Source organism: Pteropus medius, unplaced genomic scaffold (genome assembly GCF_902729225.1).
Source record: "Pteropus medius unplaced genomic scaffold, Ma_sr-lr_union100, whole genome shotgun sequence".
NCBI lineage: Eukaryota > Metazoa > Chordata > Mammalia > Chiroptera > Pteropodidae > Pteropus > Pteropus medius.
In genome coordinates, this window is record NW_024354499.1 from 13,464,337 (window position 1) to 13,536,425 (window position 72,089).

General features: G+C 35.6%; 2 pseudogenes; one reads left to right on the forward strand and one right to left on the reverse strand.

Annotated features, from left to right (window-relative positions):
- Positions 1–7,390: 7,390 nt before the first annotated feature.
- Positions 7,391–7,512, forward strand: LOC120594657 (uncharacterized; annotated as a pseudogene).
- A 9,102-nt stretch (positions 7,513–16,614) lies between these two features.
- LOC120594489 (alpha-N-acetylgalactosaminide alpha-2,6-sialyltransferase 2-like) lies at positions 16,615–17,843 on the reverse strand (annotated as a pseudogene).
- Positions 17,844–72,089: the final 54,246 nt, after the last annotated feature.

The following is a 72,089-nucleotide window of genomic DNA, read 5'->3' on the forward strand; positions in this document are numbered from 1 at the left end:
CTGAAAATTTCCAAAACAAAACACAGTAATTAGTCATCTGTCTTCAAACCCAATTCCCTCAGACCTGAGATGTACAAACATTAGGCTGTACTTTTTTTCCAATGGAGAGAGGTATGCCTACTATATGACATTTTATAACAAGTTTTATTTATTAGCAGGCTTGCACCTAAAAGCAATGTTCCCACTCATTAATATTGGAACCATATATGAATTAACAATGTGAGCATCCATCAACATTAAATACAATAGGCTCCTTTGACATCAATAAGCTTTGTTTATACCACTTTCATCTAAATCAAATTAGATGAATTCTTATCCGAGCCAACAGAAGATTAATATATATGTTTATACAATATAATCTCTTAAAATATTGTTTTGTCTTGTTAGTAAGAAAATATATTAATATATGTATTCTACGGTTAAGCATGTAAAGATATATAAATGAATATCTGTTGATAGTTATGCACTGATATTATACTAAAAGCAATTCAAAGTCTCTACTAATGGTCTCAGATTAGTTATTTCCAAAATAATTCAAGGCTCGACTCTGACTTGGAATAATTCAGAAGCTTCACATTTGGAATTTTTGATCACTTGATTCCCATCTTTGATTTAATTAGGTAGTTTATGATTGAGACAATAACTTAGATTAAATTCTAAGTTTAAAAAAAAATTAAGCTGAACACTTATACTAAAAACTGAGATATAATATATACCCATGAACCCTTAGGAACTCATAATCTGGAAAATGAGACAGATATGAAGAAAACTGAATATTTTAATAGAGCAAATTAAGCGTTGTTAAGAGGTCATTCCAAGTGACATACACAGAATAATGTAGGGTAAGGAATAACCAACTGCCTGGATAGATCGGGAAAAACTTCTGAGATGGCTCTATCTGCTGAGCCTTAAAGGAAGATCAAGAGGAATGATGAAAGTTGAAAGGAAGGAGAACATTCTTGACAGAAAGAAAACCCATGAACAAGAAAGGCCCAAAATTATAAATGTCACACTCTATTTAGAAATTGTCAAGTTTGGGTTAGTGACAAAAGCTGAAACTGGAAAATCAAACACTGCCACAATACAAAGAACCTAGTGTGACACGTTAACATATCTGGACTTTATCCAGAAGGCAGAAATTATCTAAGTAAAGTTTTAAAGAAGAAAAGTGATAGTGAGAAATGTGATTTTGAGAAAGACAACTCTCTGGTAATATGGAGACTCAATTAGAAAGAAAATAAATAAAGACAAGGAAATCAAGTACAAGGCAAATGCAATAGTTTGAGCAAGACAACATGAGGATGAATCGGTTTAATGACAATACACACAGATTCTATATACCGGAAGGTAGTCATGACAGATATGTGAATACTTGGATATGGAGTTGAAGAACAGCCATCTCTTGCATTTACATAACATAAAGTATAGTTCCGATTGTTTAATTATGCCCTAATGTCTGATTTAAAGTCCAATATTTCCAACCTCATCCTTCCTTTAATTATCCTTTCTGAAGAAGTTGGGTTCCTAGAAGATATTGGGTTGGTAAGAAAATAAACTCGTCAAATGAATCACACTAATAGAGTGATTATTACAGTCCACTTTTCATAACTGTCATGGAAGATACTTGAATTGTCCTAGGACTTGATTCAAGTTTATGCTTCTGAATCCTGAGAGCAAAGTTTTGAATAGGAAATATGATTATGTTAATTCTCTAGCTAATCATTTAAGATTGTGTTTGGCTGCATATCATTGCAACCTGACTACTGTGAGTAAACCAAAGAAGGATTAATAAAAATTTTTTAAAAATCAGTGCTGCAGTGTTATATGATTCCAAAGGATCTCATATATATTGTAGCCTGTAGAATTGTGGTCCAGTGCACTCCGCATGCAGAGGCTACATTGTGGATGCAGGCCCCTGGGGTAATGCAATGCGATGCTGCTAGCCCAACAGGGTTCATACAACTGCTTGAGTTTCATTTCCTTGCTCTGCCGGCTCTGGCATGTGCTTCCTCCTGATTGCAAGGTGACCCCTGCTACTCCAGGGGTTGTGTTCACATTCTGGGAAGAAATAAAGCAGAAGGGAAATAGAGAGTACTCTCCTCTAAAGTCTTTGATTTGGGAGGAAAAGAGACAACTGAGGGCTTCCAGTAAAGATGTTGAAATAGGTGAATGCCGTGTTTGCCTCTTCTCACAACCACATCAAAATTACAACTACAGAATAGCTATCATTGGGGGTCACTTGAAGTCTAGCTGAACAGAAGTCCTAAAACTAGGGACACATACAAGAGACCACCTTGTGACTGGTAGAAGAGGCAGAGACATAACACATGCTGGTCTCACACCCACATGTGGCAGTTAAGAACTGAGAGAAATATCTCAGCTGCAGAGGTCCCACTGGAAGAGCGAGGGGTCCTGGGCTCACACCAGACTCCCCAGCACCAGGGTTTCAGTGCGGGCAAGAAAAGTACCCATAACTTCTGGTTGTGAAAATCAGCAGAGATTATGGCTGAGTGAGACAGAGGGCTGTGGGAGTCACAGACTTTCCTCTTAAGAAGCCCACATGCAGACTTACTCACTGACGGACTCATTAACTCTGAGCTCTAGCTTTGGGGCAGCAGCTCAAAAGGAACCAGAGACATATGTGAAGGAACTAAGTTGTCTGGCTTCAAGGCAAGGCCTGGAGGGGCGGATTTCTCCCAGACAGAAGTGCTGGCAGAGGTATTGTTCCTTTGTTGAGCCCTCCCTCACCCAGCTTGTAGTCCCAGGTGGGCACTGTATCTGAGTCTTCATAAACATAGCTAACACTGGTCACCCCGCCCTGGCAATTCCCTGAAACTCCACCCTTCCCAACATGCGAGCCCACCCTGGCTGCTTCCAGTGGTTTTTCCATACAAACAGCCTTTCTTGGCTCATGTAGCAGACTTCCTAAAATCTCTCATAGGTTCACAAACCCTAAACAAGCAGTGCCTGACCTTAGCGTGCCCCGTACCTCTTGCTGAGCAACCCAAAGCCCAACACTAGCAGCAGCTGGCCTCAGTTTGTGTCTTGCCTCTCAAGGTATTTCTAAGCCCAGCATGGATGGCGGCCATCTACTGGCAGAGCACAGGCTACAGTATAACTTGGCCTCTGGTAGGGCCCCTCCCAAGAGGCCCTGTACCACACATCCATTGGCCAGCTTTGGTCTGAGCTAGAGCACCACCCAGAGGTCACATGTGAGGGTGACACACCCAAAGGAAGACAGGGCAGGCTCTAGAGCCCTGCTAAAGCTAATCCTGCTCTGTAGGGTCAGCCCCTGCACAACAGCTCCTCCACTGATCATGGCCAGTCATCACAACCAATCAGCTAAGAGTCAATCCCTCCCATTGATACACAAAAAGCAACTAAGGTTCAACCACAATGGAAGGGAACACACAACCCATATAAGAGACATACCTGGAATATCTGGCTCTGGTGACCAGGGAAGACTGTGCCACTGGGCCCCACAGCACACAGCACATACGGCCACTCTACTAAGACCAAGAGACATAGCAGCCCTACCTAATACATAGAAACAAACACAAGTAGGAAGCCAAAATGAGAAGACAAAAGAACATGACTTAAATGAAAGAACAGAACAAAGCTCCAGAAAACAAACTAAATAAAATGGAGACAAGCGATCTTCCAGATGCAGAGTTCTGGAAACCCTTGCTATAAGGATGCTCAATAAACTTAGGGGAAGAGTAGATGAACTCAGCAAGAACTTTAACAAAGAGATAGAAAACATAAAAGTGGTGATAGAAAACATAAAAAGGAACCAGTCAGAAGTGAATACAATAACGGAAATGAAAATAGCTTAGGAGGAACTAACAGTAGATTATATGAAGCAGAGGATAGAATCTGCAATTTATAAGATAAGATATCAGAAAACACCCAATTAGAATAGCAACAAGAAAAAAGAATCCAAAAAAGTGAAGATAGTTTAAGGGGCCTCTGGGACAACATTAAGAATATGAACATTTGTTTTATGGGACTACCAGAAGGAGAAGAGAGAAAGCAAGGAATTTAAACCTTATTTCAAGAAATAATGACTGAAAACCTTCCTAACCCAGTGAAGGAAATAGACATACAGACCCAGGAAGTGTAGAGAGTTCCAAACAAGATGAAGCCAAAGAGACTCACACCAAGACACATCACAATTAAAATGCCAAAAGTTAAAGACAAAGAGAGAATCTTAAAAGCAGCAAGAGAAAAGCATTTAGTTACCTGCAAGGGAACACCCATAAAACTGTCAGTTGATTTCTCAACAGAAACTTTCCAAGTCTGAAGGGATTGGCATGAAATACTTAAAGTGATGTAAAGTAAGGACCTACAACCAAGATTACTCTACCCGGCAAAGCTACCATTCAGAATCAAAGACAACTAAAGAGCTTACCGCACAACAAAAAGCTAAAGGAGTTCATCACCACCAAGCCAATATTAGAAGAAATCTTAGAGGTATTTCTTTAAGAAGAGAAAGGAAAAAAAAAGAAAAGATAGAAAGTATGAATGATAGAATGGCAGTAACTACATATATAGCAACAATTATTTTAATTATAAATGGATTAAATGCTCCAATCAAAAGATATAGTGGCTGAATGGATAAGAAAACAAGACCCTTACATATGCTGTCTACAAGAGACTCACTTCAGATTGAAAGACACAGACTGAAAGTAAAGGGGTGAAAAAAAAGTTTTCATAAAAATGAAAAAAAAAAGCTGGGTTAGCAGTACGCATACATTGTCAGGGCCAAACAGTTTGTGTCAGCTCTCTCTAGTGTTAGTGTCAGTGGTATTGCTGACCAAGAAGGGAAGGTTCAATAATGTAATGCCAGTTGGAAGAATGCACAAGAGGCAGACGAGGATGAAACGACAGGCACGAACTTTATTGTGCAGAGGGTGCTTCTGTTGGGAAGTGCAGTTCTATTGGTCTGTGCAGTCTATTGCATGGGCATGCAGTCTTGCACGCATTTCCGTTCCCCTTTCTTGTGCTCCCTTTCTGTTCTCCCCTTCTGTTCCTTCAGTTTTCTTTCTGGGACCACATGGCTCTCACATAGCAGAGCAAAAAAGTGGCATTCAGCCACACATGTGTGATACAGTAAACTCAAGTATGTTTACATATTTTCTAAGTCTTAGGGTTCCTATTTCTAGCCACAGTCCTGGATTGCGGTCAGACCTTGGAGCAGCCAGACCTTGGGCCAGTCAAGCCTTAGATTGGTAAGGCCTTGTATAAGAGTCAGACCTTGGGTCAATCAGGCTGAGAGCTCACATATATGACAAAATACACTTTAAAACAAAGGCTATAACAAGAGAAAAAGAAATACCCAGTTATCCCATTTCGGGGTATTTATCAAAAGAAACCCAAAACACTACTTTGAAGGAAAATGCAAAACCTATGTCCACTGCAGCATTATTTAAAGGAGCCAAGATATGAAGGCATCTTGAGTGTCCATCAATGGATGAATAGATAAAGAAGAGGTAGTACACATGTACAATGGAATATTACTCAGCCATAAAAAAAGAACAAAATCTTGCCATCTGCAACAACATTGATGTATCTAGAGAGTATTGTGCTGAGTGGAATAAGTCAGACAGATGTCATATGTGGAATCTAGAAAACAGGATAAACAAACAAACAACAGAAATAAACTCATAGATACAGAATGTACTTGATGGTTGCTAGAATGTGGGGTAGAGAGATGGGCAAAAGGGGAGGGGATTAAGAAGTACAAATTGAAGAGAAATACAAGAACTACTCAATAGTATCAGGAGAAGAAACATAAGAAGAATGGGCATTATCGAAGGTGAGGAAAAAGAGCAGGGATTAGAGAGCATTTTCAGACAAATAGTTGATGAGATTTTCCCAAATCCAAGGAATGAGCTAGAATTTGAAATTCAAGAAGTCAATAGAACACCCAATTATCTCAACCCAAAAAGGCTTTCACCAAGACACATTGTATTAAAATTATCAAAAATCAATGACAAAGACAAAATTCTCAGGGCAGTCAGGGAAAAGAAGATGATAACCTGTAAAGGAAAACCCATCAAATTATCATCAGACTTCTCAGCACAAACCCTACAAGCCAGAAAGGAGTGGAATCCAATATTCAAACTATTAAATGAAAAGAAGTACCAGCCAAGAATAATGTAGCCAGCTAAGCTCTCCTTTAGATATGAAGTAGAAATTAATACCTTTCTAGACATACAAAAATTGAGGGAATTCTCCACTATGAGGCCTGCATTACAGGAAATACTGAAATAGGTCAGCTCGCCTAAAACAAAATGACAAAAAAAAAAGAAAAACATAATTAGGAGTAAAGTGACTAGCAGGCTGATAAAATCAGACGAGTGCAACCCTTACTAGGAACAGGGCATTATAAGCTTAAAATAAGAAGAGATTTGCCATAGCAAGATAGTAATGAACGTTCAGCATACATAGTGACAAACTGAGACAATGATTGAAAAGGGTTCGATTCAAAGATCCAAATTCGCAAAGGGGAGTGGAGATAAGGCATGTGCAGAAGAAAAGGGACAACTGTATATATATTACTATCCTTTACATATTCAGAACAAAATAGATCTGAGTGAGCAATTAACTCAACATACCATTCTCTGACTAAGCTACTTTGGGAGTTTCCCTTACTCTTTTCAAGAACAGTGACTATAAGCATCCAGTGAAGAGAGAGAGACCGAAATATCTCTGAAGAAGTCTACGCTAGATGACTAGGTCAGCATACCTGAAATATAAAGAACATTTGAGAAGTTTGTAATGATTTTCATCTGAAATATTTAGATTGTTGAGTTTATAATTTTTATAAACATAGGTTTTCATGTTTAAAACTTGTTTTGAGGGAGAAAATCCCTTTATCTTTGTTTAAAAGTAATTAAACATTGCTTAATTGTACTTGTGTAGTATTAACAGCTACATTATACAGTAAATGTGATGGGAAAATCCAGTTTGGAAATTTTGAACTTCTTTTCCAGACATTAGTTGTAACATATTTTCAATTATGTGTATGTTAATATGTAATAGATAGAAGGAAAAAGTTACATTTTTAAAACTGCTACTTATATAAACTTTCCCTCTTTTCCCAAATATTGTGGCTTTTGTGCAGTTTTTTACAAATCTTGGATTTATCAGACTATCTTTTCAGTTTGTGAGTTTTGTAGAAGTTATGCATTTTTATGGTAGATAAAACGTTACTTCCATGCAAGTACTCGCTCCCTTCTATCCAGTTAATCTCACAGTCTATACTCTGCTACATTATACTGCTTTGTAACAATATGTGGTCTGTACGCTTTTTTGTATGACAACTAGATAGCCAACTGACATTGAATTGACAATTCTACAAGATAGGAAACTCGTGTTAACTTTTGTCTACAGCCATGCCGCCCCCCTGAACAAGCCCGATCCCATCTGATCTTGGAAGCTAAGCAGGGTTGGACCTGGTTAGTACTTGAATGAGAGACTACCTAGGAAGACCTGGTGCTGTAGGCATAAAAAGTAAAAAAAAAAATAAGGGACTGTAAGCTGACAAGGTCCTTGCAATCTGTGAGGTCAACCAAGGGTTGCTGCGCCTAAAACAAAAAGAAAATTTCTATCAAAAAAATAAACAGTGACTTAAGAATTAATGAAATTTCTAAGTGGAGTCTCACAAAGTTTCCTCAAGTGGTGTAGGCACTTGTCAGTATCAATTTCATATGTACCAAGAAGATTTTGATCAGTTACCATCTCAGAGTAAAGTACAACTTTATTATTCTCCCTCTATTAAGGGTCACAGAAGGCAGAGTAGTGGATGTGGAGGCCTTGCATCTCATGCTTGTTGGGTGAGGTGTGCTAAGAAATCAGCTAAAAGAAAAACGTACTTACCCAAGGGTGAGGGCTTGGGCACTCTCACTCTCACTGGCTCCAACAACTCCCTCTTCCTCACCTCTCACAATCAACAGGGCTTTTGTCTCTGCTTCTAAAATGGCTCTCAAATTCATCTGTCTTTTGCACATTGCCTAATAGTCCTTCTAAGAAACTGTATTAACCTCTTGTTTGGCTACTCCTAGCTCCAATTTATATCATACTCTGCTGCCTAGTCAATCCTCCTGAAGCACACTCAAAACCACTCAATATCCCCTTTCGATCTGTATGCAAGCTCCTTAACCCAGCACATAAGGTCTTCTAAGTCCTAGCCTTAATCTCTCAACTCTATTTCCTGCTCTCATTCTAGTTCTTATCCAAAGCCATGTACTTCCCCTGTCCACACTGTACCCTTGGGACTCTCCCTCTGTCATTCCCTTTCCTGGAAGTGCTCCTCTAATTCTTACTTTCTAATTCCCAGATACTATGCTTAGATCCAATCAAACTCTGGCTCAACCATGAAGTATTCCCTGATCCTCTGTCCTGGGACTGCTCACATTTCATTCTGTGCTCTCTTAGCAACCAGCCTACATTTTTCATCTAGTCTCAGTCACACTATCCTTTATTTTATTGTTCACTAGATTGTGAAGTTAGAGAATGTAAAATTATTATCTGGTATAACTTCTGTCATGGCATGAATAAATGCTTGACACATGATACTAATAATAATAAAGACTGAATGATTCAACATGCTGCTCTGGCTTTCCCATTTTTACTACCTGGGTCTTCATTTACAAAGGTCTTCTGGTATGATGGTTAAGAGTTCAGCTTTTGAGAGTCAAACTATCTGGATTTGAATCTTGGCTCTGTCTCCTAATATTTCTGTGATCTTAGGCAAATTACTTCATGAGGATGCTAATATTAGCCTTGCATGGTCACCACAGAATTAAATGAGTTGATATGAGTAAAGTATTTAGAACAGTGCCTGGTATACTGTATACAGTGCCTGGTATATTCAATAAAGATTAGCAAGTTCATTTAGCTAAACTCTCTCTCAAACCTATGATCACTAAAGAAGAAAGCACAGGGTAGTAAGTTGTGCAAAGCTTTTGTTCAGAATGAGCCAGAGAGAGAAAGGTCTGGAGCAGAAAGAGCCTGGCAGACTCTGCAGTCCAGGAAGATGGCAAGCCAGGATGAGGAGTCTACTAAGACAGAAATGAGCAGGGAGGTCCAGAGTTCTAGATGAGCAGAAATCAGAGACCAGGAGGTCAGGGTCTGCGAAACAAATGCCATGAACAGAGTGTAAAATGCCTAGTCCCGGGACAGATGTGCTTTACTGTCTCTCCAACTGTAGCACTGCAATTTATTACTATGGAAATATATTAACATTTGGAGTTGAAACTGGGAGAAAACTGAACAGAGGAGACACCAAAGAAGTGTGTGCAGAAGCACAAAATGGATATGACCGTCTGCAGGAGGATCAAGCTGTATGCATTAATACAAATGGTGCAATTTTTGTAAATGGAAAACAAATGACCAATCGGTTGCCCACAATTACTTCCTGGGAAAGAGAGTCAACAGAACTGTCCTATTTGACATTAAAACTGTGATTCTAGGAATCACCAATAATAATGAAGGCAGAACCTTCAAGCTTCGAATAACTATTAGCTCCAATAACAGCAAAGTGGTCGTTGATTTGTTACTTGATTAATCATGGGGTTCTCTTGATTTGGGGTGCTCAGTTTTCTATCTTGGATGGAAAACACTAGTGGTTTAGATTTTTAGATGACTGGCTTTGTTTTGCAGGGGTTTAGCACAGCTGTTCTCATTCCAGTTTAGTTGTAATTGATAAAAATAGTTGGATTCATCTCTCAGGCTATGAGAAATGGAAAATGTTTACTGGGTTCATTTTGAAATATTTTAGCAATAAAATACTTGAATGTTGTAGGCGTAAAAAATAAAAAATAAGGGATTGTAAGCTGACAAGTTCCTTGCAAACTGTGAGGTCAACCAAGGGTTGCCTCGCCTTAAAAAAAAAAATAGAAAAGAAAGAAAGAAAAAGAAATAGTATGCACAGAAGTGTCAGCCATTTCACATGTAAATAATATTCACATGTACATATCCAACCTCAGTGACATGCTTATACTATTTGTAAGATAGCATTTGCAGTCCAGTTTAATGTCAGAGCAAATTTTTGACCTAGTTTTTGAAAATGTAAATTTGCGTTAAATATTTGAAGGATTTATTTAGTGTATAAAAATGATGCTCTTAGCTTGCTATACAACCCTACAGGTTTTTCTTTTCATTGCGAACTTGGTTTTGTCTTTACCAATACAAAAAATGATTGGAAAAACATATTTTGAATTTTTTATAATTTATTTGGGGATTCAAATTAAATGTTAGATAATCATGATCTTTTTTCTTGCCTCCATTTGGTTAAGGATTATTAATGAGATGTGCTAGAATATAAATGCCTTGTCCAGCAGTCTGAACAAAATAAAAAGCTTAAAGAAATTAAGGGAGGCGGGGCAGGATGGGGGAAAGCTGCTTGATACACAGACCTTCCAGCTCCCAGCCCTGTCCTTTGCCTCTGGCCTCTACCCACTTGCTTACTCTCTTTTTCTCTGTCCCTCTCTCTGCCTTCTACCTGATATGGGCTGCTTTCAAATTATGACCTTACCTATCCATGCTAAAGGAGGTTACAAACTACATTTGTAATGGAGGAATATTAAAGTGATCAAGTCTTAGGTACTAGCAGTCTGAGTGAGACAGAAAAATGTGACACACAATGAAGAACAGTGCTAAGCACTTTGAGAAATATAAAAGTGTCACTAGTCAAGATATTGCCCAGCCCTCATTCTGGTTTGAAAGTGCTAATTTATTTGAAATAGTACTACTAATACAAAATAATGTGTTTAAAGGCAATTTATGTGTTCTGAGCTATAAATGCTTCAAGGATTCAAAATAAAAGTGGTTCAGTGATGACTTTAGTGATCAAGGAAGGTTGCTTTGAAAGTTGAGTGGTCCCTAAGGACTGATATGATTTGGCTAAGCAGCGGAACATAGATGATCGCATGAGGCACAGTAGAAAAAAAGTTATACAAAGAGAAATAAATGTATACAGCACATTTATGTGAAGACAAGCTTGCCTAGAGTGGGCAGTGTGAGGTTTTAAGGCCAAGTAGCTCTATATTGAGGAGGGCTTTAAATACCAAAGAGAAAAATTGAAGCATGTAGGTGGGAAATAAGGAAACTCCCTGTGGGATTTTGTTCATTTGTTTGCATTGTTGCTTTTAAAGCGGGATTATGATATATACAATAGATACTTCAATAATATTATTCTGGACCAGTGTGTAAACATCTGCCCAATGGGTATAGTGGTATTTCCTCAGATTACAGGATCATAGCATAACAGAGTTGAGAAGGAATTAAATATCACTTGGTTCATGAATTGTAAACAAGTGGCCCATGAGCAGAATATTGTCCATAGACATTTCGTGTGACCTTAAGAGTGATTAAAAAATTTGAACCAATTTTTAAACATTAAGAGATTACATGTGAAATTCTGGATTTGTGGATTTGCCTAATAAAATCATGTTAGGTGCATTACTATTACATCTGTGCATGCAAATAATGTGCTATGGCAGAGCGGCTGCCTTCTTTGGATAGGGCGTGACTTCCAGGTTGACACGGTACCCAGCCAGGAACTCTTATTAGTCAGAGTAGGCACTATAAACCTTGGTGACAAATAAACATGGGCATTTTAGTGCTTAAATCTATAAAAGATTATTTCATGTTCTGTTAAATTCTAGTGTGAGGCAGACACTCTCCTTCTGCTTATAGGTATGACATGAAGACCATTTAGCTTCGAAGGCACTGTAGAGGAAAGAGAAATGGAGGAAAGATACTGACTCCTAAATGACTGGTTCAGAAGCTACACCTACCGTCTCTGCTCACAGTCTATTGGCCAAACTAGCATATGGCTCCAAACTATCTGCAAGGGAGGCCAGGGATTGTAGGTGGAGAAAATGAACTATTAAGAGTAAGTCAGCATAGAAGAAAATGTGTATTGTAGGAAACTCAAATGAATTTAAAATGTAGAATCGGAGTTGATGGCAGGAAGCCATCCGAATTATCCCTTTGGTAGTTGAAAATATAAAACTTCTCAGGAGTGAAGCCAAAATAGAGAGATATTGGAAAGTACTAGTTTAAAGAGGATAAGTGAAACATGCAAATGAGTGATGCCAAAATAGAGATACTTGAAAGTATTAGCTTAAAGGGGGTAAGTGAGATATAAAAAGAATAAAGCCTTAGATAAATTTTCAATTTAATAGCTGGGAGGACATTTTGATGACTGAGAAAACAAATTCATTGTACTTGTATCTTTTGATTAAAGCACTAAACCCATCTCAGTTTCCTTAAGGAGGCTTTAGGCATTCAAAATTCATTAATATGTGGGGGCCTGCGTGACGAAACAACTGCAGAAGTAACCAAGGGAGTATTTGTTGAAATTAGATGCCAAGGGTTGATATGCCTGTGTTATTGCAGATACAGGCATTCTAAAACTGACCGGAGCCTTAGTCACTATTCTGACCTCAGACATAGAAGTTCATAACAGTAAAGTGAACCACTGAAAAGGCTCTATTTCTGGAGTATTTTAATCACTTCGTCTTCACCCTGTTGGTGAAAAACAGATTTTTACCTTGGGTTATGGAGCTAGACAAACACACAATTGACATTGAACAGATATTGACAGCAATTTTTTAGTCATATGTACTCACAGTGGGGAGACGAGTATACCACATACCATGCAGGACAACAAGAGGTTGCAATGGGAGCAGAGTGACCAAGTGGGGCAGTGGGAGCCAGGCTTTGTAGTTTCAAGAGGATGGAATGATTCCTGGTTTCCATGGGAGGATGTGGTTGGCTCCTCTGAATAATTCCTCAGGCTTGCAGGGAACTGAAGCAGGGACGGTGCCTGGACCGCATGATAACGAGGGTTGTTTAACTCTCAAATCTTATTCCCAGGATCAGAGTGGGGAGGTCAATTTGTGATTAGGCCATGTGAGATACTCCTGCTTTACCCCAAATGTCAAGGAACACATAAATTTGAGCCTTAATTTGAGGCCTTACTTCATATGAAGACTACAGGCTATTAACAAGAAAGTTTAAAAACAAAACAAACAAACAAACAAACAAACAAAAACACTTACAGATGGTTAAGAATAGTGCTGCAGAAGGAAAAGACTATGGCAGACACAAAATAGACATTTGAGAAGCCTAGTGATGAAAGGGAGGAAAAAAAGGATGGCAGAAGTAAAAACCTGGGGAAGAAAGCCCCTCTCCAAGTTTTCACAGGAACAGTAATATCACGTCTTTCTTTACCTACTTGCTCTGTGTCAGGAAGTGACATATTTTCTATAAATTATTATATTTAAATTAGCTACAAAACTGTAAAGTGGTCAATATTATTACAAGGAAACAGATATTCAGAGAGGTTGCAAGTATGTATTAGCGGAAACAGACTCTGAATCAGCTATTTGCATTCAGTAATTTTATTGGGAAGAATCATTTGTGGAGGATTGGGCAGAGGACTGGGCAGACGAAGACACTGAACTGCAACCTCAAATGATCCCATAGGAATCTCTGGAACTGGGCTGGTCTTTCAGATTTTCCCAAATCAAGGCAAAAGTGAAACTTCTGTATCAAACAATCATTGCAGAAAGTCTGCCCAGAGAGGAAATATAACCTTGAGTGAAGCGGCTCCCTTCAGCTGAGAGCAATTCTCAGAGAGGGACTGAGAGCTGCCAGCCTTCAACATTCTCATCACCTGGGGGAACTGGTGCTGCAGTCCTGAAGGGGAGGATCTGAATGCTGTTCTACAGAATCCACTTCGAAAGATTACACAACTTGTTGAAGGTCACACGTTTATTACTTTTTGGTGCCATACTTCAAACCTAGGTCTATCTGATTCCAAATTCACATTCTTACCTTAATATTCTGCAAGTAACTTTACTGTAATGCAGCAGTGGGACAGAAATGTTCTCCTGGAAATGCAATTGCTTAGTGAATCTGCACTATAAGCTCAATGGAAATACATTCTGAGCAGCATACACTTAGAATTACAGACATACCTCATTTTATTGTGCTTCACTTTATTGTGCTTTGCAGACACTGCGTTTTTTACAAATTGAAGATTTGTGGCAACCCTGTATTAAGCAAGTCTGTCAGCACCATTTTTCCAACAGGCTCAAATGATGGTTAGCAATTTTTAGCAATACAGTATTTTTTAATTAAGGTATGTACATTGTTGTTTAGACATAATGCTATTGCATATTAATAGACTACAGTATAGTATGAACATAACTTTTACATGCACTAGGAAACAAAAAAATTGTGTGACTTGTTTAATTACAATATTCACTTTATTGCAACGGTCTGTAACCAAACCCACAATATCCTTGAGATTATGCCTGTATGTCATGTCTCTGGCCACTGCAAAACTTGCAATGTGACTACATTCATATCCTTAGTCAAAAGCGTTCATCGGAACATACAGTGATGACATAAAACAAGACCACAGGAAAGTAAACATAGATTGGTGAGTGTCATTCAAAATGAAGAAAGAAAAGTCAGCATGAGTTTTAGAGACCTTTGGGTAACCAATGCAGCCAGTAGGCCATGAATGTGTGATAGGGTCAGTCCATACCTAGCTGATAAGATAATGTTCAATCTACTATTCACAGTGATAAGAAAAGTAGATACTAAATGTGCTGGTCAATAATGTAATGGGTATGTAAGGGTTGGTTTTCTTGTGTATGTTATAATTAGCATTCTACATAGCACCTCTCAGTAAAAGAGTATGAAAAAAAATGACTGCATTTGAACAGTGCACCTAGGTTTAGCATGTGGGGCTGCCCCGTCTGCTCTAAAGAAGCAATTCAACCCTGCCCCTCCTTGTTCCGATCTAGCATCACCCAAGGGTGACAGGAAGAAAGTCCTATCCCACCCCTAGACCTCCTCATGTAAAAACAAGAAAGTTTTTCCATCTTGAAAGTTCAAATGCCCACTTGAAAAGCATAAGAACAATCTCACCAACTAGAGTTTTGGAAAATTTGGACTTCTTTTAGCAAAGCGATCTCCTGTGGCTAATTATCTTAGCACTTTATACTTACAGACAGCTTCACCTTTGGTGCTTCACCCATATTCCGCTTTTGCCAATTATGTAACAAAGGGACATAAAAAATCAACTGGCTTTTCAAGATCAGGAAAGTGGATCAAGGGGTTAGATATACAACTTTCTTATTTCCGAGAATTGAGCTTCTACTGCTAGGCTGGATCTGTCCTGGATATTCTGTTTACATTCAAAGGCTGTTGCAATGCCTCCTTTGTATATAACATCCTTTACAACACTGTCACAATCATTTTTTGTTTATCAGGTCCTCTGTAAATTTATTACAGTGACAGCTTAATAGACATTAATCTCTTGATTTTAGTTACCGAGTTCATTCATTCCTAGTGTTAAGTGTGCTGATAAAATCTGTCTTCCAAAACTGAAGAACTGAAGGGCAGATGCTGGTCCTTGGTGAACTGCACAAGGCAAATGCTCTCTTGGAAAGTCTCTTGTCAGCTAAACACCTGGTATAGCAGAATAAACTGCCCAAAGGTACTACTTACCAAGACCCTAAATTACAAGGCTTGGTTAAATGGGCTGTATGTGATATTATGTTGGGTGGACAGACTTCCTTAAATCAGTCTGGGAAGTAACCAAGTCCCAATAAAAGCCCAGAAAGTACAGCTCTGATCTGTCTAAAACTATTAAACTGATTATCAGCTACCTCAGTTCAAAGTAAGTGAAATCATGACTTGACTGAGGGTTCATTACTCTAGTGGTAGGCAGTCTTTGGTATTTTTGAAACCTCCATCAAACACCCAGAAACCACACCTAATTCTTGAATTCTAAGAGTGATCTTCACACTTCATCTTGCATATTATATGCTTTCTCTATATCCCCAACGCAAAAAAAGAAAAAAAAATGATTATTTTTCATTTATGTAATTATTTAAACTCAAATTACATTGTCTTTTCTTTTCTGCTTCTTTTTGTGCTCCCACTTTATCAGACAAGAAGGCTCCACTCCTCATAGGGCAGAAGCAAGTTGATCATGTCCTCAGAGAATTAACAACTTACAAAAAGATTCTTAAGACGTATCCTTGAGTTGCTGAAGAGTAGTTTTGTTTCTGGGAAATCCTGACATAACTAGTGGGGTCATTTGGGGCAAGGCATTGTGCAGTTGACTCTAATGCTGTTTGATCTTGGTTAAATTATATGTCTGAAATGAAGGGACTGACATTCCTAAAGCATCACAATACCAAATGCCAGCTTCACAATGCTCAACTTTGAGGTATGCTTGCCTCTGCTACCTGACAGCACATATTATCTTCTTGGGCCTGTTATCTTTCATCTTAGAACAAATCCAGCAAAGCAGTCCATTTTTCCTTGGCTAAAGTTGGAATGTCCATGTAAGACCCAGAGGGGAGAACCCTTGGAAGAGCCAGACCCAAGATCCGTTGTCACATTTGGTCAGAGTTGTAAACCTACCTCCCAAATTCTCCGTTGGAAAGAAGGGGAGAGGAGAAGAGAGATGGTGCTCCTCTCATAAGTTAAAAAGACAAGAAAAAGGTTTCAGCCCCTTAGAGGATGAGAGATAAGGCTTTGCAAAGAGAAGCAGAAGCCTCAGGAACTCTGGAGTCAGCACTGATACAGCTGAATAATGCCAGCTGTGTTCAATTCTCTCCACAGAGTGGCCTCAAGAAGTAGACTATGACTTACATAAAATTTCAGTGGCTTCTTTTGTCGTCAAAATAGTGTTAGAAAATTTTCAGTAGATTCTTGTGATAACTCCGTAGGTGGTAACCTGGTCACAGGTATGCAAAGCTGTCAGCAGGATTAAGGCCCCAGTACTAGGCTTGTATAGGTCTTTAGCATCTGTGTTAATAAAGCTCAAATTCAAAAACCTCTCTATTGGGTCGAAGACGAAGTTTGGACATGGTAGCTTGAATTTATCTGCATGGGCATCTGTTCCAAAAGAGGTCTGAAGCACGTCCCCTTTGGTAGGACCCAAAATGGCTAATTGCAGCATCATGGAGTCATGGATGTTTGAAGGGACAAAGACATAGAGCATGTCTTGTCCTCTTGGCAAGGAGGCAAAGCCCAGGTCCCTACAGTGAGTAGGGAATTCTTCATCCTGTTCACAGGGAAGCCTTAGAATGATGTCTTGGTGCCCACATCATCCTCAAAGCCTTTGATCACAGCACCATTGGGTCTGAAGACAGTAGTGGGCTTGGATGCAGCAGCCCTGGCCAGAACTGTTCAAGACGCCTCTGTTGGCCACCACGGCACACCGAATGCTAAGTGGATGGGGCTCTCAGGACTGGACGACCAACTCTACACTTTTCCACCCGGTTCAGAAGGCGAAGGGTGGGGGCGACGGCGATGCAGGTGAGGCCGTGCCAGCTGTAGGAAGCTCAGAGCTGGCTCAGGCTATCCCAGGAGGAGGCCTCCCCACAACAGCATAGGGTGGAGGGTCGAAGAGCCCCTAGAAGTGCGAGCGCCGCTGCAGGGCCAGGGCCAAAGCCAACGGGCGAGGGCCGGCCCCTTGCCTTGCAGGCCCTGAGGTCCAAGCTCCGGACTCAGGCCAAGCACTCGAGTACCAGCAGAAAGGTGCAGGCAGCCACAAGCAGGAGCAACCGCCAGAGCCCCATCCTGAGGGCTCTGCATAGAAGTCACTCGCGGCCTCCAGGCTCAGCCACCCCGCCGCGCTTCCACGTCAAAATCACTTTTTTGCTTACCTTAGTCAGTCTACAACATAAAAACAGCTCGAAAAATTTTCCTCGTTTGACAGCGGAGGAAACAGAACCTGCTAAATGGCAATGCTTGCCCAGTGTGTCAGAGGTTGCTTACCTGCGTTCTCCTCCCATCGCTCCCTGTCTCTAGGATCCATGTTAATTTTCCTTCTCTTTTCCTGGTTCTAAATTTATGTACTCAGGGTAGAGAATAACTCATATACTGGGAAAGTGATGCATATGATTATTTAATAATAATAATAATAATTCCTTAAGCCTTACCTAAATGTTAAAATCTGTGCAGGAACGTTTGCAAATTTTGCTTTTTTTTTTTCTATTGTCAACTCACTTTGCTATTTTCTCTAAATAGTGCAGATTTTTTAAAAAATTAATGGGAGTGTTTTAACTCCTTTGTATTTCTGATTAAATTTATTCCGTATAAAAAAGCAATTGATTTGTATCTTTTTTAGAAAATGTGCATATATAGAAAGAGGTAACATACAGCAATTTCCTACTTTAATAAATTATCTGAATTAACAATTCAAAAATATTTTTATATCATATCTGCCTTAAATAATACCGTAAATCATTTCTGAACCTTCGAGAGATTTAAAAATGAGGAACTATTTCTGGTGTTGAGTATATTGTTCACCTAACTTGATGAGGAAAAAAAAGAACAAGAGATGAATATCTCCATCTAGAGCCTGTTTAAGAAAAATATAATTGCTCAAAAGAAGTCAGTTCATATTCTAATTATGGGCTGCAGTGCAACAATTCATCAATACATGAAGAGAAAACATCAAGGATATGACTACTCTGTCTGGGATGGACACTGTAACCAGGTTTGTATCTGGTGTACTTGTTCAGTTTCTATTCATGTATCCTAAAATTGCTGAGAACAAAGCAATTTACAGCTTTATAGCTCAAATGAACCAAATGGAGCTCTAAGCTCTCTCTTTGCCTGATACCATCTCTGCAAAAGCAGTAAATAAATAATTTGGAGTTTGTATGGTAAATTCTATCATAAAAATAAGCAAAAGGCATCTTGGAAAGAAAAGAAGTGGCATTTAAGCGAGACTTGAGAGTTCAAGGAGAGTCTCCTGGATATATTGATATAAGAATTAAAACATAAAAGGGTATTTTTATTTTTAATGATAGTTTTATTTAATTTGTCTTTGTGTACATTTTTATTTTAGTTATAAATGTTCACACGCACACCCATTTCATCTCCTCCTGCATCCTACTCTATTGATTACTCATTCTCTATCTCTCTTCTTTAATCTCCACTTTTTCTATTTCTATTAGCACCTTCTCCTTGGTTTATGACTCATTCTCAGTCAGTCTTTTTCGACATTGTTCAATAACCCCTCCTCCCAGAAACTGTTTCTTCCCTTGGTCCCCATGGCACTAAACTGTAGCAGGTGCTATTTATGTCCACCCACAGCTTTTAAGCACTTAACATTTCTGTGCATGATACCCAGACTTAGAACCACCAGCACCAGATCCTCTCTTGCCTGAGGGTTCTCTCTAACCACTGGAACCCACCCTAATGCACATGCGATAGGCCAGCAGTGCCAGGGGATTAACAATCCCTGAGGACCACCCCGCCCAGTGACTAACAGCAATCGCTATACAGATACTTCAGCCTCTTTATCCCTCAGGCAAGACAATTTTTTGACACATGTTAACACTGGGGCTCAGAGTTCCCCAGTGAAGTTAATCTTTAGTTGCTTACAACTGTAACTTGTTCCGTAAAGCAGGCTTTATTGGTTTTCTTCTCTTCCCTGTCTCATCTCTTTACTGGCACGTCCTAGGATTACTCACCAAATAAATTCTCTGCACTCAAACCTCATCTTGGGTCTGCTTCTAGTGGAATCTAAAGAAAGACAAAATTTTAATTTTGTAATTACTTCTCTTAATTTGTTTCAGTAGTTTTTATTTTCCTCTCACTGAGACTCTTTGAATATTGGGGATTCTCAAGATTCCATCTTTGGTAGAGCTCACCCGCATTCCTGTTTTTATTTACCATCTATAGGTTGACTCTCAAATTAATTCCTCTAGCTAGGGTATAACTTTCAAAACCTACCTTCACTAGGATGTTTCTGTTTCCTACTGTGAACTCTATGGAGACTGGCCTATCTTTTTTCATTTCTTTATTTCCAAACTTTATAAGAGTAACTGATGTGCTATATATATGGAGTGAATGATATATGAATTGGTTAGAAGATGGAAGTACAAAAAAGTAATATATTTCATACAGGCAAATAGCGAAATTATTCTTTGCATACATATTAACAAAAGAAAAACTACTTGGTCTAATTTATACAAAAATATATTCTAATCTATAAAGAAGAAAACAATTTTTGGAGCATGATAGCCGAAATAGCCAGCTGACTGACTGAACTTTTCATGTTCCAACAGATTCTACTGGCAAATTCAACAATTTGAGTATTAAGGGCTGAAAATCAGCATTTAATATCTGTAGTTTTTGTTCTTTTTTCAGTTAATCAGCTATTCAAAAACTGTCTTGCTCAACTGAGTCTAATTTATCTAGTTTTCAGGAGATCTGTTAGCCATCAGAAACTATATTTCTTATGTTTAAAATAAATGGAAGCACCAGCGGAACCTTTCTTTTTCATTTAGAAAATGGAAGGCTGCCAAATTGAGTATCTATATCCACTGCTGACATCTAAATAGTTATTTCCTTAATGCCAATAAAGTAGTTTGTGTATAAGAACCAAGGTTGTGAGCAATAAATTGGACACATTTTTGCTATCCATTCTTTAAAGAATCATCCTCTAGAATAGTAGAATGTTAGCATTAATTGCAATTTAAGTTGACTGTCTATTCCACAGGTGAAGAAGCTGAAATCCAGAGATGTGAAGCAACTTTTTCTAGACCACAGCAGAAAAAGGTGATGTCTTGGTCAGCCAAGACATCACATTCATGGTTTATATCTAGACTTTCTCCCCTCCACCCCATTTGTATATTGCTTTAAAATTGTAATGTCAAAGAAAAAGGAAAGCGCTGGATAAGGACTAAGTGAAGTAAAAGAAAAACTCCTATTATTTTCTAATCTTTAATTGATCTAACGGATAACAGTTTGTTGAAAATAATAATAGAAACAACATATTGGCTGATTATAGCTATGAATAAGATATATGGATAAGTAAAATGGATACAACAATGTAATAAGAACTAGGAAGAAGGAATCGGGAATTCTCTATTGTAAGACATCTGCACTACTCATGATATAATGTGATTTGAAAGTGGACTTAGATTATTTGAACATGTATATTGCAAACTCTAAGGTAACCACTAAGATAATTTCAAAAAGAAGTGTTACTGATATGCTAAGAAAAGAAAATGAAACCACATAAAATTCTCACTTAAAACCAAAAGAAAAAAGAGCAAATGACAAAAAGAGAAAAATGAACAAGGATAATAAAGACAAGACTGTTATAAATATAGTAGATATTAATCCAACTATATCAATAATGATTTTAAATGTGAATAGTTAAAAGATTGTCACAGTGGATAAAAAATAAGACTCAAGAAATTTACAAGAAATCCACTTTAAATCTAAAGACATGAAGAGTAAAACTAAAGAATGGATAAAAATAAACCACACCAACACTCACCAAAAGAAGCTGAAGTAGCTATATTAATTTCAGACAAAGAAGATTTCAAAGCGAGGAATATCATCAAGGATAAAGAAGGGCAATCCATAATGAGAAAGGAGTCAATTTACCAAGAAGACTTAACAATTCTTAATGTGTATGCATCTAACAACAAAACATCAAAATACATGATGCAGAAAGTGATAGAACTGCAAAGAGAAATAGATGAATCGACTTTCATAGTTGGAGATAGATCCAGCAGACAAAACATCAGAAAAGAAAAAGTTGAATAAACCAGAAATATCAATTACAGGCATAATTCAGTGATATTGCAGATTTGGTTCCAGATAACTGAAATAAAGCAAACATTTCAATAAAGTAAGTTACATTAATTTTTTGATTTCCTAGTGCATATAAGAGTTACGTTTAGGCTTCTGGTCAAATGGTAAAGTAGGTAAATGCTGAGCTTGCCTCTTGTCACAACTACATCAAAATTAAAACTACAGAATTGCCAACATTGGGAGTCACCTGAAGTCTAGCTGAACAGAATCTTACAACTGGGACTCATAGAAGAGGCCACCTTGAGACTGGTAGGAGGGACGGAGATGGTAAATGGGCTGCTCCCACACCCAAGTATGGCAGTTAAGAATTGGGAGAATCTTCTTGGCTGTGGCAGTCACCCTGGAAGAACAAGTGGTCTGGATCCACACTGGGCTCCCTAGCCCAGGGTTACAGCACCAAGAAGAGAAGTCCCTACAGCCTCTGGCTGTGAAAACCAGTGGAGATTGTGACTGAGTGAGGCGGAGAACTGAGGAAGTTACAGACTTCCTCTTACAGAGCCTGCAGACGTAGGAGTTCTAGGTGCTCCCTACCACACTTTTTTTTATCAGTGTTAACTCTTAGGTTTTTCTATGTCCTTTTCATTCCTCCTATACATGATTAAATACTTCTTTATGTTAAAAAAAAAAAAAAAGGTGAGCTTGGTGACATTTTTACTCACTCTAAGCTCCGGTTCTGGGGTAGCACAGGGGCATACTGAGAATGACTTGTCTGGTTTCAGGGCAAAGGCTGGAGGAGTGGCTTTCTCTAAGACAGAAGTGTGGCAGAGGGCATTGTTCCGTTGTTGAGCCCTCCCCTGCCTACTGCTTGCAAACCCAGGCAGGTGCCATATTTGAGTCTCCATTAACATAGCTAACACTTTCCTGAGACACCAATCCTCCAAACTTGCAGGTCCACCCAAGCTGCTTCCAGTGGCTTTTCCATACAAACGACCTATTTGGCTCATGCTGTGGACTTTTCTAAAATCTCTCAAAGGTTCACAAAACCTAAACAAGCAGCCTCTGGCTTCACCATGCCCTGTATCTCTTGCTGAGCAGCCCTAAGCTCAGCACTAGTGGCAATTGGGCTCGATGTGCAGCTTGGCCTCTGGAAGCACTTCTAAGCTTCGCATGGGTGGCAATCATCTGTAGATTGCTTGGTGGCTCATGTCAGGTGGCCCCAGGCATGGCACAGGCTACAGCTGAACTTGACCTCTGGCAGGGCCCCTCCCAGGAGATCTTGAATGGCATGCCCAGTGGCTAGCATCAGTCTGAGCCAAAGTACCACCTGGGGTCACATCAGAGGATGACACACCTAAAGGGCAGAAAGGGCAGGCACAAGAGCCCTTCTAAAACAAATCTTGATCTGTACTGTCTGCCCCTGCAAAACAGCTCATATCCACTGGTCATGGCTAGTCATCATAACCAATCAGCCTGAGAGTCAATCCCTCCCATGTATGAGCAAACAGCAACCAAGGCTCAATTACAACAGGAGGGCACACACAACTTATACAAGGGATATACCCGGGGAACTTGGCTCAAGTGACCAGGGAAGACTGTGCCGCTGGGCCCCACAGCATGCCTACTACATAAGGCCACTCTACTAAGACCAGGAGATGTAGCAGCTCTACCTAATACACAGAAGCTAACACAAGTAGGCAGCCAAATAAGAAGACAAAGAAATATGTCCCAAATGAAAGAACAGAACAAAGCTCTAGAAAACAAACTAAACAAAATGGAGATGAGCAATCTACCAGATACAGAATTCAAAAGACTTGTTATAAGGATGTTCAGTGAATTTAGGGGAAGAGTAAATGAACACAGTGATAACTTTAACAAAGAGATAGAGAACATAAATGTGGATATAGAAAACATACAAAAGAACCAGTCAGAAATGAAGAATATAATAACTGAAATGAAAAAATCTTAGGAGGAATTAACAGTAGATTAAATGAAGCAAAGAATCAAATCTATGATTTAGAAGATAAAGTAGCAGAAAACACAGTCAGAACAGCAGTAAGAAAAAAAAATAAAGATTTCCAACCCCCTCCAAAAAATAATGAGGATAGTTTAAGAGGCCTCTGGAACAACATTAAGTGTACTAATATTCACATCATAGGGATACAGGAAGGAGAAGAGAGAGAGCAAGTAATTGAAAACCTATTTTAAGAAATAACGACATAAAATTTCCCTAACCCAGTGAAGGAAATAGACCCAGGAAGCACATAGAGTCCCAAAGAGGGCCACAGCAAGACACAGCATAATTAAAATGCCAAAGGTTAAAGACAAAGAGAGAATCATGATAGCATCAAGAGAGATTCACTTAGTTACCTACAAAGGAGCTCCCATGAGATGATCAGCTGATTTCTCAACAGAAACTTTGCAGGCCAGAAAGGAATGGCATAAAATATTCAAAGTGATGAAAAGCAAGGACCTACAACCAAGATTACTCTACCTAGCAAAGTTATCTACTAGAACCCAAGAATAGATAAAGAGCTTCCCACACAAGAAAAAGCTAAAGGAGTTCATCTTCACCAAGCCAGCATTACAGAAAATGTTAGAAAAACTTCTTTAAGAAAAAGAAAAAAGAAAAAATGTTCAAAAATATGAATAATAAAATGGCAATAACTACATATCTAGTAACAATTACTTTAAATTTAAATGACTTAAATGCTCCAATCAAATGATAGGGTGGCTGAATAGATAAAGAAAACAAGACCTCTACATATGCTGTCTTTAAGAGACTCACCTCAGATCGAAAGACACAAACAGACTGAAGGTAAAGGGATGAAAAAAGATGTTTCAGGTAAATAAAAATGAACAAACAAAAAGCTGGGGTAGCGATACTTATCAGACAAAATAGACTTTAAATTAAAGGCTATAACAAGAAACTAAGAAGGACCCAGTTATCCCACTTCCAGGTATTTATCTGAAGAAACCCCAAACATTACTTTGAAAGGACATGTGAATCCATATGTTCATGGAATCATTACTGACAGTAGCCAGGTTCCTGGGTGTCTATTAATGGATGAATAGATAAAGAAGAGGTGAGATTTTATATATATACACATTTATATAATATCTGTTATATATATACATATTTATATAATATTTATATAATATTTATATAATATAATACATATTTATATAATATCTGTTATATATACATATATATGTATATTATATTATAATATATAATGCATATTTATATATCTGTTGTGTATATATATGTATATATGTATATTATATTATAATATATAATACATATTTATATAATATCTGTTATATATACATATATGTATGTATATATGTATATATGTATATATATGTATATTATATTATAATATGTAATATGTATATATAACAGATAGTATATAAATATGTATTATATATTATAATACATTATAAGATATGTCATATATTTTAATATAACATATATATTATATGTATGTATATAATATATATAACATATAACATATATGTTATATATATATATATATATATAAAATGAAATATTACTCAGCCATAAAAAAGAAAGAAATCTTGCCATTTGCAACACATGATGTACCTAGAGTTTATTGTGCTGAGTGGAGTAAGTCAGACAGAGAAAAACAAATGTCATATATAGAATCTAGAGAACAGGGTAAATAAACAAATAACAGAAACAAGCTCATAGATACAGAGAGCATTTTGATGGTTGTCAGATTGGGATGTGGGAGGATGGGTGAAGAGAGAAGGGATTAAGAGGTACAAATTGGTAATTATAAAATAGTCATGGGAGATGTAGAGTATAGCATGGGAAATACAGTGAGTAGTATTCTAATAGCTATGGATAGTGTCAGATGGGTACTAGATTTATCAAGGTGATCACTTTATAAGTTATATAAATATCTAATCTCTGTGTTGTATACCTGAAACTAATATAGTATTGTATGTCAACTATAATTGAAAAAAAATAAAAATATAAAAATAAAAATGTTATGTTTACATTGTAATGTAATCTATTAAGTGTGCTATAGCATTATGTCTTTAAAAAATGTGCATATCTTTATTTAAAAATACTATATTGCTTAAAAATGTTAACCATTATCTGAGCCTGTAAGAGGAATGGTGCTCATAGAATTGCTCGATGCAGGGTTGCCACAAACATTCAATTTGTAAAAAATGCAATATCTGCAAAATGCAATAAAGCAAAGTGAGATAAAACAAGTTATGCCTGTAATTGGATCTAAATGACATTTATAGAATACTTTATCCAACACATTTTTCTCAAGATCCTATGGATCACTCACCAAGATAAACCACATTCTGATCCATAAAACACACCTTAACAAATTTAAAAGAGTAGAAATCCTAAGACCACATCAAATTAAACTAGGAAATAACAACAGAAAAATAGCTTGAAAAATCTTAAAATATTTGGAGACCAACACAATTCTAAATAGCACATGGATGAAAGTGGAAATATTAAGAAATTTTTAAATATTTCAAACTAAATGAAAATGAAAATATAATTTGTTAAAACTTGTAGGATGCAGTGAAAGCAGTACTTAGAAATTTATAGCTTTGAAAGCATATATTAGAATGGAAGAAATAGCTAAAATCAATCATCTAAGCTTCCACTTTAGGAAATTCAAAAAAAGAAAAAGAGAGAGAAAATTACATCTAAAGTAAGCAGAAGGAAATAAATAATAAAAATTAGAGCAGAAATCAATGAAATTGAAAACACTATCTTATAAGGTCATTATAAGGGAGGGGTAAATCAAGTTTTAAGACATACCAAGGAGACACACAGAGGAGAAGGCCTGGAGCAGAGAAATGTATCCATAAGCCAAAGTATGCCAGCAGCTACCAAAGGCTGGAAAATTCTCCCCTAGAGCCTTCAGAGGGGGTGCACCCCTGTTGACATCTTGATTTGGGACTTTGGGCCTACAGAACTATGGAAGTATAAATATCTATTGCTTTTAGCTACCAACTTTTTGGTACTGTATTACAGCAATCACAGGAAACTAACACAATATTCAACAACTAGTTTCCTGGGCAAAGTCCCCAAAGAAAGTACTACGCAATTAGCCAAATACCAGCTTAATGGCACCAAGATACAGGAAACCATTTAAGCCGAGTTGTCAGCCTAAATGACAAATACTTGCCCTAACGAGATATTCGAAAAATCCTGAAGACTTTTCTTTTCCCATAATGAATTATTTTGTTTTGTTTTGTTTGCTTTTGTTTTATTGAAAGTCTTTGACAAATGTATATGCTTTAAAATATATATATATATTGATTACATTAAATTGACTCTTGAAATTTCATCTACTTATTTGAGTCCAAACTATTACTGTTTATAACAGGCTTGAATACGAACAAAAGGAGGATGAATTTATGACAGAGCTAAACCAATCGCGAAGGTATTATCACTCAACTCAGATAAACTGACTTCCAAATTCCTTTGTTTGCAGCTTTGCAATAATATATTTGTACCTGATTCCTATATGACATATTCCCCTATCTGGACACTCTTTGTCACAGGAAAAATCAGAAAACTGTTTACCTTCTCTTTCCCATCATCAAAACTTCCATACTCAGCATTTCCAAGTCTTATCATTTTGTTCTTATTGAAATTGTCTCACACTTCAAGGTCTGGCTCAAAGTTCTGAATATTCTGAAATTCACATAGTTTTCACTGCTTCTTAATTCATATTAATGAGATCTCTTTTTAAGAAGGAGTTCATCTTGTCTTGAAGTATATTTATTTGACATTTATTTATATTTCCGACCAGGCTTGTGATGTTAAACCTCCATAAGGGGTAAGAGACAATATAATCACCTGAAAAGTCTTGCTTGTGGCTCATCCCACTTTGTTTACCCCTCTCTGAAATTTTGATTCAGTAAGTAGTTGATGGGAATGAGCTCTCAGGTAGCTCTGAAACTCTCTTCCTTTTCCATCCCCTTACTTTCAACTTTATCTGCTTAGCCTATAAACATTTTTTCTGAATCGAATGGGCATTCAATAAGTACCTACTGTTCTGAGTTAACCCATACTGATGGCGTTTGTACTGTACACTGGTTTTTGTACTAGTAGACACCAAGGAAAGAAAATATAAGGCCTATAACCTTAGAGAATTTAGATTTTAAATTAGTAGTTCTTATATATTTGAGGTTACAGAGCCCATTGTAAATTGTTTCAAAGCTATGACTTTATGTTTTTAGATAAATATATATTTGCAGTTTGCATATAAATTCAGAAGATTCATGTGTTCTGAAAATCATTCTTGAACCCTCTAGGAATCCAAGGGCCTCAAGTTAGAAGTCCAGTCCCCAGTGAAAGCATAATGTAGAAGATAGCATCACATGGAAGTCATGACAAATACCCATTTAATTAATTAAGCCATTAACTAATAAACTATCTTATGAATGCTATACAAATATACAAACTAATCTCCCGAGTTGCCTGCAGCCATCCCTAGACTTTGAATTAAAATAAAAAAAGATACATGTGTTTTCCTATAATCAGTGAATAGATTTATAAAAATAACACAAGAGAGAAAAGGAAAATGACACAAGAAAAAAAGTCAGAACTAAGCCAATCTCATTTCTTTTGGAATAAACAAAATCAAAGCTAAACAAAACCAGTCTTATCATTCTGAAAACATAAATACTCCATCATCCTCTTGTCACTGCCCCAAGTTCCCAAGGAAAATAAAGACCATCATCAAGGCAAAATTATTTCCTTTATTTAAAGGAGACACTTTCCTCAGACAATAATAGATATTTCTGTTTAGTTAGATAAGGCCCTATAGAGCTATCAAGAAGCCTTTGGCCCAAAAAGCATAAGCCTCAAAGTAAAAGAAAAAGCCAGCTCTTCGACTTTGTCCAAAACTTCCTCTTCTAGACCACATCCAATTTTCAATCCTCTCATCTAGACTTAGCATCTCAATGCTGCAAACAACTCCAGGAAAAAAGATGGAGGGAAAAGTAGGTCTCACCTAAAGACCTGCACCTGTAGGACAAAGCTATTCTTTGTGCCTCCTTTCCTTGGGAGGGGCTATGGTTCTCACTGACTCTCTAAGTCCTTTCTTCTAAGCTAAAAAGACCCTGAAGCCCTTTAATACACACCTGCAGGGAAGGAAGAGAAGATACTATAGAGATGAATTCCAAAAGATTCCAAAAAGGAACTCTCAACCCAAGGGCTCAGAACATTGACACTTCCTTTTATCACATGACTAACTCCAGCACAGCCAAATGATTCAATAATGATCCTTAAACTTGTACTCAAGAAAGGGGACTAGTAAGCAACCTTGAACTTAATGATTACCAAGCATCTACCCAGTATAAATGACCATAGAAGAGCTAGTACTAAAATCCAGATATTCGGATAACCAGCCCAGTGCTATTTCTATCCCCTACAAATTTTAGTTTTAATCATTTTGTAATAACAAAAGATAAAGCACTTTATCACCATGCCGGGGGGGCGGGGGGGACTTTATCTTCAGGTAGATATTCCTTAGCACATAACTCATTTCTTAGTTTTTCACCTCTAAATAGCACGTGTTTAACCCTGTATTCCCCCACCAATTAGAAGTACACTTCTTCAAGGCAGTATTTATATGTGATTCATCTTAGATTATCAAGAACAGTATTTTGCACATAACAGGAACTGAGTAAAAGACTGTTGAATAAAGTAAGCACATAAGACTGGGAAACATCAACCAAAACAAAATATTTTCCAGTATTTTAAAAACCTAATTAATTGGTTTGAATGTATTTATATATCTAAACCACAGACAGGTTGAAAAACTGCTTTCTAAGGCAGTTAAAACCTTACAGATTGTATGTTGCTCCGTTATTAAATATTTGACATCCAGATTTTAGACTAAATTATTCTGTTTCTCTTAAGAGCATTTGGTGAAATACATATATTCTCAAGGTCAGTAGGAAAAGAGAGACAAAAAACAACAAAAATCAGCCTCTTAATTCTTCAAAGAACATCTCAGCCAGAACACAGAGATTTCTCCATAGTCTTTTCACTTTTAGCACTTGCATGCCCTTGGCAAAAAAAAAATCAAACAAGACAAAAATACACAAAGTAAAAGTGAGATACTTCCCTCATTCTCGAATACTATTCTCTGGAGGAAAACATACATAAACCGCTTTGCTTGTAACCTTTTCTGGTTCTACTGTAGGAGTTATTCAAAACTAGCACACAAAAAACAACCTGCGAAGAAATCCTGATATTTCTGCCCCAGCCTCAATTGAGGCAAGATTTACCTGGAAGTCTCCAGTTCCCTTTTGCCATAATCTTACAAGTAAACCAAGGATCAGACGTTGCCAGCCATTCAACATTGAACAAATCATTATTATGGATATTATAAGTTAGTCACTGTGCTAAGGAAAATTCTATCAGTCATTGTACAAATATCCATTGAGTTTCCTCCACAGTCACTGAATGAAACTAGACTTTAAATGTACAAAGAATAAACAGAGGAATAGGAAGTTTTCTGTTTCTGAAAGATCTGCTTCCCAAACACTGACCATGTCTGTCTGTTGGGAAACCCCTCGATTCCCATTTTTGCTATAATCTCCATAAACGTGATTTCCTGCCAACCTTGATAGCCTGTCAAATGCCTCTGCTTGTCTGAACAACTCTTATAAAGCAATTTGAATGTCCAAATTACAGGACTGATGCTTTCTTGTAAACACAATGATTTATTTTAAAAGTTGCATGGCTAAGAAAGTCGTCAATTAAGATAGTCTTCTGAGTCTACTCTCATGAACCATGACCCCTACAAGCTGTCTTCCTATCTTAAGAGTAAATCAGTCTCTCACACATGTTTTCCCAGTCCCAAGATTTCTACTTAGGAAGTATAAGGGGTCAACAAAAATGAAGTGTGGCTTCCCTCCAGCTGGTCACATAGGACACACTGCTACAATCACTGCAAATGGCCCTTGGGATATTTCTTTTAACAGTTAATTTTATTCTTTTACTCTAGCTTGTATGTGAATGAGCTTGGTTCCCCCATTCAAACCTTTCAGCCAATTCCAGCCTTTGCAGATATACACTATAGCTTTAGCAATGGCTATAATGATTCCTGTGCTTTTTTTTATGGGTATCTAAAAAAAGGCAATGTGACATATTTGCTGAGCTACTTAAACATTTCCTTACACAGAGACTAAATACTACTACTCATTTGAAAACCACTTCAGTGCCCATAAAGGCTGCCCTAGAAATCACTGTTGCTAATCTCACATGATTGCTAATTAAAAACAAACAAACAAACAAACATTGTGGCATCACCAAGGCAAATCTGTTGAATGAAAGGAAAAATTGACAATATTTCCTAGAATTAGGCAGCCTTTTGTATTTTTTTTTTTTTTACTTTTCCTCTGCCCCAATTTAAAATTGAAATGACTAGAAGTCAGAGAAAGCAGACACTTGTTACCAGATGCCACTAAACCACATTCCAAGAGCCCATCTGCTCTTTTAAATTCTCTGATTGGCTACTTCATACAAATGCTCCAGGAATAGCTTTTATATTGATCTGAGTTACCTCCAATTTGTTAAGTCAGTTTTTGCAGGCAGCCATCCTTCTGAATGTATCAGTAATTGATATGTTATGGCCATTTCACTCACATTCCAGGACTGACATGTGGTCCTCTTTTCCACAGACTAAGACCTATCAATCCAATTCCAAATCTCATTAGCATGGGGCATCATCTTGGAGCCAGTGCAAAATGGGAGACAGAAACATACAGACATTGTACATTTGATGTCAACCAAGCAGAATTGTTCTTAGGCAGGCTTTGCAGCCCCAGGAAAGACAATCACTATCAACAGACTGAGAGGTGCCATAAAGAAAGAACCATCATTAGTTATCGATTTTATAGAGCAGATTTGAGAATTCACTGCTCCTTATTTAGTCCCTATGAGATCTGTTTCCCAACTCTTCCTACAGTCACTATACTCAAAACACACACAAAATTTCCCACTTCTGCTAACATACTAACATCATGATGTCCTGTGCTCAGGCCGCTGGTGGGTGAAAGAAGACATAGGCTTCTGAGGCCCTGGGAATTCCAGGTGACACTGAAATCTCTCTTGGTTGAGGTCCCTATAAACGTTACCAGTGCACTTTCTTATACCCCCCAATTTCCAGCATGTCTAAGCCTTTCTTCTTCCTCTCAGGCACATAAAAAAAAAAATTGGAAAAAGCTGTGTTGTTTAATAATAAGTTCTAATGCTTCTACCCAAATCATATCATAGGATCTTTTTTATATGTAAAATCACTTTGTAAAATTGAGAGAAATGTCTTGAGAAGCTCTCAATTTTTCCTTCTTTTTTTTTTTTTTTTGCCTCGAGTTCTATCTAATTAGATCATTTGGAACCACCATAGAGTCTTGTCTTTGCCCGGTCATTCTCTAATCTTTATTCATTGACAGAATAACCTTTACTCGAAAAAGAAAAAACTATGAACATCAGCATTAACATAAAGATTCATAATTAAGTTTATGATAAAAACCTTCTCTTTAGACCTTCAGATAACTTCCACTTGGTTTATACAAATACAGCCCTGACATTTTAATTTTCATTTTCACCTTGGCCTCAGACTTCAACAAGGCATTACTATGTTTTAAATAGCCAGTCAAAGCTTCCCTCTGACAGGCATGAGAGCCAGGGTAAAGACAGCTCTTTGAAAGAGCTAGATGTCTTAGGTACAGCAGAAGGGAACATTTGTTTTTCTTCCCACTCACTAAACTTGCTTTTTGGAATCATTCTTTCCCAGCCATAGCTGGGACTATCAGCTGGGACTCAGGTTCTCTTCCTTTTTCTTTTCTTTCTCTTTCTTTCTTTCTTTCTTTCTTTCTTTCTTTCTTTCTTTCTTTCTTTCTTTCTTTCTTTCTTTCTTTCTTTCTCTCCTTCTTTCTTTCTGTTTCTTTCTTTCTTTCTCCTTCTTTCTTTCCTTATTTAAATAAACCACATATATATACAACTAGATTAATTATAATTCTTGTTTTACAACTTATTGTGTCTTCATGTATGTGCCTTTTTATTGTTATATTCATTTAGTCATTTATATTAAATATGTCATAAACCTCCACAATTCACTCACCCACAGAACTAGAACATATCCAATAACTTACTCCTACCCTTAACCCATTTCCCTGCCTTCCTTCTCGACCCCAAAAGTTAGTACAATTCTGAATTGTATGCCTCTTAAATATTTCTCCTTTTTATAGTTTATCACCCAATGTATTCACTAATATTAAAATATATTTTCTTACTTTCTCTTATCTTATAATAAAATACAGTATACTATATCTAGTCTTCTGGGACTTGCTTTTTCCCCTTTGATATTATGTAACCACAATTCATCTTTATGATAGAACATACATATATTTCATTGATTTTCACTACTATATAACATTCCATTCAATGAGACATAGCATAATCTGTTTTTTAATTTTTCTATTCATAAGAATTTATGTTATTTACATTGTTTTGCTGTTATAAACAGTGCCGCTATGAATATTATACTAATCTCATAGTTCACATGTGCTGAGGTATTTTTGAATAAATGCCTTAAACTTTTACCCTTCAGGTCAGAAAGGTTCTGGAGCACAGGAACAAGCTCCTTGTTTATAACTGATTGGATTGAGTTGTGCACCTCCCCAAATTGGAGCAATCAGATTTCTCTCTGGGAGTTTCATTTGCAATATGGAGCCAAGCTGGAACGTCACCATAGATCTACCATTTGGAGACAGCTTTGTGAAGGCAGATGAATGAGCAGAGAGATGCTCTGTGGAGAAAAAAAAATAAAAGAGGCAGAAGCAAATCAGAGACAAGAGACTATGTGATAAGAAAGAGAGGAGAAAGTGAAAGCTTTATGACTGTTTTACAGAAAGACAGCAATTCAGTTCCTTGTATCTTGGGATTCTCATATCCTGAAAACACAATGATGCTGCTTCATCCCTTTACATTTGTAGTCTTGAATGATTTTTGTTCTGTGTAACCAAACTATGCCTGCTTGTGTGTTGGCTCTGTACACCAGCGTTTATAGCAGGCTTATATTATCCAAACTGAATGCTGCTGTTCTCCCAAGTCCTGTATAATCTTATTAAAATAATGTCATCTGTGGCATCTAAGCTTTAAGCCTCTACCCTCATTTTCCTCTAGAGAACCTGCTCTTTCTTACAAGAGTCAGCAAACTCTGTCTTTAACGAGCCAGATAGTAAAAATTTTAATTAAATTTTTGTGGGCCATTCTGTCTATTCCAACTCAAGTCTGCTATTGTAGCATGAAAGTATCTATAAATAATGTGTAAACAAATGAGATTGGTAGTGTTCCAGTAAAATTTTATTTATGGACATTAAAATTAAATTTTATATAATTTTCATGTATCATGAAACATTATTTTCCATTTATTTTCAACCACTTAAAAACGTAAAAAAAAAAACATTTTTAGCTCGCAGGTCTTACAACAAAAAGTGGCTGGTTGGATTTGGATCACAGGTTATAGTTTGCCAACCTCTGTAATCTATAGAACTTCCAATACTAGATTATGATGATAAATTTTTATCTTCTAACTGTAACTATATAGGTAATCTTTTTGTATCTTTCTATATATTTTGAAATAACTTTCAGAAATATTTAGGAGGTAAAAAAAACAGCATTGTGGATAAGACTACGTACTTGGAGTCAGGCTACCCAAGTTCAGAGGCTGACTCTGCCATTAATTAGGTATATGATCTAAGGAAAAGTAGTCGACGTCTCTATATATCTTCAGTTTCTTCATCAGTAAAATGGGTATAATAATACCCATTCTATAGGATCATTGTGAAGTTTTAATGAATAATGTTTTGTAGAGGCCCTGGAATATTGACAAGCCCCAGTATTTATAAGTTGCTAGTACTAATGTTAAACATTCTACATTTCTTTACCTACAAACTTTTTTCTCAATATTCTTATTCTTTCACTAATTCTAGTACATCCTTCTAGAAGCATGTGTTCTATAATATGTGACTAGGAAGCAGAAAGTGCTTCAGTCAAGTCAGATTGGGACCTTTCACTAATTCTAGTACATCCTTCTAGAAGCATGTGTTCTATAATATGTGACTAGGAAGCAGAAAGTGCTTCAGTCAAGTCAGATTGGACTAAATAATGTTAAATCATACCCTTCTCTATGTTTTTGGTTTTTGGAGAAATATGTCAGAATTTTCCAGTTATCTAAATGATGTCGATGTTATACCAACAAAAGGGAAATATAATATCAAAAATTCCCAAGCTTATTTGGACACAGAATCCTAAACTTGAGTATCTCAGAACATACTTTGGGAAAGGCTATTCCAGTGGTTCATGGACAACACTCGTCAGTTTACTAGTAGTGTGCTAATCCTACTGGCATACCTCTCATTGGCACTTGACATCATTTCTTGTCCCTGTTTCCTGAAGCTCTCCTCTCTTTCCCTGGGTTCTGTTAGAGCATGCCCTCCTAATTCTTTCAATGTCTAACCTTGCCTCCCAAGCTCCTTTGCTGAGTTTTCTACTTCTGTGTACCCTTTAAGGTCTTCCCTTTGCCCACCTTCTCCTCAATGCTTTCTTTCACTCTCGGAGTTATGACCTGTTTTAAGGATCCCATATCCATATCTCTAGCCCAGACCTTTCTCCTGATCCTAAACCATATATATAGCTACCTGCTGAAAGATGTTCATGCATTCAAAGCTGAACTCAAAATCTTTGACCAAGGACTTAATAGTCGATCTCTGTTAATATCACGACTAAAGCAAAACTCTGATGGTGATCCTTAACTGTTTCTTCTAATTCAACCTGCACATTTTATCAGATATCATTCCTGCCCATTCTCTCTCCTCATTCTCCTCTCCTCTCTTCTATCTCTGTACCTTCTGCCTTTTTCACCTGTTTCTAACCTTCAGTTTTATAGCTCCCAAATCCACGCATTATTCTACTCATCAGTTGATCTATACAAATGCAAATCTGATCTTGTTAACTCTTTAGTAGCTCCAGATATGCTACATGGTATAGCCCAAGCTACTTAGCATGGTACACAAGGTTTCTAATTATCTCACTCCCAACCACTCAACACAACCCTCCATATAGCCCATACAGTTTCTGTAGTACACCATAGTTCTTTCCCATTGTCTAGACTGACAACTTCCTCTCTCCCCTAAAAAGTTTCTTAGTCTATATTCTCTCAGAAGCAGACTCTCAGAAAAGAATTTTTATTGCTGGAAAAATTATAAAGGTCTTTGAAATGAGAAACAAACAGAAAGACTACTGAGTGCCCTATCTAGCACATTTTCCAAGTTACCTGCACTTTTCACTGTCTGAGCTATTTTACTACTCTGTAAGTTGTACAAAACCATTAGCAATGCATATGATTCTTGTCTGTACACATATATATTGTGTCCATTGAATGCAATTGATTATTGTCCTGTAGATATTGACCAGTTCTTCCAGTTTTGCAACTATTTATAAATTTATTCCACCAAATTGTTTATCTGGCTCCACAGGTAGTAGTCTAAATTCTCCTTTGAGTAGGGTAGTCATATTTAGCAAATCAAACTAACAAGATGCCCAGTTACATTTGATTTCAAGTAAACAATTATTTCTTTTTTATCTTTTTTTTTAATTTTATTTTATTATTAGTTTCAAGTATATAGTACATTGGTTACACATTTATATAGTTTATAAAATGATCCCCCTAATTGCTCTGTCTCTCCTTTGGCTCTCCACCTACCCATTACATTAATGCTAACTGCATTCTCCATGCTGTGCTCCCCATCCCCGTGACTACTTATCACCTACTGATTTGTACTTCTTTAACCCTGCACCACTTTCTCCCAGCCCTTCCCACACCCCTCCTCTCTGGCCGTCCTATAGATTGTCCTCTGTATTTGTGGTCTGTGTTTTGATTAGTTTGTTCTTTTTGTTTCTTAGATTCCACATATAAGTGAAATTATACCTAGAGGTTATTATGCTGAGTGAAATAAGTTGAACGATTATTTTTTTAGCATAAATATGGTCCCATTCAATATTTGGTATATATGTACACTAAAAATTATGTTATTTATATGAAATTCAAGTTTAATTGAGTATTCTATATTTTATCTGTCAACTCTACCTTTGATTCAGTTGTGACATCCTACTAGTTTCATTTTCCTTATTAGTTAATAAGTTAAATAAAATAATTTATATGTATTAATTTTACAGTTGTATGAGTCTTGATGTTACTTTTTTAAAAATCATTCCACAGTAGCGTACAAGTAGTTTATTTGGGAAATAGAGAAATAAGGAAACAAGATAGGGTAGGAAAGTTAGCTTATAAATGTATATTATAAAGCCAGTTAGAACTCTGGGTAACTACAGTGCACTCTCTCTGGGGAACTCCCAGTCAGTGTAGTACACATTCCTCAGAGTTATCTCAGCCCTGGGTAAGAAATGTGTGGTATTTACCCACCAAATCCTATACTTAACACATTATCTCAGAACTTTCTACTGGTTATAAACCATATATCCATGACTGAGGGTTACTTGAGACAAAGTGGTTAATTGCCAACATGTCCAGCCTGCCATGAATTGGCCAAAGAGCCAGCTCCAATAACATTTGAGCCAGTATACACTGATGTTGTAAAGACAAAAAAATATAGGCAGGCTACTAACAGCTTCAGCTACACTGACCAAATGGACACATGCCTCAAGATAATCCCAAATGCCACCTTCTCTATAATACCTTTGTTGGTTCCCAAAAGTGGTTAACAGCTCTTGCTTTTGTGATCTTTACCCTTCATAAAGATGTCTCTAATAGAAGGTTTGACAGTTTCACACTTATTTTTACAAACATGTGAACTTCCTGAAGTAGATTATAAACTTCTGGAGGATAGAGATTAAGTCTTATTGGTATTTATAGCCCCAATTCCTGGTAAATAATCTAGAAAAGTTTATTAAATGAATGAGAGAGTGAAGGAATGAATAAATGAGGGCGTGAATGAATTTATAGCAATTGAAGGAAGAGAAAAAATTGGAGACGGCTTCAGTAAAGAGTTATGTCTAAGCAGGGTCTTGAAGGATAATAGTCTACCAAAATAGAAAAGTCACTTTAAGCAAGGAAATTATTATAAGCAAATTAATGAAGAGAAGATTTATATTCAGGAGATGTCGCTGGCTCTTTTCAATAGTAACCTTTTATCTTTTCCTATATATGTTGGGTGTTTTTCCATTCTTGCTCCTGAAGCATTTTAAAAGTCCAGCTTCCAGGAAGGTCTTTATAAAGAATGACAGAGCTATAGTGTAATAGTCTTTAACTTAACATGGCTTCTCTCAAAGTAAATATAACCTGAAAACATCAGTAAATGTTTCATCTGAAGTAATTCATCACTGAGAGCTACTAACACTGCTATCATTTCTCTCTTAAGAGGTCATAATTGCATTGTATCTCCTAATTAAAAATTCACACCACCTTCAAGATTGGTGTATATACAAACTAAATAATTAAAGTCATTCTCTTTTGAGTTCCTTACCAAGAAAGTCTCAAAAACTTCTCCCTTTTATTGTGGTATAATATCAGAGTTCTCAACAGCTTGTTTTGTCATCCTAATAATGAAGGCCTGAATACCTCTGTCACTCATTTTTAGGCCTCACCAACTCTTTTTTTTTTTTAAAGCTTAGAGATAAGAAATAAAAAGAGCTGTGAAGTCTAGCCAGTTAAGAAATACAAGGATCTCTGAATAATTAAATAAACATAACTAAGGTGACTAAGATCACTGAGAGCAACTACTTTAGCATAAATCAATAAATGTTAATTGAGAAATTTAAAGTTAATGAAGTATCACTAATTACATATAGAGTATACAAAATCCAGTACTTACTTCATGAGTCAATATGGGACATAGAAGACATTCTAGGCTTTACCAAGAAGCATGCCAGATCATTTGATAATCAGATTTAACCAGTAGGTCAAGACAGAAAGCCAAGACTGTGGCTGAGGCTTAGGGACAAAAACACAATCAACAAATGATCTTTGATCAATCAATTTACTAAACAATATAGGAATGTGGCAAACTCAGCCTTGATTGGGAGGAACATTTATGTTCGCTGAAGAGGAGTTGTATGTTTGTGTATTGAACATTCATTTTGCTAGTTGTGGTTAAATTCTGATGAGGAACCACATTATAGATCTGGTCAACTCATTTATTTTATAGCTGGTGTCCAGTCAGTATATATTGTCCAGCCTGCATACTCAAGATATGGGAGTTACAAGTATCCATGGTAGAATTATTGTAGGATTTGGGAAGATCTTTTTATTGGAGTCAAACTGATATGAGATATTCAATCCATTTTCTCTCATTCTCTATGAACTTCAATTTGCTGTAAATTCGATTTACTGTGATGGAACTTCTAATAGATTATTATATTTTATAGGATTATTTGAGTATTAAGTAAATCCTTGTATAAAAATCCTTCAACTCAGTGTCTGGAAAATTGTAAGTGCTCGATAATTTTTTTTTCTGCTTTTCTAAATCCCAGAGACTTGAGGCAGACAAAAAGTAATATTGATTTAGCCAAAAATGGTAAATTTTGGAACATATGGCTGGCTGAAGTTCTCTGTAAGTGCATATTATAATAGGTCTCTAACCCTTAACAGCAGAATTAATTTTATACTTAATCCACATATAGACATTAGAAACACCAAATGCACTGCCCTCTCCAGCCAGAATTATATTAAGAACTAAGGCTGAGACTCCTAGGGGAAAAAAAGGATGTCTTAAAAGGGCAAGGATGCTTGAATTACCAGTCTCTTTATATAATAAGTTAAACACATATCAGTAAAATAGCATTAAAGGGTGACCAAATAAGAAAAATTATATATTTCCTTGTTTCATTCTTCTCATTTAGTGAAAAAAGTTGGACTTAAATGTAAATTATAATGACTTTTACTTTTGTTTTGAAGAAATGACTCATCAAGATGCTTTCAAAATGATATTTCAATCAAAATTATTCAGACATCCTCTATAAAATAACAATGTGAGTTTTGGGACGAAAAGTTTAGTTCCAAATGGTGGAGAATACCTTGTCAAGGAACTAAAAAACGGCTCCAGATAGCTGTCAATGAGCCATATCAATGAAATAAATGATCAACATCATTAGCACTGAGACAACAGGGTCAACATCTCAGAAGACTGCTCAGTCCAGATTGTTTCTGGACTTCTCCTTTTCACAAAACTTCCACTAAGGCGGAACCTTTTTTATTTCTTTACTTCTAGTCATTCACTGTCTAAAAAAGTGCACTTTCCTGGGTGAGATATGGTGTGCTTTGCAAATAACCACTGCTGTTCTGGAAAAGCTGAAGTGCCTACCAGAATCTTAAAAATAAAATGCACTGCTGAAAGTGCTTAAACCCTATTTTAAGCATTCAATTACTTTACAGTTTCTTTCTCTCACTTCTGTAGTCAGAAGTTTTAGTTAAATTTGATCAATTTTGTAATTGTTTGCATTTAAATTATACTCATTTCATTCTATACTTGGATAAAAGCTTATATCAGGTTCATTGTGCATATATGCTTAAATAACATTATGATAAAAATAGTCAAAATCTGAACGAATGAATCTAGCAGACTTTTTTTTTTTCCTTTAAAAGGGGTTCATGTATTACTAAAGTTTCAGATATGCTTGTGCTATACGGGAGACCAAGGGTTTTGTTACAGAGAAAGTCAGACACAGTTTCAAACTTCAGCTTTGCCATTTACTGGCTCTATAATCTTAGATAAATTAAACTTTCTGAATCACAGTTTCCTCATAAAGTAAACATGAATGATGATAATAGTACCTTCTTCTAAGGACTCCTCTAGAAAATGAAATTTTATTCCATATAAAATGATTGGTTCATAGTAAGCGCACAATAAAAATAAATGCTATTCTTATTATTTTCTTTTATTTTTGTATTCACACCGAACAAGATGTGAATAAAAGAAATTCTTAAAGGAAATTCCCAGCACAGCTGCTATTTACTTGACTATTTACCAATTGATAACTAATTGAATCATACCTATAATCAAAATAATAGAAATGAACTGACAATTCAAAAAAAAGTTCAATTAATAGTAATGAAATTAAAAACAGTGACCACTTTGAGTACTTACTGTGAGCAGGCACCATATTAAAAATTTTAAGATCTTATTTGTAATCCTCACAAAGTAAATATTATTCTCAAGTTAGTGAAGAAAAAGATTAGGAAGTGTACAATTACTCCTTTGAAAATGATTCAGTTGGATATTCGAAGTCTCTGGCACCTGTATCTGCCCAAAACATTAAACACAGCCCAACTTTGAGACATATTAACAAAACCTCACACCAAAGGCCTATTTACCTCAGTTGCTATTACTCAGTAAAATATAGCTGGCTTTCAACTAAAAATTACAAGACAAACTAAAATGCAAGAAAAATAACAACCTGAAGAAACAGAGCAAGCATAAATACCAAATTAAGATGATACAGATTTTGAAATCACAAGACAGTAAACTTAGAATAACTATAATTAATAAAAGAAGGACTCTAAGGGAAAGAGTAGACAATATGAAAGAATAAATGGGTAATGTAAATAGAAAGATAGAGACTGAGAAAGAATGAAAATAAAAGGATAGAAATAAAATACACCATAATAAATAATGAAGAATGCTTCAGTAGACTGGATATGGCCAAGAAAAGAATCCATGAAATTAAATAGGTCACTAGAAATTTATGAAAAATGAAATACAAAAGAAAAAAAGAAAATATTTTCAAGAACAGAATATTCAAGAACCACAAACAATTTCAAAAAGTATTACAAATTTTGTAATACCAGAATTAAAAGAAATAGATAATAGAGCAGAAAAAATATTTGAATTAGTAATCACCAAAAGTTTTCCAAAATTAATAACAAACAACAAATTATAGATCCAGAAGTCTCAGAGAACATCAGACAAGATAAAGGCCAAAAAAAAAAAAATCTACACCAAGTCCTGTCATATTTGAATTGGAAAAAAAAAAATCTTTAAAAAGCCAGAGATGAGGGAAATACCATAACAATAGAGGAATAAGGACTGGAATTCCAATCGACTTATCAGAAACCATGCAGCTGAGAAGAAAGTGGAGTAAAATATTTAAAGTGTTGAAAGAATAAAACCACCATTCTAAAATTCTCTATCCAGTAAAGTTGTCCTTGAAGAATAAGGGAGACATAAAAACTTTCTCAGACAAATAAAAACTGAGGAAATTTACCACAAGCAAATGGATCCTTAAAGTTGTGTTAAAATAAGTTCTTCAGGAAGAAGGAAAATTATATAGGTCAGAAACTCAGATCTAAATAAAGAAAGAAAGAATGTCAGAGAAGGAATAAATGAAGATAAACTCATTTTTTACTTTTTATTCTTAATTGCTCTAAAAGTTAACTGTTTAAAGTAATAATAGTAATGATGTATTGAGTGATTATAGCATATAAAAGTGTGAAATTATTAAGCAATCTAATAAGTAACTGGATTGAGGAATTGGGAATTCCTTATTATAAGGCACCTGCACTACTCATGAAGTGGTGTAATATTATTTGAAAGTGAGTTTAGATTAGTTGAAAATATATATTGCAAACTCTAGGACAACCACAAAATTCGTTTTTGAAAGAACTGTAATTGATAGGCTAAGAGAAAATAAAATAGAATCATATAAAATGCTGAATTAAAACTAGGCAAGAGAGAAGGGGTGGGGAGAACCAAAGAATAAATATTACATTTAAGAAACAGTTACAAACATGCTAAACGTTAATGCAACTATATCGATAATTATTTTAAATCTGAATGATATAAGTAACACCAATTAAAAGACAGAAATTATCAGAGTATATAGAAATGATTTAATCACCCCAGGTAGACACTATTTTATTCAAAATTAGTAAATCGAAATGGAATATCAATTTTATGGAAATGTATTTTTATTTTAAAAATGCATTTTAGGTAAAACATTATTTTCACAAACTTGGAATATATTTATTTTATTTATAGCTTAATAGACTAGAGGAAGTGAAAGCAATTAATGCAGATGGAATAGAATATGTCAAGACTGGGATTAAAGGTGAGCTTGGCTTGTTGGAAAATCTAAAAAATGTCCAGCAGATGAGAGGATTGATTTCTGAGGAGGTGGGATGAGAGGGAGAGCTAGAGAAATAAGCAAAGTTCACAGCTATCATAGATAGGGCTTCGCCTTATAAAAAAACCAACTGATCTTCATACCAAGTTGAGTAGGAAACCATTGCCAGGTTAGTGGGAGGGTGAGAAGTTAATCAGATTTGCATTTTAACAGTCACTGTGGCTCATTAGTAGGATAAATAAAATAGACAGCAGAAGTGAGGACATCCACAAGGGAACTCACTTAGGACAAGACATGATGGGGGTTGGGACCAGGGCGGAGGTACCAAAAAGTCTGACCTTCGGATTGATGTGACGTGTGGGTGAATGTAGACCAATAGGGCATGAACTACCGTGGTTGAGTAGGAGTCCCATTTACTGGTAGAGGAGCAGGGTCAAATTTCATCTGATGTGAAGGACCATAAGCAATAAATAAACAAGAATGGGGAAAGGAACACAAGAGATATTTTACAATTCATTGAGGTAGAAGTAATATCACAGATACTAGTTATTTTAAAAAATACTATATATATGTATATTCCTTTATACTCATTAAAATTTAATATTACGTAAATTATACAGTTGGAAAAACAGACAACTAATAGATACCTATACATTTTGAGAGCATCCAGAGTCTCAAAATATTTGATACACCTCATGTGCAGTAGAATAAAGCAGTTTTCACAACTTGAAATCTTCATGAACATATGGTAATGGAAGTTTATTATAAACTATTCTTTTTAAAAGTGAAATATTTCTATTACAACTGCAATACAAACAGCCAATAAACTCTTTAAGAAAGGTAAAATAGTAACTAGTCATTTCCATAACTTTTATCCCACTTCCCTTTATAAAAAGGTGTGGTGTCAAGTTTTAAGCATGACATGCAGCCTTAACAATCTACATGTATTTTAATCAGATTGGTTATGGAATTACAGCTACAGAGTACTTAATATTACAGAAATTCTAGTATTTTAAGACTTGAGATCGTTGATTCAATTGGGAAATAATTGAATTTCAAGGGAATAGTTGTATTAATCACTGAAATTAGAAAATATTTTAAGTCATATTGCAGACACATAGAATAAGGAAACCTTTTAAAAAATAAAATTAATTAATAAAATTTAACCAAACAAGACAGATTTTCTGGTGTTCTAAGGCACCTGCACTAATCTATTTCAAATGACAACATAAGGCAGATGAGAAGATACTGGCAATGCTCTCTCAATGGCTATCTATAGTTAATTAAAAATAAACCCACTTATTCTGAACCATGTGAAATACCTAAGGGAATGTCATGCAGGGCATTTAGAAACTGCTATCACTGCAAAAGCAACTGGAATTAATTAAAATGTGATTAACCTGCCAAAGTTTATCTCGTAATATTTTGCAATTATCATTAACCCTCATATTCTGGACTAGATGCATTTTCTCAAAATTGACTCATAAATGAATTCTGTTGCCCCACTTTCTTCTAAAATTAGAGTTATATTATTTTAAGAGAAGAAAGAGTAAGAAAGAGGAAGAGGAGAACTAGAAAGGGAAAAGAAAAAGGAACATGAGCAGGAAGAAAAGAAGGAGGAGGAGTAAAAGAAAAATGAAAATATGTAGAAGGAGGAGAAGATAATGGAAAGAAGGGCAGAAAGCAAGGCAGGAGCAGAGGAAGGGAGAAAGGGAGAAAAAGAAGAAAGAGATGAGGAAGGAAACAAGAGGAAGGATGAGGATTCAGAGAGTGGGTAGCTTTACTGCGAGCCGATGATGTTAATGGACACTGAAGCTGCCTGTGGTCAATGTGTCAAGGTTATCTATTAATTCAGAAAATTTTCTGAATGCCACTCCCTTTCTTCCACAAGGTACCCTCTTCTGACATTCCTTGCTATTTAAAAACTTCTTCCTTAGCATGGAAACGATGACTCTCCAGCACATCCCTGCTCTGGGCATCTTTCTTTTTTTCCAGATTTACTTGTACTAGAATAATGCCTTAACAAGCCCCCTGGTTGATGGATACAGCTGCCTACACATGAGAAAACCAAAGGTCTCCATTTGTGTGCGTATGCGTATGTGTGTAGGATTTGTTCAAAATTTTATTGGCAGTACTTACCTAGAGGAAATAATGTATAGAAATATCTGAAACTAGAGAATTGAAAATTTCTTTAAATGATGCTCCAGAATATTTTCAAAATATTTTGACTTTTATGCTAAACCAATTTTTTTTTTAATTGGAAAAGAAACTTGATTCTTCTCAGCCATCTCTCTACTGCAGAGACAGGCAGTGAGCTAACCATGCTCCACTGCTCAGGAATCAAGCCCAATAGAGACATGCAAGCACATGCTCATTGAAAACTTTCTGTGTCAACACTGTGCTGGGCATTTTAACAAAGATAAAGCCTCTCATGCCCTCAGGGATACCTCAGCACACAGTTCCAGGGGGTGCATTCTCCCTGTGAGTCTAGTGCTGTGCAGAGCACGGCCTGGTGCAGCTCCTAGCCTCTAGATGGCATCCCAATGTGTTAAGTGCTAGAACAGAGGTAGGATAAAACCCCTCAGGATGTGGAAGTGGTTCCACAGAGGAGATAAAACTTGAGGGGATTCTTGGGGGACACATTGAACTTAGCCAAGGAAAGAGCAGAGATAGGTTATTGTAGTAGAAGAAAAAACAAGACTAATTATCACTAGAACATTTGAAAATTGATTGTTGAGCTGTGCTAACAGTTGAAACTAATTTAACAAAATGTTAAATCACTGATGGATAGTTGTAGGAATTGGCACGACACATCAGTTGCGTCATAATTCAATTAAAGATATTTGTAACTTATATGCATATTACTTTGTGATTATATCACTAGCACTTAAATAGAACACATCATAACTAAGTATAAACACAAGTAACTAATATTATAAATGAGCTATTTTTACTTATAACGATTTTAAAGGGGACATATACCTACCTTTAGAGGTAAAAAAAAGAATTTTCAAGAAAATTGAAAACCTGGAATTGACACCACATAAAGTATCACATGAATATTAACTATATATCTCTGTTTTCACGAAAAAATTGTTTGATCATTGAAAATACTACCTGAGAAAAATGAGAAAGTTGATCTTTGTTTTTACCCTCATAGGTGTACATCCCCCCTTAAACTTGGAAATGTCTAGCAAATATTTAATTGAAAAAAGAAGTGAAAATCTATGTCTTTGGATATGAAAATGGAAATTTTAAATTGACTTGAAAAATGTTCATCAATTGCTAAGTCATATGGGATAAACGAATCCACAGTCCAAACTATAAAAAAAATTAAAAAAGTAAAAAACTGAAAAAAGTATTAGAAGTAGTGTGTCATCTGGATCATTAGCAAATTCAAAATTTTCTTCATATACAAGAAAACCTGAAATAGAAATAATGGAGAAGGCACTAATGATATGGATCAAGGACAATGTAGAAAAAAAAAAAACCTATAAACAGCTCCATGATAAGACAAAAAGCTGTGAATATTATTAACAAATTAAGAAATCAGTCTTCAGCGTCTAATAAACAGGAATTTGATTTTTCTGGCAGTAAGGAATGCTTTTAGAAATTTTAGAAACGGTACTCATTACAAAACCTTAAATTCAAAGGTAAGGCTACATCTGCTGATAAAAATTCAGCTGAAGAATTTCTACTGCAAACTGCTAAAACAATTGAAGAAAATGGATTTCTTCCTGATTGAGTAATTAATGTCCATGAGACACCACTTTTTTGGAAGAGAATGCCCAACAAAACTTTTGTAATGGAAAATATAAAACATATTAGTGGCTTTACGGTAAATAAAGATCATGTGACATTATTGCTCTGCAGCAACAAGTCAGGAGACCACTTAATAAAACTTTTGCTTATAAACCTCGCCCTCTGACCACAAGCAATGAAAAGAACAAACATTGATGATCTTCTCGTTCATTGGATGGCAAATAAAAAAAATGATTACTGATTTTTTCAGAATTGGTTTTACAAATGTTTTACTGCAGAAGCTGAAAATTATATGAAGAAAAAATGTCTTCCTTTTAAAATATTTTTACTTTTAGATAATGCACCTGGGTCATCCACATAATTTAGAACATCCAAATATAAAAGTTGTATATTTGCCACCAAATACAACTTCCTTGATCTAACCTTGAGATTGAGGCTATATTTCCACCTTTAAGATTAATTATAGTAAATGAAGTGTTAATGATTTTTTTTTATAAACTTGAAGATAATAAATCACTTATAATTACAGAAGCCTGGAATAAATACACAATTTTAAGTGGTATCAAGAATATTGCTTTAGTTTTGAGTAATATAAACCCATCGACTTTAAATGCTTGCTAGAAAGCAGTATGGCCGGAAGTAGTTGTACCAGAGAATATGGTTCCAACAACCAAAGAGGGAGTAACTGGCATTATTAATTTATTAAATAAATTTCAAGAAGAAGGCTCTGACAATTTGAATGTAGATGATATTAATGGATTACTGGTTGATCACGAATTAACTGATAATAAATTAATTCACTTAGTATCTGAAGCCCATCCTGCAAATGAATATGGTAGTGACCAGTTTCAATCACTGCAGAAAATATTTACAAAGCTCTTCAACTAGCCACTAAACTGGAAACTGTAATTCTAGATATTCCTCCAAATAGCCAATGAGTCTTAAAATTTCTAACAGATTTAAAAATAATGTTGCAGTGAAAATCGAAGAATTTATGAAAATTTAGCAAAAGATGGAGCTGGAAACAGATCATCCAAAAACATAAACACAAACAATAAAATCGAAGTACTACTTCCAAATATTTCAAGTGATGAAGACAATGACTTTGTGCCAATTAAAAAGAGGAAGTTGATTACTTTAGAGAACAGACACCGACAGCAAATCAAATTTATTTTGCTTTTTCTGAATTTTCATTAGTATTTTTTTGTGAAAATATGTGAAATACATATTTTTAGGACTTATATTGGTCTATTTCTTTGTATTTTTTTTTCATACTGGTGGACTCTTTTTACACAGTTTTCTGCCGCAAAAAAAAAAAAAAATGTGTAGAACAAGTAATCTGTGTAAATCAAGGGACGGGCATAAATGACTTTCTTATTGCTATTCTCTTATGTTCTAAAACTGTTATCATTAAAATTGAGGCTCACACTAAAAGGACTGAACCTGAGTATCAGGGAAATTCTCTGGCTGATTTTGACGTACAGGCAGCAGCAACGGAATCTGTAAAGATTGTGGCACATGTGGATGAAGTCCATTCTACTTCTGCAAAAAAATAGCCCTTCGTTGCCAAAATTTTGCAATCCTGATGTCTGTATAACACAGAACAGTCTGCTCCTGAATCAGAGACATTAAGATGGGTAAACGATGGCTATAAGTTAAATAAACAGTTGGGGCTGTGGGAAGCTCAGGAGGACTGCTTGGCTTGTCCAGGTTTCCTGGTAAATCCCATATTTGGTTTCTGCATTCCTTTACTTGCCACAGTGCATTTAACTATTTTGTCCTTGGAGGCCTCAGACCTCCCTCCTCTGAACCCTTTGAATACCTGGAGCTGGATTTCACTCAAATGTCATTTAATATGGGTTATCTCTTGTTCTTATTGTTATATATATATGTTTTTTAAATGGGTTGAAGCCTTCTCCTGCCACAAGGCTGATGCCATAACAATGGCAAAGAAGCTCTTAGAAAATGTGCCTTCACTTTACATGAGATAGTCACCAATACAAAAATGTTTATTGATATATAACCCTCTGCTGATCCTTTGTTGTCTCATGCTGATATGATGAGCTACTGCAAGTCTTTAATGTCTTATGCTCAAACCTGTCATTAGCAAGTCAAGAGAGCTTTCCCAGACCTCAGTTTAAGAGGTTTTTTGGTTACAGTCTAGAGCCTGGTGATTGGAAATTCTGGAATCATCATCAGAGGAGGACAGCCTTGAGTCCCATTGAAAGTGACCTTACCAAGTACCCCCAAACATGAACACTGCTGCATCTAATAGCTAAAAAAGGCTTCACCTCATATCTGATTCTGTACTAATGCTGGAGACCTTCAAATCAAAGGGCCAAGAAGAGAAGCAGCTGACATTGCTGTAGACTTCTTCTGCCCAAGACACTAGATCGAGACTTCCTACTCTAGCTAAACATAAAATCCTTTCTTGTTTTCTTTCTTTCCTTTACTCTGTCATTGGCCTAGAAAGAACATCATCATTTATAGCTCTGAAGCCATTGCTAAGAGGTTAACCTTGGGAATTTTGAACAAATTTTTATTTCAGGCTAGGAGAAAAGCTAACTAACCCCTGGTTTGAATGGGCAACTGTGCCCTAGCAGGATTTATCTTTGTCTGCAGTGGTTATAATTCCTTTTTTTCCTGTGAATGTCTCGATTGCTGCACACAGCTGGACAATGCATTTTAAATTATCTAACTGTGCCCTTAACTATTCTAGAAAAAACCTACCAGGAGACATTCATGATTAAAGGATCACTTCTTTGGCAGGGCCCTATTTCCCTGGTTAGGGGTAAGTTCAAATAATATGATCAGGAACCTTCCCTTAACTCTTGGAGACGTTGCTAAGAGATTAACTAACTACCCAGCAAAAATTCTTAGATTTTCTGCCTAAATTTCTTCTTAATAATAGAATGCCTTTGATTGTCTTTACTTGATCAAATAGGTGTCTTTGCTATGGTCAACACCACCTGCTGTACCTGGATCAACACTCTGGGGAAGTTGAAACTCATTACATAAGATTATTGAATAAACCACTTGGTTTAAAAGAGTAACTCCTTTGACAGGATCTTTCTTTTATTTGGTTTGGGTCTTAGAGATAATGAATCCAAAGTATACTCCAAACATTGAGAATTATGCTACTTTCAGTTATTTTAATAATTTCTCTGGTACTGTATTCTCTCAAAAGATTCAATGCCAATTTGCATCCACTAACTGACAAGCAAATGATCTCCTAAGACTGAAACATCAAAAAGTGAACAGAGAATGACTAATTTAAGGATTACAAACCTGGAACTGTGACTTTTGAATGTCATAGAAATTAAGCAAAAATGTGTCACCACACCAAGGATCGACAGAACTGCAGCGTGGTAACTGATAGTGACACTATGCTTTAATTTTTTTTATCACATCTCTCAGTTAAGCTGAGTCCGATCAAAAGGAGGGAATTGTTAAAAAGAAAACCACAGGACAAAAATGGCATCACTTGTGCTAAAAGCCCACAATACTAAATCTAGATTTAATACTAGATTTAATTCATTTTCTACTTCTCCCAGAAATGTAATTTTAACCAACCACTTTGGAATTTTCTGGTCAAGTACGAGTAAGATAATCTGTCACATAGGTCCTCCCTAACCCCAAAGGAAGAAGAGGCAATTTGGAAGATAAAACCCTTGCCCATTCCCTTCCAACCAAAAGCAGATGTCCTTGTCTACAAATAATCTTTTCTTTGTTAATAACTTTCCTACTACATGCTTCTTCCTATAAAAACCTTTCATTTTCTACATTCTCTTGGACACCCTTCTACTTGCTAGATGGGATGCTACCCAATTCATGAATCAGTTAATAAAGCCAATTAAATCTTCAAATTTACTCAGTTGAATTTTATTCTTTATTAGGTGACAAGTCTACACTCTCCAGTGTGGTATTCTTGCCCTCTCCCCACAATGACCATGCTATCTTGCATTAGGCATGGAGCCCCAGCTGTCATCACTTTCCCATAGATTCCCAGTCATCTTGCTCTAAATACATTTTCTTACAGTCACTCACACGTTTCTTTCTCCTTCCCATCTCTTCATCCATTTCGGATGCTGCCCGATCTTCTGAAATATCTCATATCTACACTTCTTTAAAGACGCATATCAAAGATTTATTTCTTCCATGAAGATCTGATATAATCTTTATATCAATTCTATGAGGTTTTATCTAAATTATTTTACAAAAAGAAGAGGCTCAGAGAGTTTATGAAATTTTACTAAAGTCATAGTCAGTAAGAGATGAAGTCAGGGTTTGAATCTGCTTACATAAGGCAAACTCTAGCACTTCCATGACAGACTAGAGCATGTGAAAGGGCACATCCATACTTTTAAACATGGACTGAATTCTTCTGTTTTTGTCTGTTTTCCTTGTTTACTTTTGCATTTATAATATTCCTTTTTGTATTGCCTTTAAACTTCTTAATTATAAGTACTGAACCCACCACTTTGTACAACTTGTATTATTTAGATTTGGATTTAAACAATTAACATTGCTTGAGCATCTACTTTAATCTAAGCATCTGGTGAAGTTTTTTTATGTACATTAATCATATAAAATATGTAAGACACTAAGATACATGTATTATTATTTCTACTTTTCATATTTGGTCACTGACATCTAAATCACTAGAGAGTAGAAGATTAAATTTGAATACATCAAACCTAAGTTCTTTTCTCTACAAAACCCGCCGCTTGGCATCAGACTGGATACAAAAAGGACATTTGGTTGATGCTTGTTAACTGAATGAGTAATCAAAAGAAGAATTCAATGACATTAGTAATAAAAGTCACCCAAGTAGAGATATAAATTATGATAATACAAACTTTTTACAAATCAATCAATTACATGGATATCATCTTGAAGAGAATACAAAACCACAAAAGATTTTGAGAAGAAAATTAAGCCATGGTCTTTGAAAAATTAAATAGTGGAGATGCACAGGGCAGCAATGAAAAGAAGTAGTTAAGGACAAAATGGACAGTTAGAAGACAATTGTAACTCAGATATGATGTGTTAAAGGTATGCCCTTGCTACCTTGTCAGAATCTAAGTGTCTGCTCCTCCCCACAGAGCACTAATGCTCTGAATTGGAATTTCAAGACTTGCTATTTGCACATTCAACCTCTCCTCATTTTCTCCTAACCCTACTCATGTACTCTCTTGTGTAATTTATGTAATTCTATTTCGATTCCCCACTAGATATGGTGAGGTGGAGGGAATAAGTTGATATAGACCATGTCCTATTTCTTATGAATTTTGAATACCTCAAGACTATGTTTCCCACACTGTATCCAAATAAGATTCAGAAATACTGTAATAAATCAAGTAAAATTGGTGTATGATATAGGAATTCTCAAAGCTTCACTTTCTTAATATGAATTCTCCAAAGAGGGATACAATTTGCAGCTTTGCCCAAACTTTTAGGACCACAGTTCCTATCTCTCCTTTCATGTCAAAGGACTATTTATTCTTAGGAATAAATTTCCTTGAGTATAGATGAGATAAAGCTGTTTGAAAGATTTAGCATAGTGCCAAGGTATCCCCTAAATATTCACTAAATGAAAGAGTGCCTCTGTAAAAGTCAATAATATTTTACATTTTAATTATGTCATTTTACAATTTCTCTGGCATTTTAGTACTGCTACTTATTTTGTGATATTTCTCTCTGTTCACCCACTTGTTTTTACAGTAGTTAAAGCTTACACTCTTGGCTTTAATGTTATGCATCATAAATCTTCCTTGTTTATACAATTTAATTTCCTGTACATTTTTTGACCCATACCAATATGGAAAACACAAGACAATTTCTCATATTAATTGTTATATCTCTGAGCTTAGGCTCAGCTATTCTACAAAAGGCAATATACCCAAAGTCTAAGTGGCTTACATAGCAAAGGCTTATTTCTTGCTCATGTTACCTGTGCTGGTTATCTGTGACTTTATTCCATGTTATCCTCATTCTGGGACCCAGGCTAAGAAGAATATGCAAGTCTTCAGACAAAAGGAAAAGAGAACGTGGTGAAACCTCACAGTATTCTTAAAGCTTGTGCTCCAATGTGGCAGACATCACTTCCTTAATACTTCATTGAACTAAGCAAGTCACATGGCTAAACTTCATGTCAGTGTGGGACAGAAGTATAACCCTCTCACAAGGAAGGGGCAGCAAATATTTTTAACATGATAAAGTCTATCCACGTGGTTTCTCCTTTGAAATCCAACCTAGATCTTATAAGCAGGTAGCAAATTAATTTGTCAAATTGTCCTGGCTATACTTTGAACAGATACATAAAGAATGCGATTATTAGAGGTTTTTTTCTGTTTGTTTGTTTTTTTTTTTTAATTCCATGCCCTAGTACGTACACTCAATCTTCAGATTCACTCCCCTGTGAATTTTCTATTAACCAAAATTCTGGACAACTGGTTCCTCCTTCTGGAATATGAAAAGTCCATTGCTTTTTCCTCTGGCTAAAGATGTAGTGAATTTAGAGAATCATGCATTTTGCTTTTAAGTAGGGATAGACATCCCATTCTGAATCCATTCTGTGATTGCCAAGTCTCATTGATGTTGATTTAAGATACAAGAAAACTAAATAAAGTAAGAAAACTAAAGACATTGTTTGTCTTTATAAAAGTAATTTTAATCACAAACCTCAAAGTGAACAGTTTACAATTTATGCCTGTTTACTTGTAACCCAATAAGAATTATGTGTTTCATAAAAAGTGAAATAAACTGTGTTGTAAGTTTTATTGTATCACAACAGTAAACTCTGTTCATATATTTACTTACTGCTCAGGAATCGTAAATCATCTGCTCACAACCTGGAATAATAACAATGATGATGATACGTAGCACACAGTTTATAAAGCTGTTCATCTTTACCTTGAACAAACCACAGTTCCACTGACGATCGTAAACCTTCACCATTTTGTTCAATTGAATAAAAGTTACAGCATTTTCTTGCACATACAGACAATATCTTGCATAGTAACTGGTTTAATTTATCAAGTTAATAGAAAATATATAGAAGCAAAATAAATACATTCGAAACTCAAGTTGATGATTTTCTTACAGATCCTTATTTGATGTGATCAAAAGAAGGACCTTTGTTTATTACATATTGGATATTATCTAGGACCACTGTGTTACTCAGTTTCAGAGATACCACCTGCCTTTCAATTTTTGACTATTGCCACATCTTAATGATACATAGAATACAGTGCAAATGGTGCAGCCTGTAGAATGAAATTGGTGTACCGAGTCCAAACCTCTCATCTAACAGATGTCAAAACTCAGACCCAGAGAGAGGAAGTCCTCTGCCCTAACAGATTCTTAAGTCTGGCCTTTGACATAGAAGAAGTAAATCCCATGAGTAATTGGTGTTGGCAAGTCATCCATGCCATCATTTCTGGAATTTTAAACATATCTTATACCTGTGTTCAAGGCTTGAGCCATCTAAAATCCAATTGCTTTAAGTTGCCTTCAATCATTGATTTATTCAGTGTTCTCAAAATAAAGGGAGTGGTTTTTGGTAGAGTAACAAGTGAGATTTCCCAAGTTTTAGTAGAGGGTACAAGAGGTAATGTGTAGCTATATGAGATCATAGAGGGAGGTGGTAGTGAGAGTTCAAACAGGAATCTGATGTATTAAATATATGCATTAAGTGTATGCAATATAAAGTCGAGGTTACTCTTAATCTCACTTCTTATAGTTCTCATTGGAGTTATTATATTTATTCCTATAATTTAAGTATTTGGTTTTCCTTTCTAGTTTATGAAACCTGAAATAACTATTCTGAGCAAATCTTCAGCCTATTCTAACAATTATTTAACTATTTAATTGCATTGTATAGACACAAGCTAGTAAACACTAATCTGACAAAGAATGTAGATATCTAGAATTATGACAAATTTAATGCAAAATAAAACTGGAAAATATGACTTAGGGAAAGTAGAACTGGATTGGAGAGATTAAAAAAAATCACTAACTTAACTGAGACTATAAATTAGACATTTTATTAACATTTAGGGTTTTTTCCTCTTATTTTTGTTGTTCATAAGAACAAAACAAAACTCAATTTCTAGCTATGTATATATACAAAAATAAAAAACATATTTCCCAGCTTCCTTTGCAACTAGGTTTTGTCATGTAACTAAATTCTGGCCAATGAAACGTAAGTGGAAGAATTGAGTTTCAGCTTCTCAAGAAATGCCCTCAATAGACAGTTGGTGTGTGTTCTTTGCATATTATTTTTTATTACTAGTAGTAGTAGTAGTAGTAGTAGTAGTAGTAGTAGTAGTACCATTTCTTCCCTCCGCTGGTTGGAAAGTAAATGTGTTAGTTGGAGCCTAACAATGTACATCACAGGTTATATATGTAAGAACAAAGAATTGAAACTCACCTGAATATCTGACATCTTTGAAGAGCCATATAACATCCCTAAATCTTCTGTCTCAAAATATTTTTTCATGTGATAAAAGTTAATTTTCATTTCATCTAAGGTACATAATTTAAGGTTTCTTTTACCTGAAACTAAACATAATCCCAACATAATTCCAACTGATATTCCTTCAATTTAGAAATGTCAAACTTGAGAATTAAACAAGAAAGGAAAACACCCATTTGATTGTAAAATCAATGGTAGAGACAGTATTTATAGTAAGGCCATTTGTGAGTACAAAATCTGTATAATTTCTTTAGAACATGAAATTTCCTGGTTAATGTCAGGAATGGTTAAAAATAAAAGATAGGCCAAAAGCAAAAAAAAAAAAAAAAAAAAACAAGGACCGGTTAACTAGATTATTTTAGCAATGAATCAATCATTCATCATTCATTCAGGTCTTAATCAATACTAATTATAGAAAATTTTCTGCTTTAGGTAATAAATAAAGAAGTCCAAGATTTATTTCCAGGTTTTATCCTTGGTTGACAAAGTGAATGGTGTTGGTGTTATCTGTGCAAGTAACAAGATAGAAAAGCAATCCATTGTTCATGCTTTAGTGTATGAGCTCTCTAGCTCTTTCACCCCTCTTTTATGATAGCTTCTCTAACTAACCAGAGAATATTTTATGTTGTTCTAAAGTCTGAATAAACTGTTAACAATCAGATCGTGGAATCTAACTGGCTCCACTTCTCCTAATGTCACTGGCAGCCTGTATTCAATAAATATTTAATTCTCACATTTGTTAACTTCGAGATAGTTCATCAGCTGTTTTTTTCAAAGTATTTCGTATTTGCTTGTATTTATGTTCACTATTTAACTGTGTCCCTAAATATGTTAAAAATGTTATTTATTATACACAAAAATAGTTTACAAAGAAAAAATAAAAATAAAATCTGAATATATTATTAATAAATCACTTATATTACTTTTATCAAATGTTATCTTGTATTGCAGTGTATATGTCTTATCCATCTAAAGGTACTATAATCTTCTAAAATACTTTATTTCTTTACATCCCACAAAATACAAAATAAACACTAAACAAAAGTTTAACGCATAATTAGTAAAGAAACACAGATAGTATGGATAAAAATATTTGCAATATTAATAAGAAACTCATACATTTTAATATCAAAAAATTAAATCTGATTTAAAAATGGCCAGAGAACCTGGATTGAAATTTTTTAAAGAAGACATACAAATGGCCAACAGGTACAGGAAAAGGTGCTCAACATCACTAACTAATCATCCAAATCAAAACCCCAATAAAATGTAATCTCAAAACTGGTAGAATGGCAATTATCAAAAAGACAACAAATAAAAGGTGTTGGCAAGGATGTGGAGAAAAGAGAAATATTGTGGGAATGTAAATTAGTTCAGCCACTATGGAGGTTCCTCAAAAAATTAAAAATCTAGCAATTCTACTTCTGGGCATTACCCAAAGAAAATGAAATCACAATCTCAAAAACATATTTGTATCCCCATGTTCATTGCAGAATTGTTTGCAATAGCCAAGACACGGAAACAACCTAAGTGTCCAATGATAGATGAATGGAAAAAGAAAATGTTATATAAATACACATACAATGGAATATAATTCAGCCATAAAAAGCAATTCTACTATTTGCAACGACATAGATGGGCCTTGAAGGTATGATTAGTGAAATAAATCAGACAGAAAAAGACAAGTACTGCATGATCTCACATATGTTGTCTTAAAAGAGCCTAATTCATAGAAATAGAGAATAGAAAATTGGTTGCCACAGGCTAGGGATTAGGGCAAATGGGAAGATGTTGGTCAAAAAGTACAAACTTCCAGTTACAAGATGATTAAGTTCTGGTGATCTAATGTACAAATGGTGACTACAGTTAACAATACTGTATTATGTACTTGAAAGTTGCTAAGAGAATAGATCTTAAAAATTCTCACCACAAAAAAATAAATCCGCAACATTTCTCCCCATGTTAATCTCCTTTAGCTTCCCTTTACATTTAGAACATAATCTAAACTCTCTGACTTGTGATGCACTAGATGATCTGGATCTTGCTTCTTCCCTACTGTCTCTGTTTCACTTGGTCACTAGATTCCAGCCACTTTGATATCTTTTGCATTCCCTGATGACACCAAGTCTTTTCTTGCCTTTAGATCATTGTGCTTGTTGTTTCCTCTGCCTGAAATTCTGTTTACTTCTTGCTGGCACCTTCTCTGCTCACAAGTCATATCCCCAATGAGTCCTTCCCTCTATCTAAATTAGTGTTCCCTTATTTCTCATCCAGTTACTACCTACAGCATGACTGGTCTCCTTCTTAATAGCTTTTACAATTTGTGTCTACTTAATTTTTTTATTCTCTCCTTCCACTAAAAATGCTCTATGATGGCAGCAAAATTGTTTTTTACATTATTATGTCCCCAGCACTTACAAAATTGTGGTACATAGTAAGTGCTTAATAAACATTTAATGAGTGACAAATGAAAAGGACTTACAGTTTCCAATCTCGCATGTAGGGAGCTTAGAAATTATCACTTTATTTTAACAGCAGATTAGAATATCAACAACTGTTCTTGGACCTATAGAGGATGCAGAGCAAACTGCTGTCCCCAAGATTTAAGAGACAGAGAAGCGAATATAGGGAGTCATGACTTACCAAAGCAGAGACTTATGAGCAGAAACTGCTATGAAAACCAGTGTGTGGATAGGAAAACCTAAACTATAATTTACAAAGTTCATGTGGACAAGTCTGAGGGTTATAAGCTCCAGAGAGATAAGGGCCCCCACATGTAAGATTCACCTGCAGAAGCTTGACAAGTTTCTCACAGTAAGTAGCAGAGAAAAATCCTTTTGTGCTTCTGGCAGATAGTGGGAAAGGGAGCCATTCTGAAGTACCACAAAGAACTCTGTTCTAAACAAAGCCTGCCCTCAGGACAAACTAATTAACCACAGCCTAAATTGTCGGCTTATTATAAGAGCCCAGCTGATCTGGGGGAAGGGAAATACTCAACTCCAATCATCTTTAGCTATCTTGTCCCACCTAAGGGGGTAAAAGAAAACCTGAGAAACACTTGTGAAGTTCAGAGTCATAGGCTTCATAAGAGACTGAGACCAAATCAACAGATAAATATAATGCTTTCCCTCCTCCTACATCTCACCACCACATTACTAAAGTCGCATTTATAGCAGTTCTTTTTACCTGATATATTACATTAGGCTACCAAGAAAAAAAAAAAATGCAAGGCATACTAAAAGGCAAAACAAATTTTAAAAAAATTAAAAAGACAGAACAAACATCAGAGTCAAGCATGGCAGACATATATATTAGGAATTATGAGACCAGGAATTTGAAACAATTACAATTAATATGCTAAGAACTCTAATGGATAAAGTAGGCGGCATGTAAGAACAGAGAAGTAATTTAAGCAGAGAGATGGAAATCCTAAGAAAGAACCAAAAATAAATGTTAGAGATCAAAAACACTGCAACAGAAATGAAGAATGCCTTTGATAGGCTTATTAGTAGATTGGACACAGCTGAGAAAAGAATCTCTGACCTTGAGGATATAGAAATTTCAAATACTGAAAAGCGAAGAGGATGAAGACTGAAAAAACATACACATAATGGGAATATCAGAAGGAGAAGAGAGAGAGAAATAAATGGAAGAAATATTTGAAACAATAATGACAGAAAATTTCAGTCATTAGAAGGGGCTTCCACGATATTATCAAATTAATGTCAGACATGAAGCCACAGGCCAGAAGGTTCAGAGAATGAAGCAAGATACAGGATGAAAAACTACACCTAGGCATATAATTTTCAAATCAAAGATAAACAAAAAAATTCTGAAGAAAACCAGAGGAAAAAAACAGCTTACTAGGGGATCAAAGATAAAAATTATATCTGATTTATCAGAAATCATGCAAGCAAGAAGAGAGTGTAATACTTAAAATGTTGAGAGGAAAAAAGAAAAACTTCAATGCTGTATCCTGTGAAATTATCCTTCAAAAATAAATGAGAAATAAATATTTTTTAGACAAAGAAAAATTAAGAAGACATGTTGCCAGTATATTTGCCTTGCAAAGAAATGTTATGGTAAGTTCTTTAAAGAGAAAGAAAATGATATGTCAGAAACTTGGATGTCCTCTCTCATCACTCTTTTTCTAATTATATGGGAAGTCCTAGATAATATAATTAGATACGAAAAGGAATTAAAAGGAATATATAGATATATCTTTTCTTGTATGTATATGGGAAAGATATAAAACTGTCTTTGTTCACAGATGACATAATGTCTTACATAGAAAATTCATAAGAATTAACCAGAAAAACTCTGAAATTAATAAAAAGTTACAGCAGTTTTTAGGATTCAAGATTAATAAACAAAGGTCTATCACTTTACTACATGCCATCAATGAACAAGTGGATTTAAAAATTTTTGAAACAAAACCATTTACATTAGCATCCCCCAAAATAAAATACTTAGGTGTAAATAAATAAATAAATACACACACACACACACACACACACACACACATATATGATCTATATGAGGAAAACTGCAAAATTCTGATGAATAAAATAAAATATGAACGAAATAAATGAAGATATAGTCCATGTTCGTGGATAGGAAGACAATATTTTCAAGATGTCACTTTTTTTTAACTTGATCTATTGATTCCATGTAATCCCAATCAAAAACTCAGTAAGCCATTTTGTGAATATCAACAAACTGATTCTAAGGTTTATGTGGCAAAACCCATAATAGCCAACACAATATTGAAAAAGAATAACAAAGTTGTAAGACTAATGCTACCAACTTCAAAACTTACTAGTAAGCTACAGTAATCATGACAATGTGGTATTGATGACAAATAGGTCAACAGAACAGAATAGAAGCCCAGAAATACACTCACATACATATAGTCAATTGATCTTTGACAAGGGACAAAGGCATACAATGGAACAAAGATGGTCTTTTTAACAAACAATGCCAGAACAAGAACAATCACATGCAAAGAAAAAAAAAATTAGAAACAGACTTTACACCTTCATAAAAATTAACTCAAAATATATAGACCTAACTGTAAAATGCAAAGTTATCAAACTCCTAGAAGATGGCACAGAAGAAAAGCAAGATGACTTTGGGTATAGTAATGAATTTTTACATACAATACAAAAGGCACTATCCATGGAAGAAATAATAATAAACTGGACTTAACTAAAACAAAAACTTCTGCTCTGCAAAAAAAGAATCTCAAGAGAGTGAGAAGAAAAGTCACAGACTGGAAGAAAATATTTTCAAAAGACCTGATAAGAAGATATATAAAAACATATCTTGTTCATATACTATCAGAGAAACTGACAAAGAGCTGTTATTCAAAATATACAAAGAACTCTTAAAACTGAACAATAAGAAAACAAACAACCTGATTAAAAATGGTCCAAATACCTTAACATATACCTCACCAAAGAAAATATACAGATGATAAATAAGCATATGAAAAGATGCTCCATATCATATGTCATCAGGGAGGCGGAAACTAAAACAGCAATAAGATATCACTACACACCTATTATAATGGCCAAATTTTAGAATACTAACAATACTGAATGATGGTGAGTATGTGGAGCAACGAGAACACTTGTTCATTGCTGATGGGAATGCAAAATGGTACAGCCGCTTTGGAAGACAATTTGGAGGTTTTCTACAAAACTGAACATACTCTTATCATATGATCCATCATTTCCATCCTTAATGTTTACTCAAAGGGATTAAAAACTTATGTTCACACAAAAACCTGCGTATAGATGTTTATGGCAGCTTCTTCATAATTGCCAAAACTTGGATGCAGCAGAGATACGTTTTAATAAGTGAATGGATAAATAAACTGTGACGCATCTGAGCAATGGAGTATTTATTATTTAACACAAGAAAGAAATGAGCTATGTATCCATGAAAAGACATGGAGGAAACTTAAATGCCAATTATTAAGTGAAATAAGCCAGTCTCAAAACTCTACGTAGTATATGATTCCAACTATATAATATTCTGAAAAATGCAAGTCTATGAAGACAGTAAAAGTATAAGTGGTTACAGTAGGTGGTTGGGGGACAATAGAGTTGAATATATGGAGCACAGAGAAACTTTAAGATGATGAAAATACAGTATATGATATTATTACAATGGATATGTTTCATTATACAATAACCAAATCTATGGAATGTATAACACCAAGCATAAACCCTAATGCAAACTATGGACTTTGGGTGATAATGATGTGTCAGTGTAAGTTTATGAGTTGTAATCACTCTGGTGGTAGCTGATGATACTAGGGGAGGCTATGCACGTGTGGAAACAGGGAGTATGTTGGAAATCTCTATACTTCCCTCTCAATTTTGCTGTGAACCTAAAATTTCTCTAAATAAAATGAAGTCTTTTTTTTTTTTTTTAAAGGTAATGGATTAGTTGTAACGTATGAAGAGTAATAAAGTTTCAAAAGCCATCTCCGTTTCTGGTTTTTCCCTTAACATATAATGGTGTCAGTTTCTGAAAGAGAGGACACCAAAAAAAGACCAGTTTTAGGTAGAAGATTATCAGTTTTAAACATGTTGACTCGGATATGCCTCTGAGATTTGCATGTAGAGATGTAAAACGGGTAAATGGGTGTATTGATCTGCAATGCAGAAAACAAAACTGGACTGGAGATAGGAATATAAAAGTCACTAATTAGCATGCAATCAGGAACTATAGATATGAGCCTGAAAGATAAGCTAACACTTGTCCTGAAAATGCTTTCCTGTGACTCTCAAGCTATTCCACCTGCATGTCTTCTCTTAAGCATTACAGTCTTAATAACTTCTATTTCCCAAAAGTAGCTTGCACCATGCATTGCCTCATGTTCTGTCAATTTCAATAAAATCTTGCCAGACGATATCCTTGAAAGAAAACTCTTTATACAGCTTTACTTATCAAACCTTGTCAATAGAAAAACAGGCCTTCTTTTCCCCTTATCATTTGTTATTTTGGTTTTTTTATCTCACTTTTATTTTCTCATGATGAGTAAGCAGAAGCTGTAATGGAAGGCCTTCCATTGATTTGACAGAGAAAGAAATCATTTTTTTTTTTTAATGGTTACATAGAGTCTTCTTTGGAGAGTTTATATTAAAATCAAAAAGTCTTTGGCTCTTTCAGGAATCAATTATACCAGAGCAAGAGAGGAAGTCCACAAATAAAGGACTAGCTTGCTTAACTTGAGTCACCGTGCACACACCCTACAACACTTTTCTAATTGTTTTTGTTTTGTTTTTTGTTTTGTTTTGTTTTGTTTTGTTTTAAACTATGTTGCCTGTGGCTATGAGTGCTAGATGGTCAAGCAATCATGAGATCAGCCCTCTGGACTCAAACACCTAGTATATTCAGTCAGAGAAAGTCGTTTCAGGGAAGCAACTAGTTGAACTAACTGCTTGACTGCTCTGGTAAAATTAGCCAGTTCTCTGACCCTCTTCAGGAGCTCAGAAGGAATTTTTTTCCCCACAAGACTCTGGCAGAGACTGTTTCTCCTCTATCCAGATCAAAAGAGAGCATCAGGTGACTGATGCTTCAGTAACTAACATTTTGCTGCAATAACAGACGCAAGGAAAATTATATATAATATATATATATGTGGAGCATGTGGTAAAAATCTCTTATTTCAAAATTTAGTGAAAATCTAGTTTTTGAACTTTAAGAGTATCTTTTGAATTTTAATAAAGCACACTTTGAAGTTGGTCTCCTAATCATACATAGAAAAATTCAGTAACTATATTTCAACTGTCAACGAACCATTACCTTTTTCTAAAAATTTGCTACCTTATCTGTTAGTGATTTTCAAACTGGATTCCTAGAATTTTTGAGCAGTTTTTAAGGTTGCCAAGGAGAGAAAATGATGCTAACGAGGCAAAACTTAGATTTGCATAGCACTTTGCTTTTTATAAAACACTTTTCATTATTCAGTTGATTCTTAAAATAAGCCTGTGATGAGGGCAAGTGTTAATATCCCCATTTTTTAAAATGAAGAAATAAAGATCCAGAGATGCTAAACAACTTTTCCACCCTATAGCTAATTCAGGATGGATCCAGGCCTGCAGTGCAAGTCCTATTTCTTTGTCTCTAAAATCAATGCTCCTTTTGTTCAGTATACTATCCTCATGTGAAGATAAACTCTTGAAATAAAAAGTCACATATATACACCTATTATCTCTCTGTGTCATCTACCTCAATGTATGTGTGTGAATGTATTTAAAAGACTATAAAATATTTAAAATGTATTTCTAAAAAAATTAAAACATATACACATTGGAATATACAAATTAATTAAACCTAATTAATATCTTTATTTTCATACTTTCTAAAAACTGGTAAATGCTTGCATCATTAGACTAGGAGATATTATCGAATGCATTTGAAAAATGCATATTAGACAAAATTCAAATAATGTGTCCAAGGTCACTTAGTTAGACCTATGATGGAGCTTGAATTTATCCAGGCTTAACGTTGTCTTTAACAATGCAAGTTTTTAGGTGTTTTCTGCAAATAAGGAGAGAAGCACAGATTTTTAGTGGAATTGAGGATGTCGAACTGTGTGTGTGTGAGAGAGAGTCAGCTCTATAACACTCACTTTGGGGGAGACTGTCTTGTTAAGAACTCTTTTTAGCCCTTTGATAAGTAAACATCCTTGTATGAAATCCAAGGGTGCACCACCTTACACAAAATCTTGTATTGCAAATTGGGCTCCAGGAAAGGCTCAGGACATTTGTTCAGAAAGACACCAAAAGTCAGTGGAAGATTTGTTAAAAGAGATGGGTCAAAATCAGCAGAAGAGGTAGATGTGGTAGCTTTGAGCGAAAATACTCTAGAAATAATTGGAAAAAGTAGGTCAAGATCTGCCAGAGCCAGAACCTGTCAGCGGTCTTAATTTTCTTTTGTGTTCCTCTACATATCCAGGTGGCCTCAGGCCGTACTTAAAGATTAGCCAGGCCTCTCAAGTAAAGTGTGGCTCCATTTTCTTGAGGCAAGAGCCTGCCAAATTAATACCCACAGAGCTGGGGCCTGTCCAACAGCAGTATTTTTTACACCTTTGATGTCCTATCTCGCTCAATTCTCTTTAATTTACAATTCCATGTATGTAACTCTAAACTAAAGGTCAGCAAACCGCCACCAGCACCTGCTTTTGTACTGCAAAAAAGAGAATGACTTTGACATTCTTAAATATAATAAACGAAACAAGGACTAATAAAATTTCAGTGTCCATAAATAAAATTTTATTGAAACACAGCCATGCCCATCAATTTATGATTATCCATACCTGCTTTTGTGCCACAATAGCAAAATTGAGTAGGTGAGACAGACACATAATGCCCAGCAACTTAAAATATTGACCATCAAGCTCATTACAAAGTTTTCCAGCTTCTGCTGTAGACTTATTATTTTCCATGAACTTTTCATTTCACAAATCCCCTGCCTGGTCCACCTGCTCTGACCTTACCCGTACCTCAAATTCCTGCCTCCCCTCACAGGCTTTTTTAAGATCAGTTGGTCTTAACAACTCACCTTGTATCCACAACCACTGATAGCCAAACTGCATTACAGCACAACACCATTAAAAATAAACCTGTCTTATTCAATTACCATTTGATTTGCTGCGGGAAATATAAAATTGTCACTTCTGCCTCCTGGCTCTTCTTGGCTTACTTAACACATTAGAAGCTAATGAAGACACTCAAGGTACAATCACATGATATGGTGCCTGTATTTGTTCATGCAAATTTGTCACAATTGTTCTCTTCCGCACCCTGAGGGATGGAGCATTTCTTCAAAGGGTAGTCCAGCAGCAAAGCAGCTGGTTCTGAGAGCGGAAAGAGAAGGAAATGAGAAACACTTTCCAAATCTGTCTTCTTGATGCTTTGAATGATTTACTTTTCTGTGGAGAACCAAAGGATAAATAATCATAATAAAAATTAATTATTTCTAAAAATTTACTATGTTCCAGCTAATATGTTTAACATTTGATTGTCGTTGTCACACTTAATCAATGAAATTTCCCCACAAAATAGGCATTGTGCTTATTTTACAGGTGTAAAGCCAACGCAAGGTAGGGCCACACAGATCCTAAAGAGTAAACCTAGTGAGACAGGACATCACTTGTAAAATTTTTAATCTTTTAGCAGGAAACGAAATGGAACATCTCTTGCAGAGTTAATCTTTTTAGTAAATGTAGTTAAGATTTGTTTCTCTCCTTTCTTTGGGAAAAAGGCCCTCTCCCTCAAATCCCAGTAATTGCCCAAAACTGGTGACTCAGATCCTCTAGTTATTGATAAGGGTTATCAGCCCATTGTTAGCAGAAATGGTATTAAGTCAGGCAGGGCTCTTAGAGTCTGAAAGGAGAGGGGACTTTAGGCCAAAGGTCTTTTTTTTCCTCTTTAAGAAACATATTAACCAAGCCTGTTTCCCTTTACTCACCTAATAGGCAAATCAATAATAGAAATTAATAGATATATGATTTAAATAATAAGTTCGTATCTTCTTTTTTTCCTCTAGGGACTGAGGTGGCACTTCAGCAGGAAAGCCAAGACCCCACCCTTACTGAGGCAGAAAAGGAAAGAGCTCCATGAAGCCCCTGTAGGCAAGGAAGCAGATACAGAAGAGACCTCCCATCCCTCAACATCCATACCAATAATAAGGGGGTTCATGGCTCTTAGAAAAGAGTTAGGCAGGAAAGTTAGAGGGTTTCGGGTCTGCCTGCAAAGACACTGAGGTCATCCTATCCTAGAAGGGGTCTGCCCTAATCCATCCACAATTAAGCAAGCCAGAAGGCATTTTTTTTAACTCACACAAAAAAAGCTAGTAGGCAGAGAATTAGATACCCATCACTAACATCCATGCAATGAAGAGACCAACAACCTTCAACTCACCTGAACCTTATTATACCATCATTATAATATGATGCATATGCCCGGAAGTTCATTGATATTATTATAACAGTCTGAATTCTGGGAACAAACATGTGCAAAACGCAAAATGATGAATCACTGAGTCCTGTCAATCTTAGTTGTCAATCAAGGAAACCCACTCCTCTAAGAAAAGTAACCACCCACAGCAAATGGAGCTAAAAACCCCAAAGGCTTTATTACTAGGACTTTGAGCCACACTTCTCTTGCTTCGGCCCACTTCCACATCTGGAAGTGCACTTTCCCTTCTAATAAAATTTTTCTTTTCTACTGTATTTCAGTGTCTTGCTCACTTCTTTGTTCGAGACATCAAGAACCTGGAGAACATGCCAAGAGAGGTTCCCCACTCTCTGGTAACACTAGGATTAGGACTCATGTCTTCTGTCATCACAGCCTGTGTCAGTGAACACGAAACTGCACTGCCTCTTCAACTCTATTCAGAATCTGATTAAGACAAGTAGAAATGTGTTCTGCAAATCCTAAAAAAAAAAAGGACTAAATATGTATGGGTTACAGGGGATAGTGAAGGTAAAAGAGGAATAAAGAAGAACAATGGGTAGAGTAGTTTCTGCAAAAAGAAAATTTTACAGCTATTATTCACTACGTGGTAAAATGCAATACAAAATTAGCCTATCCAAATGAGAATCATCCCTCAAGTATGTGAAAGACGTTATTCTTAGCTGCTCTGCAAAGGCCGTAAGGTCCGTGTATACAACCACAGCCTATAGGATAGGTACAATGAGAAGGCTTGTCAGGGGCCTAGTGATCATCTAGTCCAGCTCATTCCTTTTAAAGAAGTGGAGATTGAGTCCCAAAACAGGACAGTGACAGGCATAGTGTTTTATGGTGGCAGGTGCCAGATTGAGTGGCAATTGCATTACACTACAGACCGTGACACAGTGACAGGAACACGGACTTTAGATGCAGACAGACCAAGGTGAGCAAACCCTGGGGAACTGGCATGACAGCTGGTTGTCAGCAGTTCTGATGACACCCACTGTATCTCCAGGAGTGCAGAGAACTTGTCCCTTCTAATTGACACCTTAACTCAAGTTAGTTCACCATATTCCACTAAAGATAATTGCTGCTGGCACAGGGCTTTATATTCTGCAAAGAACCTTCAACAAGTTACCATGTACATCTGACAAAGAAGGAAGTCTGAGTGGAGAGAAATGAAGGGATTAGATCTAGGTCATTCAATATGGCAATGCTCTTTCTCCCACCTGGAAATGACTCCCAAAAAAAGGAACACCATCATGGGTCCTCCAGAGAAGCATGTTCTTTTCTTCCTCAGAGGTTTCACATACCACAAATAATGTTTTTGTGCCACAATGGCAGAGCTGAGTATATGTGACAGACACATAATATTAAGCAACCTGAAACATTTATCACCCAACCTATTACACACAAAATCTCTCATGGGCTTAACACCTGTTCATGAGTTGATATCATTTCAAATTCCTTATGAACAAATCTGCCAATTTCCCAAATCAACTTGAAATGGATACTATTGCATTTTCATTAGCGAAGTTTATATGAGTTCTTAAGAACAAAAAAAAATTCTTACTGTATTTATTCATTCAGCAAACATGATTCCATTCCTAAAATGTCCAAGAAATTTTACCTAGATTTTGAGAAATCCTCACAAGAACACTCTGAGATGAGCATCATTATCTTCATGCTGCACATAGGTAAACTGAGGCTCTTCAATGATTAGAAAACTTACCAAATGTCACAGTAAGTAAGTGGCAAAGTCAGAATTCAAATAGTTGGCCCAACACAACACTGCTTCTTTCTCTTATGATGTATCATCAAATCCTCATGGCAAGGCAACAAAATCATTGGTCAGGTAGAATGATTCCCATTTCACCAATGAGAAAACTAAAACTCAGAGACCCAAAACCACTTGCTCAGGCCACATAGTTAGTAAACTGGAGTGGGGGGTTCAGATTTGGGTTTTCTGATTAAATTCTGGAACACTTGGTGTTTTCTCAAATGCCCCCTCCCTCTAGACATTCTCATATCTACTAATAAAGCAAATAATATTTCCTTAGGAAATGATTACAAGGGAGACAGGGATATATTTCTGAGATTCCATTATCCTTTGCATCTAAATTATGTACATATTATTTATGATTAGGGTAGAGATAAGTGGGAAGATTTCTGCGTTGGAGAATATAACTATCCCAATTGGAGTTCTTCAATTTTGAGGTCTCTCTGGAGATATAGTCTGCATTCTAGGCCCATAAAAACCATCCTGGCTTCTCATATAATAATCCTAATACCTTTATAATAATATTTCTCTTTTATTTCCCTGCAAATGGAAATGCATTGCTCAAAAAGACCATTTTTATTTACCTTGTGAATCATATATGGGAAAAGCATAACCAATTTGAAAGAGCACAGTATTTCCTTAGGGCCTCTCACTGAGGGGATTTTACGATGCATCAGACTTGAGAGCAAATGAAACACAGAGGGACCCACTGATGCCCCAAATCTCATTTTGAGAAGCCTGTTTCAGTGGAAGATTGCAAACAAACCATTATTTTGTCAATTGGAAAAAAAGCCTGGATTAAAAATTAAAATACATTCTATATTGATAAATATATGGCTGCCTAATTGTAGGATTTATATTTTGCAGTGTTAATTCCCTCATAATAGTGATTTCTTATTCCTTCTAAACCAGAACACAATGAGCTTGAAAGTGATAAGCTTCATTAAACATTTGGTTGTCCATTTTATTTGATAGATCAGTTCCTGTTTTTAATGTTTTCAAAATAATATTTTAAAACATTTCACCAAGAGAAAATTGTGTCCCTTCTGTCAAATGACATTCAATGTAAAAAGAAGTACATATTTAGAGACACCTAATTATGGCTAATTTAAAATTTCTTTTCTGTCAACTGGACTTTCTAATTTTCTATCATCCAACTTTCTTCAACATTCTCTTACATAAACACTCATCCATAACATAAAGCAATAAAAACGCTAAAATAAATAAAACAAAATAATAATTTTTCATAATGTCAAGGAATTTTTGGAGGCTGGGATGGAAGGAAAAATAGGAGCCATGATTGAAGTGAGATTATGGAAATAAATGGCAAAGAGAGTAAAGTTGTTACCGGAGAATGGGGATCTCCCGGCGAGTTGTCCAGGTTCTTAATTCTCGAACAAAGAATTGAGCAAGACGCCGAAATACAGCAGAAAAGAAGCTTTATTAGAAGTGACAGTACACTTCCAGATGTGGAAGCTGGCCAGAGCAAGAGAACACACACACACACACACACACACGTGCATACACACACATACAAGAAAATGAGAAGGAAATCAAACAGCACACTACAAAATATCAATTAAACATAAAGGAAATCACTAACAAAGGGAATATGGAACCAAAAAAAAGTAAAATATAAATAAAAAACAAGCAGAAAAATGACAGCAGGAATTTCCTAATTAATAAGTACTTTAAATGTCAATGAGTTAAACTCTCCAATGAAAAGGCAGGTATTGGCAGAATCAGTAGAGAAACATGATCCAATAATAGGCTCTTCTACAAGAGGTTCACTTTAGATTAAAGACACAAATAGGTACAAAGTGAAAATTAAAAATGTTATTCTATGCAAATAATAACCAAAGAGAACTGAGTTGGGTATACTAATATCAGACAAATGAACTTTATGTCAAAAACTGTTATAAAATACAAAGGACATATGTTTTAATAGTCAATTTAACGTAAGGAAGAGGCATGAGAACAGGATGTTAAATCAAACTATATTCAGAGATAGCAATGTAATGTCAGATCAGGGAAACCTACAGAACAAAGAAAGATTCCCACTGGAATTACTAACAAATCATTTACCCATACCCTGAAAGGAAAACAGAGTCTTTTACGTCATACCCTACACAGAATAAGCCCAATCATTCATTCCCAGATCATAGGGAACCTATAGAACAAAGGCTGGGGATTACTAGCATGCTTTTAACATTGCATACCTCTGCCTTTCATACTACATACCCATTTCTTTCATGCTATATATCCATATCATTAAAGGAAAATAAGTAAACAAAGTCTTTAAACTGTAATTCATAAAAACTAAGAAGGACGTATAAACCGAATTCCCCAAACATTTGGGGTCTTTCTCTTTGTCTCTCTCAGTGCCTCTCAGCTCTCTCATTTTCTGTCTTTGAGAGGAGATCACACTCTGTGGAGTGTTATTCCTTTTCTGATAAACTTTCCTTTTGATTCCAACCCTGGCATGCACTTGAATTCTTTTCTGCACAGAGTCAAAACCCTCACTGACTCTTTCTCTGTGCAAGACTTGAATCCCCATTCAGATGATTTACCCTGTCCTGCATCACACTGATCAAAAAATGTAACAATTAGAAATATATATGCACTTAATAACAAAGCCCCAATATATATGAAGCAAACACTGACAGATTAGAAGGGAGAAATAGACAGTTCTATGGTAATAGTTGGGCACTTCAATACCCCACATTTAATAATGACTTAAATATCTAGAAAGAGAGAAAAATCAGTGAGGAAATAAAAGACTAGAACAACACTATAAGTCATCTAGACATAACGGACAAATATAGAACATTCCACCATCACCAACAAAATACACATTTTTCTCAAACTCACAGGGAACATTCTCCAGGATAGACTATGTGTTAGGTCACAAAACAAATCTCAATAAATTTTAAAGATTGAAATAGTACAAGATGTATTTTCTGACCAAAATTAAATGAAGTTAGAAATGAATAACGAAACTAAAAAATTCACAAATATGTGCACATTAAACAACACACCCTTAAACATCCAATGGTTTAAATTTTTTAAAAATAGAAACTATTTTGAGATAAATGAAAATGAAAATACAATATACCATACCTTAATGGTACAGAGAAAGCAGGGCTAAGGGGGAAATTTATAGCTATAAACATATACATGAAAAGAGACTGATCTAAAATCAACAACCTAACTTATATCCTAAGGAACTAACAACAACAACAACAAAAAAAACTAAACTGAAATCCAGCAAAAATAAAAGTCTCGAGGAGAGATAAATGAAATAGAAAATAAAAAAAAAAAATAGAAAGAATCAATAAAAATTAAATTTGGTACTTTGAAAATATCAACAAAAATAACAAACTTTTAACAAAACAGTAAGACATAACAAGAGGATATGCAAATAACTAAAATCTGAAAGAAAAGTAAAGACATTATTATCAACAAAATATCAATTCTTACATCAACAAAAAGAATTATAAAAGAATATTATAAAACCGCATAACAACAAATTAGATGAAATAGAAAAATTCATAGAAATACATAAATTACTAAAACTGATGCAGAACAAGAGATAGAAATTCTGAACAATAATATAACAAGTAGAGACTTAATGAGTAATCAAATACCTGTCAACAAAGAAAAGCCAGGACAAGATGTCTTCACTAGTAAATTCTACTAAACTACTAAAAAAGAGTTGACACCAAATATACCAAACTATTACAAAAGATAGAAGAGGGAACACTTCTTAACTCATTCTGTAAGGCCATAGTTACCCTGATACCAAAGCCAAACAAAGACACTACAAAAAATAAAAACTATAGGCTAATATATTTTATAAATATGCAAAAATTCTCAAGAAACTACTTGCAATCTGAATGCAGCAGCATATTTGTAAGGTTATACGCCATGACTAAGTGGGAGTTATCCCAAGAATGTGTTTCAACATAAAAAAATCAATAGACGTAATATGCCACATTAAGAAAACAAAGAGAAAAACCACATAATTATCTCGATTGACACACCAAAAAAATTGACTAAACCTAACACCCTTTTGTGATAAAATGCTCAGAAAGCTAGGAATAGGAGAAAACTTTCTCAACATAATAAAGAGCATTTATGCAAAAACTACAACTAACATCATATATAATAGTGGAAGTCTGAAAGCATTCCCTCTAAGATAAGGAAAAAGGCAAGAACATCTGTTTACATCATTACTATTCAACATTGTATGGAAAGTTCTAGCCACAGCTGTTAGGCAAGGAAAAAGTAATAGTACAATGCATCCAAACTGGAAAGGAATAAGTA